Below are 72,089 nucleotides of genomic sequence, written 5' to 3'. Positions count from 1 at the left end.
AAATAAAGTCTTATAAAGCAAAATAGGTATACTCCAAGCCATGGAGACTCACTGTCTCTTGGGTTATGATGTCATAAACCACCTTTGTCCTTTACTAAACAAAACTTCCAACCTGTACTTAAGGTTACATCTTCTTTAGATTAGTCTAGGGCTGGATAGAATATGGCCTGTGGGCTGGATCTGGCCCACCAACTGATTGGATCCAGCTAGCAGATGACCCTCAGCACTCCACATGGGGCTGAACCCCACCCAGGGCAGCTGGCACTGCACTCCTGCCTGGGACCGGAGCCGGTGGGCCCAGTCACTGCGCACAGCTTCCAATGGGGCTGCTCCTGGTGCGGCTGCAGCCATCTGGATGTTGCTCATCCCCCCTCACCTCCAGCAGCAGCTCCTTCTCCTGCTCCTGCCTCTGCTGCACCACTCCAAGTGGGGAGGAAGCTTCAGCTGGGCAGCTCCTGCCACAGCACACAGTGCTCTGGCTCCAGCTCCCAGCTGCCTTCTACCCATTCCACCTGCCTGGAAGTGGCTGTTCATCACACCAGGGAGGAAGAATGTGTGAAAAGCAACTGGGAGCTCAAGCCAGAGCCCTGCACACTGGGACAGGAGCTGCCCAGCTGATGCTTCCTTCCCACCTGGAGCAATACAGCAGGGGCAGGAGTAGGAAGAAGAGTCGCTAATGGAGATGAGGGGAGCTGAGCAGCACCCAGGAGGCTGCAGCCATACTGGGAGCAGCCCTGCCAGTAAGCTGTGCATGCTGACTGGGCCCAGGCTGCCCCTAGTGTAAGCGGGCTTGGCTCAGCCCCAGGTAGAGCATCATGGGGGCAGCTGTGGACAGCACCACACAAGTGAGCAATACTGCATGCACCTCTTGCCCCCTAACTGGCTCCCAGGACCTAGACCCAAGCAGCACCACCATATGTGCATATGCCCTCTAGACTCCCACCCTCTCCTCCCCGACAGGACAGGGGTGTTAGAAATGGAGTATTGTTAGAAATGCACAGCTTGCATCTTGCACCCGATAAGAAAGAAACACTGCCAAGGACTTTGTTCCTTTCCTAGCCTTGCCACAGCTTTTCTTATACTAAATCGCAGACTCTCCCCCAGCTTCTCCCTAGCCTTTCTCACACAGATTACAGAAGCTGGAATTCAACTGACTGTGTCCTTGAAGGGGGGGGGGGGGGGGGGTTTGAACTCTTGGTGACCTATAGCAGTCTCTGAGCATGCTTAATTAGCTGATGCATATTTACCTCTCCGCCCTGCATACTTAAGTAGTTAATTATACTATACATGCGATGTATGTAGTGATGTAACCACATGTATGCTTGTATGAAACGGAAGTGAGCTGTAAGAGTTCCTGTTTCTGCACACGTGCCCAGGAGGAAAAAGATAAATACAGCCTGCAAAATTCCTTGGTGGGTTCAGAGTAATCTGAGTTTTTGACTCTGCTCTGACCCTATTTGCAAATACACCTTTTGTGCCATTTAATGAGTGTGTCTGTGATTTTAGTGGCCTCCAGAGAAACAAACCGCTTTATGCATCAGGGGTGTGCAGGGAGTAGATCATGACTCTGCTCTTGGCCCCAGCCCCACACTTCCTGCCCACAGAACTGGGGCTCTGCCCTGGCCCCAGCCTCACGCTGTCACTGCCTCACAATCCCAGGGTCTCCATGGAGACCAGCTAGGAGCTGCACAAGCAGGGTATGCCACTGGGCAAGGAGCTGTCTCCAGGGCCAGGGCCAGGGGGTGGTGATAATGCAGGTCTGGAGCAGAGCCACAATCCGGTCCTTGGATGCCCTTGTCCAAGGAACCTGTACTCATCACAGATGTGTTTAGGCAGCAGATCATGGCTTGTCCCAGGCCTCGGCTCTGCACCGTCACTGCTCCATGAACCCATCCTGTGATCCCAGCCTTGCCTGCCCATCCCATTCCCAAACACTCCTCCCAGCCTGCCTGAGGCCCCATCCTACATAGGGAGTTTTGGTGAGTTTCTGCTCAAGACAACTCATCAAAACTCCCTATGTGGCCCCAGGGCCCAAATAATTATCCATCCCTGGATTAGTCACTTACTTTGCATTCTGGAGAACAGAAATAGTCATTTTCATCAAAATCATGAGTTTTTTCCTTTGTGCTCATATTTGGAGCACCGCTTGTGACATCACATTATAGTTTCCATTGCCTGTGGAAGAGAAGTAGGGAGCAATGTTAATTTTCAAAGCTGTTTCTTACCTTCAAATACATCCATTCCTATTAAGCATATACACATAAAATTAGACACAGTTATACCATTAAAACATACTCAAGGGCACAACAATCCAAATAGATATTCATTGGTCAAAAAATGCATTCAAAGATCCAAAAGCCAATGAATCTAACCAACCAAACTATATCCTAGCTTTGTTTTCTTCTGATGAAGCTTACTAAAATAATTATTCTGGAATGGCTCATTTGGCTGCTTCCAAAGGGTGGGTAAGCCCAGAGGGCATGGGAGAGGAGAGGTCTCACTGAAAGAGATTTATGAAACTCATTTTCCTTACATTATTGTTGTCGGTTGGATTAAACCTTGTTGAAAGGAGAACATAAGAGCTCTCTTTCAGTCAGGTACCAGCTACCAGGGTTAATTCTGTTTTTAAGCCAAGAACCATCTAACGTAAAATTCATTAGCAGCTCTTGGAGCAAGGGACCTGGGTTCACACACACAATGCCTTCAACACTGAGCTACAAAGTCATACTTCGTCTTGCTTGTTCTTCTTCTAGTCTCATGACAATTGCATTCTTGTCTACTCTGTGGCCCACCTTCAACACAAAGGGAGTACAGTACCCACCACCAAACTATTCTATAGCCTGGGGCTTAGGCATTCTCCTGTGAAGGAGATACAAATCTAAATCCCCTCAGGCTGATGAAGGCCTAGAACGCAGTCTCACTTCCCCAGCAATTGCTCTAATTCTTAGGGTACTGTACAAAATGTGAAGATACCACCACCCCTGTTTGGCCATGGCTATGGGTGCTGTGCTCTGTACTGAACTCAGTGCCACCTCAGCCAAGCATTAGACATGTCTGTAGATTCCTAAAGAATCAAAGAATTATATTAACTTTAGGCAGTTTCCATTTCTTATTTAGATCCTGAAAGAGCTTCAAAGGGAGTTGGGCACGTAGCTGCTTGATCTGGATCATTTCTAAGCATGCTCAGAAGCTGATGTCTAGGCACCACCAGAACCTTTCAGACTAACCTGGAGGGACATAAGTGGTTTTGTGACTGCTGGGGTAGGGTTGATCTAGTATCTTTTTTGATGTTAGTGTCCAGTTTCCAGCTAGGTTCTATTTAGATCAGGCTTGTCCAACATGCAGCCCCGCCAAGCCATTTTCTGTGGCCCGAGGTCCCTCGCTCAGGACAGGCAGGTGGGAGAGGGGAGGGGAGCTGCTCACCCCCATGGGGTTGGGATCGCATGACCTCCCACATCACACAAGCCAGATCCCACCACCACCCCGAGGGCTGCGCGGTGCAGGGCTCCCCTGACTGCGCCTGATGGGACAAGCTGAGGACAGTGCCCAGTTTTACTCGTCTCTGGCTCAGCTCCTTGCCCCCAGCGTCCTGCCTGCCTCCCAGGACCCGCCGGGGTCGGTGGCCATGGGGCAGGAATGGGGCACAGTGCCCGGCACAGGCAGTTAGCAGGGCAGCCCCAGGGAGGCCTCAGCAGGTAGGGTCCTGGCATGACCTCTGCGGGGTGAGGCAGCAGGAACCGATGTGCCGGGCCCTGCACTCCAGACTCACACTGCTGAGGCCACCAGGGCTGCATGCATGGGCAGCCGGACACCATGGTGAGCAGGGCCATGTGGGTGGGCGAGTGAGGTGGCTGCAGTGCAGCAGCCACCTTACTCTGGGGCCCCTTGGGCAGCACTGGCTCATGGGGCTGCACTGCTTGGGGGTGGCCCCCGGGGGGGCGGGGAATTGTTGCTCCCTGCACCTGGGCCGGGCGCAGCTCTCCTGCCGCAGTGACTGCCTGCGCCCTCCCGGGGGCCATTTGCCTTCGCCGCAGGGAAGCACAGAGCAGCAGAGCAGCCCATGTTCCCCCGAGGCCTTCCCCTACCAGGAGCCGCTCTGGTCAAACCAGGCCTGAGACCCTGCCAGGCTGGGAACCAGCTTCGCTCCTGCAGTTCCGCCGTCCCCCATCTCACACGTTGGCTGGGCCCCAGCCGCATCTGCCCTAGCACTGCCAAGACTTTGGGCAGCAGTGTTGCTGATGTGGCCAAGGCCTGGGGAAGCACTGGTATAGGTGGCCCCTTGGCCTGCGTGAGAGCACTGGCTACATCGTTTTGGTCACATATTTTAACACAGCTATCAAATATCTTCTGGGGCTGCCTTCAAATGGTGATCATAGTAGGCAGAAGGGGGGCCCCCAGCTGTTGGGAAGGCTGGTCCAGGACATCATTTGCTGTAGTTTGTCACTAGCTGAGCACAGGTGGGGGTTTATGCCAGCTTTGCCTTATTTCAGGCTTGTCCAACATACGGCCCGAGGGGTGATAAAAATATGAATATGGCTCGCTGGCCCACTGGGTGATAAAAAGTTCATGATCCGGCCCAACATTCAAAAAGTTTGGACACCCCTGATTTAGACGATAAACATTTAGATCAGACCTTAAACTCCTTATGACAGCTGGCAGCCAGCTAATGGCACTGGTAACTGAAAGCTTTACATGAACTGTAAATTCTGAGGCTGACCCTGCACTGCATATTCACAGAAATAATCATTAGGCACAAAAGTAGTCCAAGGCACTTCATTAGTCTATCCTTACCTATAAGAATTACTCACATGAGTAAACATTGCAGAATCAGGCTTCCAGTGTTCAATAGGGTTAAAGGAATAACTAGTCAGCATGTGGCTATTTAAAGAGTTTCTAGATATACAAGCAACCCCTGCTTACTGCTCTTAATTGGGAAAACTGAACATTAAGCGGGACCGTGTTAAGCAAAACCCATTTCCCCATAGGCATTTATGTAAATAGAAATAATTGGTTACTGCCACTTCTTGCCATAGCTTCTCACCATCACCGCTACCTCTCCCCACCCCTCCACCTGCCTGCTGGCCACTCTGGCCCCACATGCCAGCCCATGGCCCATGCTCCTGCCCCTGCCGGCTCCAGCACCACAGGGCCCCACACTCATTGCTTCTCCCTGCCACCACTTTTCTCCACCCCACCCCCCCACCCGCCAACCACTCCAGTATCATTCGCCAGCCCAGGCCCCCTGCTCCTGCTGCCCCACCCTGGGCCCTTCCTGGACCTTGCCTTGTGGCACCAGTGAGGGCCCTGAGCCCATGGCTGCCTGCCCACTTGCTGCTACTCACCACTTCTTGCCACCACTGCCACTTTGCTGAGCGCTATAACGAAACTGGCTCAGCATTAAGTGAAATCAAGTATGAATTTTGAATGAGCGCTACGTAAAACCCTGTTAAGTGTGGGTTGCCTGTAGTTCATTTTCAGAGGGAGATGTTACTAAGATTTCATTGTAGCAGGTGTTACTAATACCTGTTGTAAATAATTAGAGCTGGGCAGGGAGAAATGGAAACCACCTTTTTTACTTTTCCCATGGTTATAATTTTCCAATTCCTGTTTCATCAAATGGTTTTGGCCATTGAGTCAGTCATCTCAACTTAGAAAGGTTCTGAGAATCCTTAACTTCCCTTGACTTCTCTGTATGCCCTTCAGAAGGACAAAACCCAATATTATGACCTTATTTTAATATAAAATCCATGTATATACCATATTAAAAGTCTTTGAACTATAGGCTCTTGGAGTTATCTGAGCTGCTATTGGTCAAAAATGTGTCATAAAAAAGCTCCCTTGAACATACCCCAACTACCTGGTATCTAGAAAGTAGCAGCTTGCCACACACTTACATTTTCACAGACCTGCATTTTGCATAGTGGTTTAAACTTCCATTCCATCCAGGGTGTTTGATTGTAGCCGTGTTGGTCTAAGGGCATAGGCAGGCAAAGTTCTTTGGGTAGATGTGATATCCTTTATCACAGTGTTTCTCAACCTGGGGTACGTGAGACGGACAGGAGGTGCACGGGTGCTGTGTTTTGGTCTTTGCCTGCTCAGGCCAGAAGTTCCGACCATCGCCCCTCCCACCATGTCCGGTGCGCCGGGGCTTTTACTGCCCAGTGTCAGTGTGGTGGTGGACAAGGAGGGAGGCCCCATGCAGGCTGCTTTGCCCTGGGCCATGGTGCAAAAAGTGGGACTTAGCTTGCAGCGGCGAAACCAGAAGTGCCATGGTGGAACTCCTGATTTCACTTTTGCCACGTCCATCAGCAGGAGGTAAGTAAGGTACCAAAGGTTGAGAACCACTGTTTTATTAGATCAACTGAATAATTGGAACAAAGTTCCTTGTGAGCTTTTGGGCACAAGTACCCTTCTTCAGGCATAGGGAGATTCTACTGTTGTTCTGAGATCTCGGAGGAATGAAAGAAGCTAAAACTGTGACTGGAGGTCAGTGAGAATGTAAATAGGTGGAAATTAGGAAAACAATGGGTAGAGAAGGGTGGGGAGCCTGGGCAAGGAGTGGGGAAAATGGGTGAAGGAATGCCAAAAGTTAAACAAGGGAGACTTTGCTGTAGTGACAGCAACTACTCAGTTGGTCTAAGAAAAGATAATCGCATTCCACCGAGGAGAGCATACAAACACCAACAGATTCTCCTTATATCTGAAGAAGGATGTTTGTGCTGAAAAGCTTGTAAAGAATGATTTTTCTAACTATTTCATTGGTCAAATGAAAGTATCACATTTACCCAAAGAACACCGTCTGCCTCTTTTCAAGGGAGGACAGCCAAAATAATAATCTGTAAGTGATTGGCAATTATCCTAGTACAGTACCTGAAATTTTTGCCTCCCTCTGAAATATCTGGCTGGATTCTTGACTCAGTGAGTCTTTCGTTAGATTTTTATCACAAATCCTACTGCAAGCTTCTAAACAGGTTCTTGTTCGGGGCTAGAACTTGCATTTAGAATACACACGCACACACACCTCAACCCAATTTAACTATTAATGCTATTTAGTTCCAAATTCTACTATACTGTGAAATAATAAACCCACAGATAACAACAACAACCACCAGATACCTACTTCAGTGCAGTCTTAGGTTGACAGGTGTCATCCTGAAAGGTCCTTAGCAAAGGTAACTTCAGAAACTTCATATCTTGACATATCTAGGATAGCGACTGAACGCTGCAAAACTTAGCTGCTTCTAAAGGAATGCCAACCTTAAATATTCCTGTTTTTTTCCTTTACACTTAAGACTTCCCCCTGTCAACTTTCTGGTATTTGTCAGAATGGTGTATACTTTACTGGACAGATATCTAGCTGTAAATTCCTTCATCTCTCTATTGGCAGCATTCTGTAGTTAGAGTGCTAAATATCTGTCAGATATAAATGCTACTTACTGCTTATTCCTGCTGCAGTCTGTTGAAGTAAACACATTTTGTTTGAAAACTGTAAACAAATTATTCTTAAATCTTTCAAAAAATGTGAATTATGTTCTTTAACAATGTAACTTCATTGTGATGAATGAAGGCATTCCTTTCGCTGTAATCATGATAACATATCAGCTGTTTTTTTAGCATCAATTCTTTTTTGTGTAAAATGTAATGACAATGCTATTATTTAAATTTCATGCTAACAAACTGGCCTTTAGACTTTGCAGTGGAGCAGCACTGTATTGAGAACACAAACTTGAAAACAACGGAAAAGTTTCTGGACAAAAGTCCCTGCACGCATAACAAACTGCCTTTAAAATTCACTCAGCCCAATCATGCCCAAATAAAAACAAAGACATTTCACTTGCAGGTCAAGTAGCAAAAAGCTAAATCCTTGCTTCTATAGCACAACTCAAAAAAACTTACCAGCCCCCTGACTTTAGCTTGGTGACTTGTTAAATCATTTTGCCTTTGGTTTCCTGAAGCTTTCCTTAGTTATGTGGGATATAAACCCAAATAACAACAGTAGCAGCAACAATGATAATAATAATAGTTTGCTACAGCGTCACTCTCTTCCCTGAAGCATGTTTACCCTTCATGAATTTACACAATTTCTCGTATATTTTTTTTACCTATTTATTTTCCAGAATCAACTGTAGTTCTAGAATCAGTATTCTATACAGTCCTCATCAAGGTTTTCATAATAGGATAGCACCTTCCTTGTTTACTTCCTTTTCATCCTAAGTCTCACTAAGCTTTCCAAAATTCGCTGCAAGAGTAAAGTCCCTTCTTTTGATCAAGATATTAGCTATGTGATCTAGCTACTTTATTAACCAATAACCATCATGGTCATTCTTACAATACATTATTTTCTGGTGACGACAGCCAAGGAAGCATGTTTTCTTGGGACCTCAACTTACTCTACAAGCATAGCTCCCAAAACCTGCGCAACTCTTCACAATCTCATGAGTTTGAAAGAATGGAGGTTCCCCCACCGCCTGCCCTGATTCAATCTCTCTCTAATAATATGGTAACAGTAACAGCTGGCACATGTATAGCTACTTCCATCTATACATGTCTAAAGGGGTTTCCCCACATAGCTGTGTCAAAGGGAAGTGGAATACCCTGGCCTTACAGACGTGCACTGACAATTAAACACAGGATAAATGGGCAGGGTGCTACACATGCACCCAAACTGAGGCACCATAAAAGATATGAGCCATAAAAATATTTTACAGAACACATAGAATATGTTTATAGCTGGCTTGATGTGGTCAGAGCCAACAATCAGCTGATTGTCAGCTCCAGTGCCAGGAATATGCTGGGGACTTGAACTAGCCCCGAACCACACAGAGCCAGTTTGAATTCCAAGTGTGGCCTGTGGACTGTACCAGGGCAGGTTTTGATGTGGAAATTCAGACAGGATCACTGTTTGGCTGTCAGAAATGCTTTATTTTGCATGGCCATGGGAGAAAAGGAAGGGACAGCTAGTTCTCAACAAAAGCAAAGCAGAGACTTCTTTATATACTGATAAGTCGCATACAGATCAACCTGCCCCATAACATATTCTTGGCAGTCTGACAGCAACTCATCCTGGTATCTTGCTGAACCAGACGCATTTTCTCAAGCTGTCTCCTGATAAACTTATCCTGAAGGTTGCCATGTTGTTCCCACTCGGCCTTCACCAACATCTCCCACCCTGTCCTGACACGTATACACTCCTTTCAGTACTTTTCCTTTCCTCATCAGTTTGAAATCTGGTGCCAGAGCCAACAATCTAATCGTCAACCCCAGCCCATCTTGCTTGTGCAGGGGGAGTCTGGGATCATAATCCTAAGATCCCCCTGTGCTGGCAGGTAGCCATCCATCTCTGATCCCAAAATCATGCCTGCTGCCCTGCATGTGTGGCATGGTAGCAGGGGCTATTGTTGGGACTGGGGATCAGGTCCCACTGTGCCATTAAATGAACATGTTCCAGGAGCCTCAAACACTCATCTGAGACCCATTCTGTCTCGTATGCTGTGATCCTGAAGGCTGACCAGCCTCTTACATCCTTTATTCACTAGGTTGCAACAGGAGGAGCTGATGTCACTCTGCCTTGCAATTCACCATCATTTTATAGATATTCAGGCTGGAAGGGATCTTGGAAGATCATCAAGTCCAGCCCCCTACCCTAGGGGCAGGAAGTCAGCAGGGATCATAGGATCCCAGCAAGATAAACATCCATTTGTCTCTTGAAGGTGTTCAAAGTAGGTGCTTGAACCACCTCCAGTGGCAGTCTATTCCAAACCTTGGGGGCTCAGACAGTAAAGAAGTTCTTCCTTATTACCAAACAGTGTGGCATTTATCTTAATCAAGCAGTGTGGCATTTGTCTTAATGGCCCACCTCTCAAACCAAATGGGTCCCTATTCTCATGCCATGAGGCTCTCAGCTTCCATTTAAATAAAAACAGAAAAAACAAAAACAGAACAATAAATTTCAGTTTCCCAGTTATGGAGGAAAGCTTGAAAACACAACCATACAAGTCATATATATATGGAGAGAGACTAAATAAAAAGTTAAGAAACATACACATATATACATACACACACACACACACACACAGTATATTTATATTAGATATAGATATAGATACACACACACAAAATACATATACATACATATGTACGTGTGTATAAAAATATATTTTTATTATAAGTTCTAATTTAATCTCTCTCCATACATATGACCACACACACACTCTCCATGTGGAGAGTTTGAATAAGAGGGAAAATTGACTATATTTTCTTTTCTTCCCTCTTCTATACAAGTATATAAATTATACCCATTTACCACTATTTACTACTTAAAGACATTAAGCCTTAAAGTTTTATTTCTCTCTCCACTTAATCACCTCCATCTGCTCCAAACAGCTTCCATCCTTCCATGCACAAAAGAAATAAATAAAATTCTTCTGCAGTCAATTTTCCTCTATTTAAGATTTGTTTAACTTATCTCTACAAATATGAACATTCTGTTCCTAACTAGGGACGAAAGAACAGGATTTCAAGTATAGTGGTGTCTTCATAGATACCATTTTTCTCTTGCTTCCTGCTCTATTAATATAAAAAGGAAGAAAAGGTCCTCAGAATTTAAGGTATTGTTTCCTTGAAATTCATAATATTACTTGTGTAAGAATTCTGTTCTTAAGACCTTCTAGCAAAGCATTTGTATAACTGTGATAGTGGACTGCCTGATATTTTCTAGAGTAAATTAACAGCTCCCCTCACCTTTACATTGTTTAGACTGAATGACTGATCCTACCCACTCTATGTTTGCTACACTTTTTAATATCTATAGATTTCCTGAGGGATAGTGCAATTTAATCATGGACTTTTTGAAAATGAGAAATAAAACCAGGGAGGGAGAACAGGAATCCAAGAGAAAAATGTTAAAACAGCAACATACTGTAGATTCAAAATCAGGTAGCATATTTCACTTATGTATTGATACCATTCACAACTACCCTTTGAATTACTATAGCAGCTTTAAACATTTTACTATGTTTATAAGCATAAATGCTTAAAGACAATAGAATGTTTGAAGTAACAATTAGGCTTTTTAGAACATCTTATGAGTGACAGCTGGATCAATTTCACTTATTCAAAGCAGTACCTGTTCCATACCTTGCCCATAGGTCCCAGGCAAGACCCTGCATTTTGTTCTGAAGCCCTTATCCATTTTTCCACTGAAGTCTTTCTTTTTGTAGAAGAATCTATATCCTTGATCAAGTACCTTTAACAGCTGCTGTGGGATTCATGAACCATCACATTTTATGTGAAGAGTGACTCAAAAAGATTTTGGACTGCATGAAGCAGATAGCATGTGTTCTCATTGTTATACCACAGTGCTGACATGCTGGTTGGGTGCTATGCAGCATGAATTGCAAAATCAAATAGAACAGTGTGAGAGGTGGTATCTTAAACAGCTAGGATTAAAAGCAGAGCTAAATAAAAAGCCTGTTACCCATGTCACTGAAGCTTAGAGTATTGAATTTTTTTATTTAATTTACTGCATACTATTTACATTTGCTTACATTGGAACTACATTCACTGTCGTCAACTTAACTTCTTTATAAAAAGACATCCACCATGGTATTCAATAAAGTGGTATTCTCCCACTTCCTTACGCTCTAGTCACTTACATATATAAATTACAATATAAAATACAAATACATTAGAATCTTTCACTTACCTGCTCTAAAGGAAGTGCTGTCTACCAATATTGCATTTACTTAGCATAGGTGTTGGCAGCTACACAAACTGCACAAGTGACAAGACAGTGGAGAAAGTCCCTTTGAAAAGTAGCATAAACATAACTCAAGACAGCTAATTCTCTGCCTCCCTTAACTCTTACTTGCTCTCTCTCTCTCTCCTGTCTTGTTTCTATACACTGACACATTGCTGCTTCCTTTGGGCTCCTAGCACTGCCTGAGAATGTTTAAATCATCCCCAAAATGTGAAGTATAAAGAAACAAATAATGAAAAAAACATTTTTCTTGTATTTGGTTTTGGGGCCCTAAACTTTGACACTGTTCCTCTCCTCTTATATAAAACAAACTTATCATAAAAAGCCATTCAGAGTTTCAGTAATCAGGGATTTCTGAAAGATTTACAAGTGATCTTATACCTATTTGTCAACCTTACCATAGTGACATAAGGGAAACACCTCAATAGTAAACTGTTTTATCATTTACTCTGAATTTCAAAATAAGTAAAAATCAGGAGCAAGTGCTATAATAAACCTTTTGAAGCCAACAAACCTAGATTCAACAGAAAGAATGCCAGTGAATGAAACTTTCTTTTAGAGCTATATATACACCAAGGCCTGAAGGCTTAATTATGATCATCCAGTCTACATTAAGCCTGTGACTTAGAACTCATCCAACCTTCTGCTGTTAGCCCATAAACTTAGATCTTTTCCAGTTTTTCCATATTCAAGAAAAAAGAAAAAAAAACCCTGCCAGTTTCAGAACCATTAAGACTTTATTAATTGGAAGGAAGTTGCATTAAAGAAAACCATAAAAGACACCATCACAAAAATATAGACAAAAGAAAGTGCAAATAAGCCACAAAATATACCAATAGAAGTGTGTCATTTTATTTAAAGACTGTTGCCATGCTCACACAATCAATTCCTAATCTGTATTTTTTTTTCCAGTGAACTATATGTTGGGTAACATCCAACATTTTTATTCTTAGAATCCTAGCTAAAAGAATGCCAGGCCACGTATGACATGCATAAAAAGGATCTAGTGCAACTGCTTAAAATATGCACGTGCAACATTCTGTGCATGATTTATGTTTGCATTATCATGCATTATGTAATATTTCATTAGCTGTTTAGAGAGACACAAATGTTGTAGGCGAAGCTGAGAGTGACAGTGTACAGATTCTAAATACTAACCAGCATTCTGGGAAATTAATGGAAGTACCAACTCCGCTCCCTGTAGCCAAGGAAGGATTAACCCATGCCTTCTCACCTTCTTTCACAAAGTAGCAGCCTCCACTGCTTCCATAACATCTCATTGTTCCACTGATGTGTTAAATGTATCTGTACGAGTTGTGCCTGAATTCACTGTTTTCTGATTGTTTACATTAAGATTCGAATAAATGTGGACTAAAACAATGCCCTTGGCTTTTTAAAATATCCTCATACAATGACTCGCATTTACTTTGTGTGCAGCATTTTATGATCACATAATCAGCTTCCATAACACTCACAATGCAAGTTGGCCTAGCTTGTTGCTGAAAAGAATAATCTGTGGGTGAGGTATAAGTTGCTTTGCTCCAAATAAGTCTTTCTGGAAAATAAAGTAAGCTAAAGCAGAATTGAATAGTCTTAACTTAAAGTTAAAGAGTTAAATTGCTGCAAACCCCTTGTATCAATTAAACTGTAATAGCCCCCAGATGTGTAGATTAGTGGTCCTCAACCTTTGTAGACTCAAGGCACCCTTCAGAAAATAGCAGCTAATCTATTAATTTCTTCACTGGAAAAACACCAGTAATAGAGAAATTCTTCTATTACGGAGAACTCAAAGATCATAACAGGACAGTGCTTTTACACTGTGGATTCCCATTTGAAATTCTGGAGTTTATCTGGAGAATCAAGCATAGGTGTTATTCATCTAACAGTGCTTGGCTTGTGGCACTCTTGAAAGGATTTCATGGCACTCCTGGGTGCTGCAGCACCCTAGTTGAGAAGCACTGGTGTAGAACAATCTTTAGACCCTGGTTCCACAAAGTAGCATGCCGTTGCCAAAATACATATCTTTAGTAACATCTTTAAAGAATTGGACAGATTGTCTGATCTTAAAATAGATATAAAATATGGGTCATTTTACAGAAAAAACATTTATAGTCTACATATTTTAATGAAATCAATGTTATCAGAATAAAACAGCAGCTCTATAAAACTCTTAAAACCTACAGAATTTGCACTATCTACCAATAGATCATACTCACCTCTCAGGGAAATGTACAGAATCTCTCCCCCAACAGTGGTGATAGGAACCCAGTACCTTCTTTCTCCAGTGGTAACTATGACCTCCTCTGCATTTTGGGGCCAGTATACATGGCCTAGAACACATTCTACTTCTCACAAAAGTATTCTTTTCACTCTGGGGGATAAACACTAGTTGAAGCCCCTGTTTGCATAGGGGACCTTACAGGACCTTCTACCCAAATTACTAGGTCCCAGCATTGCAAGGTCAATATGGTAATACTCTCCCTAACAGCGGGAAAAGTGTTCCTTCCTTCGTCTCTGGGAGCAGTAAGGCATCAGAATTTGGCCGCTGTGGCCATCTCTCTTTTTCACAGGTATTAAGCCTTGCTTTAGCTTCAATAGCCTGCAAACTACTGGTATTTGGATACAAAACTAATTAAAATCCAAGATTCATCCCATTTTTCACATGTAACCAGGATACTGTTGAGCCAGCAGATGTTGTCTACATAGGGATGCTATGGCAAAATAAACCAAAGGATGAATTTAAGAGGCAATGGCTATTTCACACTTCTTCCCCGCCCCCCACCCCCCCATGTGGACAGTTCTTATTCTGCACTACTGTATTTTTGCAGTTCAGGTCACTCACTTCCAAAGTGGACTAAAAAGATATCTTTAATGTAGAATGAAGATTGCCTATACAGGAAGTCCATGTGAAACTGCTGTTTCAGCCTATTTCCCGAAGTAGTCAACCCTTCATACCCTTCTAAGATCTTCATCACCACAGGATTTAGACTGCTTTATGACTTGGAGTAAAATCATTCAAACTTGTTATTTTATTTAGGAAGTTTCATTTTCTGTGATGAGACCGTATTTCCTGTGACAATCTGTTCAAGTGGTATTACTAAATCTGAAGAAACTTTAATGAAAATAAGTAGTGTAACTGGGATGGAGAGACTGAGACAGCAGCATTAGGTGCCACCTTTTACTAGGAAGGGAGAAGATGCAAAACAGCCACCATAGCTTGAGGTGGGCTAAGGCACTGGCACCAACAGCACAGCACCACCACTGGCCAGAGCACAATGCTGCCCAAGTGTGCCTCCGAGGAAAATAAATGTAAACTCACTTTTGCCTGCTTGCAATATGATTACATAACTAGTCCCTTCTTAATTACTCTCTCCAGTTACCTCAAATACAAAGAAAGCTTTAGCAAGTAAAAAAAACCAGCCCAGAAAACAGTTTTGAAATTTTTATTTTTTCATACATTCTGCAGTTTCATCATATATTCCCAGTGAAAATGTAAATCAGGGGTATACCTTAAAACTGAATTCACTGGTGCTAAATTTAACTCTTCAAACTTACTTCAAACTTTCGATTATTGTTAGCACAAAGTAAATTATTTAATACAGTACATGACAGTCATTACTGACACACCCAAGATCCTATACCACGTGTGTTACAGCCCAGTGGCACAGGAATGTATGTGAAAGGAGTAGTAAAAGAACATGGAAGTAGCTGGGTGTAGAACAGATATTCTCCTTTTGCGTCATACTATTGTTCCACATCTCTCATTTTGGAATTACTAAGTCAGGATGCAATTTTTCAGTCACACCCAACATGCTGATTATTTTCTGGGCATCTGGAAGTTGCCACACATTGCTGCCCATTTCTCACAGAAAAATACTGTATAAAATGACTATTTGCTAATGTAAGCAACAGGTGCACTAGTTTTGTCATCTGCCTTACTTATTCATTAAATATATTTTGAGGAATCTGTTTTTGTCCATTACACCCAGCTGCTAACCATGTCCAATGTAAGTGAAGTTTTATAAACAATATAATGAAAAAAGTAATACAACTTTAATATAAAAAGGTCCATTAATTTATTCCATTTTACAGATCCATTATAAAATATACTGGAACACAGAAAAAACATGCTTACTAGAGATGTGCTACACTAAGATCTTGATATCCACTGAGCCAGACCATGTAATGACTAAAACAAATAATAATACTGAAAAGCAATGGGAAATTCACAACATGGTAACATTTGTGGGAACAGTGGTTTAAACATTTTGAACACGAGTTTGGAAAAATATTACATTTACATGGTTTGTGGTATTGTATTATGTGATATTGCAGTGCTAACTATTTTTGCTGTATCCCAACATAGTGCAAACTATCAACAGAAATGCACAAACAAATTATAGTGACATTAATGACTGTTCAACGTTTGGCTGCTATCAAAATAACAGATGCTTCCTATTGGTCTCTGGCCAAGTTATTTTGTGTGATCATTCAGCCAATCTCTAATATGCATGTACAGGTCTAATTAAACATGACTTTCTTTTAATTTTCTCCAACACTATGCAATCTTTTTGCGACAGCAGTAATGAGGGCAGCTCCCTTCCCACTGCCATCTTCAGACAGCATAAAAGTCACGTCACACTGAGGTGCCAGCTCTTTCACTGTTTCCCGTAAGATCCTAGAAAAACTTGAAGTAAAAAAAAAACAAAACAACACTTTACCAACCATTTTGTAATGTATGCAGTAATTATTTGTATTCATTATATTATGTATACTTGCTTACAAACAAGAGGCCAAACCAAACCTAACAGCCCAGTCAATCATAGTCATCTTCCATGGGTTCTTCCTTTCCTTCTCCCTTCAATATATTTAGTCACCAACAGGAAACAGAAACAAATTCCTGCATCCAATGAGAAGGTGAAAAGATTGACCCATTTTTCCTGAGAGACCATACTTCACTTTTATCCTTCCGAAAGTCTTCTGGCTTTTACAGAAGTTTGAAGAAAGGGGAAGCATTCATTCTAATGACTCTCCAACAAGCAGGAGACAACACTGAGTTCCTTTGTATTAAGAAAATCTACAGCCTTTGGTGGAACTAACAGACTCATGCCATCTGTGCCATCACACTTATTGTATCTTTCTGGAGTCTGTCTGTTCAACATGGTGCAACAGTGAGTGCAGAAGTTCAGATGCTTGTTAGGCCAGCTTACTGAAGTGTTTTTTTGAAATAAATAAATAAATAAGGAGTAATGGTTTCTTCAATCCCAGTGATTCTGATTATAGTGCTAATAAGAAATAGAGTGCAAGAATTTATACTGAAGTCTATTCAGAATTAAACAGCAAAAGGAAAAGAGAAAGGAAGAAGGGATAATGAAAGAAAAGTTAGAACTATGAAAAGATTCTTTATCCTATATTTAAGCTTGGACGTTGAGAAGTAACAACTAAAAGTGCCTCCATATAAAAATGTGTAAAGAACTGATGTTAATTAGGAAACATTTTAGCAGCATAATAAAAGCAAGAAACCTTCCCCGTACTTTCTATCATGTTTTTTTCCTGTTTTCCTACCTTCAGTTCTTCCATTGTGATGTCAGAGAAGCCCCCTGCTTTAGAAGCTGTTATGGATGACAGGCAATCTCTCTTCCACATGGAAGGTCTTCTCATGTACCTACACTGGTAGCTAATTCTACGTCTTCCTCTACCATGGCTAGATCTTATTTATGCAACATAGATGCAACTTCAAATACCTAGGTGACATTCCATTTCAACAAAGCCGCACACCCCTTTGGGAAAGATTTGGCTAAAGCCATCATTAATATGTTAAAGATCTAAAAGTCATCCAATAAGCAAAAAGTTAATTTTGAACCAGTAAAAGGCTTCTTCCAGGACAGAGGTTTTCAGCATGAAGTCTCCCCTTTGCTAGTTTAAAGTACAGCATAGTTGGCCAATCTGTCATGTTTCCAACTGAAGTGATCCCCTGAGAGAAGCATAAAACTGTGATTGCAATGAGGACAGGGTGGTAAGGACCAAAAAAAGGAAGAATACCTCACTCCTTGCAGTGATACCTATTTCACAGACTCCCCAGCTTCACTAAGGAAAGCCTGGCAGAGCTGCATGGGCAGCTAGAACAGAATTGGGACAAGCTACATAATGTTTATGAAGTTTGTTCAGATGGAGCTTCTACCACATCTCTGGGGAACCTGTTCCAGTGTTTTACTACCCTCCTAGTGTGAAAATTTGTCCTAATATCCAGCCTAAACTTCCTTTGCTGCAAGCAACTTGACACCGTTGCTCCTTGTTCTGTCATCTGCCACCACTGAGAACAATTCTTACATTCAACTTTGTTGAAACCCACTTCAGATTAACCCACCAATAGCACCTCTCAATTTGAAGCAACAACACAGCTGGAATTTTAATACATGTTAAGCATTCAAAAGACCAAAAAAAAGGAAATGTAAGGGGGCCTAGAATTGTTAAATGAACCAAAAAGTGACAAACTGTTTGCTTAGCCAGGGTATACCAGTTTGCTTGCTAAATACAGCAATAATGCTTGCTTTCTGTAATTGCATGAGCTGAGAAATACACTTTCCATAGTAGTTAGGGTCAGGAGGGGCCTGAGCAGATCATCTAGCCTGACCCCCTGCCACAGGCAGGTATGAATGCTGGGTTCACAAGACCCCAGACAGGTGATCATCCAACCTCCTCTTGAATTTGCCCAAGGTAGGGGCAAGGACCACTTCCCTGGGAAGTTGGTTCCAGATTTTGGCCACCCAAACTGTAAAATATTGCCTCCTGATCTCTAACCTAAACCTACTCTCCATCAGCTTATTACCATTGTTCCCTGTCACCCCAGGTGGTGCTGGGGAGAAAAGGGCTCTACCTATTTGTTGTTGATCTCCCCTGATGAGTTTGTAGGCAGCCACCAGGTCCCCCCTCAGCCTCCTCCTGCCAAGGCTGAACAGGTTCAGGTCCCTCAGTCTCTTCTCATAGGGCCTGTCCTGCTGCCTTCTCACCAAGTGGGTGGTTCTCCTCTGAACCCTCTCCAAGTTGGCCACATCCCTTTTGAAGTGCAGCCCCCAGTACTGGACGCAGTACTCCAACTGCAGCCTGACCAAAGTCGTACAGAGGGGGAGTATCACCTCTCTGGACCAGCTTGAGATGCGTCTTTGGATGCATGACAAGGTATGGCTGGCCTTGCTGGCTGCAGTCTGGCATTGGCGGCTCATGTTCATCTTGGAGTCAATAATGACTCCAAGATCCCTTCCTGCCTCTGTGTTTTCAAGAGGGGAACTCCCCAGCTTGTATGTATGCTGTGGATTCCTTCTCCCAAGGTGCAGCACCCTGCATTTATCTGTGTTGAATCCCAATCTACTCTCATCTGCCCACTTTTGTAGTCTGTCTAAATCTATTTGCAGCTTCTCTCTCCCTTCAAGTGTGTCCACCTCACCCTACTCTACATCTTAGTGTCATCAGCAAACTTGGACAGTGTGCTTTCCACCCCCTCGTCCAAGTCGCTGATGAAGATGTTAAACAGTGCGGGCCTGAAGACTGAGCCGTGGGGTACCCCACTGCTCACATCTCACCAGGTTGAGTACGACCCATCCACCACTACTCTCTGGGTGCACCCCATCAGCCAGTTTTTTACCCATTCAACTGTGTAGGCATCAATGCCACAGTCACTTAATTTATTGATGAGGATGGTGTGAGGGACAGTGTCAAAGGCCTTCTTAAAGTCTAGAAAGACTACGTCCACGGCAACACCATCATCCAAGGATTTAGTCACCTGGTCATAAAAGGCAACCAGGTTGATCAGGCAGGACCTGCCTTTGATGAACCCATGCTGATTGCCCCTGAGCATGATCTCCCCTGCTGGCCCCCACAGATGTGCTCCTTGATGATTCTCTCCAAGATCTTCCCGAGCACTGAGGTGAGGCTTATAGGCCTATAGTTACCTGGGTCCTCCCTCCTCCCTTCCTTGAAAATTGGGACCACAGTAGCCAGTTTCCAATCCGCTGGCACCTGGCCAGATGACCACGAATGCTCATACAGCTGGGCCAAGGGTTCCACAATGACCCCTGCCAGCTCCCTCAGCACCCTTGGGTGGAGGGCATTTGGACCTGCAGATTTAGAAATGTCCAGCCCTTCCAGAAGATCCCCAACTACATCTGCGCTGACTGAAGGCCTGACAGAGCTATCCCCAAGATTGTCCCTACCTCTGGTATGTGGGATGTCCTGGTCCCTGTTCAAGAAAACAGAGGCAAAGAAACTGTTAAAAATATCAATTTTCTTGTCTGACGTAGCCACAAGATTGCCGTTTGCATCTTGCAGGTGCCCTACACTGCCTGGTGCCCTCTTTTTGCTCCCAATGTACTTGAAAAAGGACTTTGTTGTCCTTAAACCTGGACGCTAGCCTGAGTTCCATCTCTGCCCTGGCCTTCCTAATAGCCCTCCTACACTCACGGGCCAAGGAGTACTCCTCCTTGGCGATAGCTCCTCCCTTCCACTGGTTGTACACCCATTTTTCAGTCCTCAAGCATTGCTGAATGCCCGTGCTGAGCCAAGGGAGTTCTGAGCACTCTTACCCCCCCACTCCCCTTGCTTCTCTCAGGGACTGTTATCCCTTGGGCCTGGAGGATCGCCCCCTTAAGGTATAACCATCCCTCGTGGACTCCCATCTCCTCTACCTTCTGGGCCCTCAGTGCCTTCTCCACTAGTCTCCTAAGCTTGTTGAAGTTGGCCCTTCTGAAGTCAAAGGCATTAGCCTTGGTATAAGCCCTTGACACCCTGCGTTGGATAGTGAAATCCAGCAGGTGATGATCACTATTGCCCAGGTGGGCAAGAACCTGCAGTCCCCTCACCAGGTCATCCCCCATGGCCAGGACCAGGTCCAGCAAGGCGTTGCCCCTCGTGGGGCTGTGCACTTCCTGGATAAGGTGAAGGTCCTGTAATACAGCCAGAAACCTATGCGAGCGGTCAGACCTGGCTGTCTGCTCCTCTCAGCGAATGTCTGGGTAGTTTAGGTCACCCATGGCAATAACATCCCTTGACCTAACGGCCTCCATAAGCTGACCGGAGAAGTCCCGGTCCAGCTCTTCCCCCTGCTAGGGTGGTCTGTATTAGACACCCACCGTAAGGTCCCTTTTGCCATGTCCCCCTTGTAGTTTGACCCATAGTGTCTCTGCCCAACCTTCCTCTAACCCAAAGCTAATGCTTGATGATGTGAGGTGCTCTTTGACATAGACCGCAACACCCCCCACCTTTCCTCTCTGTCCTGTTTCTTCTATATAGGGTGTATTCCCAAATGCCCGCTGCTTAGTCATAGGTAGGGTCCCACCAGGTTTCTTTGAGCTCTACTAAGTCTAGGTTCTTACTCGCAATCAAGAGGCACAGTTCCTCCTGTTTACTCCCCATACTACGAGCATTAGTGTAGAGGCACTTGAGGCCTCCTTTTATTTCATTATTATTTAGCATTGACATTAAATTAGCTCTTGGCACCAAGCCCTTACACCCGGCATGTAAAAGATTTAGTATAGTCTCCAAATACATACAACTAAAGAAAGAAATTGTGTAGTTTCCTACAAGACTAAAATAACCTCTTATGTTTAACTCAGAAGCAACCATCACAAAACAGTAAGTTTCCCTTTCCTCAACCTGGCAGTTTTGAATAAAAGCACAATACAGAAAGGTTCTGCATTGGATTCTAAATCCAAGCAAAAGCAGCGTCAGCTTCAGGAATACATGATCATTTCTGGGTGATATTCTTTCACTATCTATCATCAAAAGAGAATACTGAATACTGGTCAGAATTAAGCCAGAACTAATGAAAGTAGACACAGGGTACTCACTGTGGATGTAACTTGTATAAAGTCCCATCCACTCCAACAGTGATTTTCAAGTGCTCTACGCCTCTGTTTTCTCTCTTCTTCTCTACTACCGCAGCCAGTCCTGCCCCACAGAGTTGGGCTGCTCTCCTTGAAACAGCACCACACACCTCCTTCACAATAATGCTGTCGTCACAAGTGCTGTCCAGTCCAAGTTGCTGCAGAATTCTTCTGACCTGAAGAAGGGCTAGCCGGTCACTGTGTTCATGCAAACACATACAACAGCTTACAGTTAGGGGATACTATATACATTTCAGGATTTTCAGTTTTACAAATGAAACCAAATTCTCAGAGATACATTTTAACCAAGTCTCCAGATCTAAACACTTCTATATTTTGAGGTATGATCTCATGCAACCCCACACCTAAATTTTGTTTCTGTTGTGATGAGGTAGATTTTCAAAGGCACAAAGTAGTTGAGCACCTAATTCTCCTTGAAAGTCAAACAGATGTATGCCCCTCACTACCATCTGTGCCTTTGAAAAAATCTCCTTCTAATGGCTCACAAGACAGTCACCTTATTGTTTCACTGTCTATAAAAGTTACTGAAAAAACAAATACACATCCTCCTGTATACTCACACTCCAGAGTTTTTAATACTCCAGTATTTAATACTAGTAAGTAGTATTTTAACGGCTTCACTGAAGTTTTTGAGTAAGGTGCTAGAAAGGTTCATGGTGCTAGAATACCCAGGGTGTCATTGTTGGATGGAACGGCGGTAACCACTCAATTGTTACAGAAACATTACAGAATTCCCTGTTTTCTTTATTTAGCAACGTAATAGGCCTCTCTAACAGAAAATGCTCTACCTTTTTTGAAAGGGAGGCTTGTCTAATAGCACAAAGAATTCAGGGCCAGGCATGAAAGTCTTCATGAAAGCCAGGACAGTCACTTAGATGATCACTGTGGGCCGGAGTTTCTATTTAAAATGTGTAATATTTGACATGGAATTTATGCTGAAAAGTAACTTACTTTGGATGCAGACAGACTTAAATTGCTCCAAGGATGTCATTGATTGGGAACTGATTCATAGTTGTCCCTGAACTAGCTGTGACACCCTGGTTGAGAATCACTGGACCAGCATCTCAACTATTCTCCCAATATAAAAGTTGAGTGACTGGATGTCACTGTATCAGCATTCTTATGTTCTTGTAAGGTTCAAATTAGAAGCCATTTAAACATAAAGAAGTTTGAAGATTGAAATGGATACCTCAACAGTGGTTACTTTTATCCAGACAAAGTTCCATTGAGTTGAACAAGAGTACTGTCCTGAGTGAGGACTTCAACATTTAAGCTAGTAATTGTCACTGCCTCACTGCAATCTACCTATATTCACAAAAACAGATGGCAGTTAAAAAACTGGAACCACAAAGATATAATGAATTACTTTACCTTTCAATCTGAGACAGGAATTTTGTTTCAAATATTCCTCTTGTCCTGAGCGTCTCTGAAATCTGACCTCTAAACAGAAGTCCATGCTTTGTTAAGTCGATCAGAATTTGCCTCACTATTTCACCCAAATACATTCCACTGGTCATTTTTTCATACCTATTTTACAAAAACATTTTTAAAAATAGATGGCAAGTCAGTGTTTTAGTATGATTTATGCCGTGTGCTTAACTTCCTAAAAGCATTCAGAAATAAAGTACTCCATTATCTGAACTCAGTGCTGTTTAGCCATAATACCTGTATCTGGTATAATGACATCAAATGCAAATGCTAGTTGCAATATTTCACATATTTAAAAATTATGAAAGTATACAAATACACAATATTAAATGCAAAATAGCAATTAAAACCAGGGATCATACAAAACAAGAACATTTTTACCAAACCTTCCCTACCTGCAAACTTTGGTGATTCATATAAATTGGTACCTGCAATCAAACCAAAACCCAGCCTCCTTAATTCATTTCTTACAGGATTTGTACGTTTGGGGGAGGTGGCAGGAGAGGAAGGGAGTAGAGGGCATTATCACAAAACTGTCATAATTAATCTTGTACAGAAAATATTCAGCAATTAGTATTTTAACCTACCAACAAGCTAAATGAAACAGCATAGGGAGAGCAACATACAATGATGATGTGTATGTCTAAGCTTTGCTGTTTTGTAAGTTATTGTTGCTGTGGTGACAGAAATAAAAAGCCCTAACATATAGAATGAGGGAGAACCATACAATTTACCAATTGGACAAATTAAGTTTTTATAGATTTTGTAATGACTTTTCTTAAAATAGGGTAAACAAAGATAGCCAGCCTAGTTCAAAGAAGATGAATTAGGTTATTCATAGCTTAAAGACAATACTATCAGCTTTACCTCTGTTTCCCAGGATTTAATGAACCTTCGTCCACTTCTTTGTCATATTTTGTTCTGATATTATTAATGCACCCATTGTCACCGAAACCTCCCCACTCTGTGTTAATACACATTTTTCCTTCATTCCCTTCCACAACTTCTATATTCTTCATATCTTCCATATAACACACATTGCTGCCTGTTCCTAAAAGAAAACAGCAAGGTTTCAGTCACAGAAGTGTAAAGGAGTTGAAAAGCATAGGAGAAATGCATGGTACCTATGCTGTACAATACCTAAATATTAGTTCTCCAGATTCCAAACTACAAAGGTATCCCCAGATCTTAATAGAAGTCAGTTTCAACAAACGATTTCTCCAGTAGAATCTTCTATTTATTTGGAACACAGAATCATAGAAAGTTAGGGTTGGAAGGGATCTCAGGAGGTCATCTAGTCCAACCCCCTGCTCAGAGGAGAACTATCCCCTGCTAGATCATACCAGCCAAAGCTTTGTCTAGCCTGGCTTTGAAAACATCCAAGGATGGAGCTTCTCCCACATCTCTGGGGAACCTGTTCCAGTGTTTTACTACCCTCCTAGTGAGAAAATTCTTCCTAATATCCAACCTAAACTTCCCTTGCTGCAACTTGACACTGTTACTCCTTGTTCTGTCATCTGCAACCACTGAGAACAGTCTAGCTCTATCTTCTTTTGAACCCCGCTTCAGGAGTTGAAGGCTGCTATCAAATCCCTTCTCAGTCTTCTCTTCTCTAGACTAAATAAGCCCAGTTCCCTCAGTCTTTCCTCATAAGTCATGTCCCCCAGCCCCCTTACCATTTTTGTTGCTTTCTGCTGGACTCTCTCCAATTTGTCCACATCTTCTCTATAGTGGGGGGCCCAAAACTGAACACAGTGCTCCAGAGGTGCCCTCACCAGTGCTGAATAGAGGGGAATAATCACCTCTCTTGACCAAGCAGCAACACACCTACAAATGCAGCCCAGTATGCCATTAGCCTTCTTGGCATCAATGGCACACTGCTGGCTCATATTCAGCTTATTGTCCACTGTAACCCCCAGGTCCTTTTCTGTAGAGCTACTGCCCAGCCAATCAGCCCTCAGCCTGTACTGGTGCATGGAATTGTTCTGTCTTAAGTGCAGGACTTTGCACTTCTCCTTGTTGAACCTCATGAGATTTCTTTTGGCCCAATCCTCCAATTTGTTTAGGTCACTACTCGCTCTGAAACTAGCTCTCCCTCTAGTTTATCTACTACTCCCCCCAGCTTGGTGTCATCTGCAAACTTGCTGAGGTTGCACTCCATCCCATCTTTCAGGTCACTGATGAAACCACTGAACAAAACCCACCCCAGGACCAACCCCTGGGGACTCCACTTGATACTGACTGCCAACTACAAATCAAGCCATTGATGACTGCCCTCTGAGCCTGACGCTCCAGCCAGTTTTCCATCCACCTGACAGTCCATTCATCCAGCCCATGATTCTTTAGCTTGCCTGCAAGAATGCTGTGGGAGATCGTATCAAAAGCCTTGCTAAAAATCAAGGTACACCACATCCACCGATCTCCTTGCATGCATAGAGCCAGTCACATCATAGAAGGCAATCAGGTTTGTCAGGCATGACTTGCCCCTGGTGAATCCATGCCGACTTCCTTATCACCTTTTTCTCCTCCAAGTGCTTAGAAATGGATTCCTTGAGGATCTGCTCCATGATTTTTCTAGGGACTGAGGTGAGGCTGACTAGTCTGTAGCTCCCTGAATACTACTTTTTCTCTTTCTCTTAAATATGGGCACTATGTTTGCCCTTTTCCAATCATCTGGGACATCTCATGATCACCATGAGTTTTCAAAGATATTGGCCCGAGGCTCTGCAATCACATCAGCCAACTCCCTCAGCACTCTCAGGTGCATCCCATCTGGCCCCATGACTTGTACACATCCAGGTTTTCTAAGTAGTCCCTAATCTGTTCTTTCACCACTGGTGGCTGCTCACCTCCTCCCTGAGCTGTGGTGCTCACTGCAGTAGTCTGGGAGCAGACCTTGCCTGTGAAGACGGAGGCAAAAAAAGGCATTGAGCACTTTAGCCTGTTCTGCATCCTGTCACAAGGTCCCCTCCACCATTCAGTAAGGAACCTGCACTTTCCCTGATCCTCCTCCTTTTGCTACCAACACACTTGTAGAAACCGTTCTTGTTACCCTTCACATTCCCTGCTAGCTGCAACTCCAGTTGCACTTCGGCCTTCCTGACTTCATCCCTGCATGCCGGAGCAACGCTCTTATATTTTTCCCTAGTTATTTGTCCAAGTTTCCACTTCTTATAAGCTTTCTTTGGCGATTTAGTTTACTGAAGAGATCCCTGCTAAACCAAGCTGGTCTTCTGCCATACTTGCTAGCCTTCCTGCACATTGGGATGGTTTGTTCCTGTACTCTTAGTAAGGTTTCTTTGAAGTACAGTTAACTCTCCTGGACTCCTTTCCCCCTCAGTCTGGCTTCCCTGGGGATCCTGCCCATGAGTTCCCTGAGTGAGTCAAAGTCTGTTTTTCTGAAGTCCAGGGTCTTTATTCTACTGCTCTCCACCATTCCTTTCTTCAGGATCCTGAACCCAATCATCTTGTGGTCACTGCTGCCCAAGTTGCCATCCACTACTACATCCCCCACCAAGTCTTCCATTTGTGAGCAGCAAGTCAAGAAGAACATGGCCCCTAGTTGGCTGCTCCAACACTTGCACCAGGAAGTTGTCCCCAGTACTCTCCAAAAAGCTTCTTGGATTGCCGGAGCACTACTGTGTTGCCCTCCCAGGAGATGTCAGGGTGACTGAAGTCCCCCATGAGAACCAGAGCTTGTGATTGAGAAACTTTCTGCTAGCTGTTTGAAGAAAGCCACAAACATTCAAAACTGAAGCAGCTTTCCCACACAATATGCCATGTTAAGAGGAGCAAAGCTCTATTATAACAATACCTTATTTGCAAATCTTATTAAAAGAATGTTGGAAGGTGAGTTATGGAATAAGTGGCCAAATATTATGCAGTTGATGTTTGCATCATATTTTGCAAATTAGTCAGCCCATGCTGGTAAAATAGTTCTCTATTTGGTCAGCCATATTTTGTTCATCTTATGCCAATGTATCCATATTTATCTATCAAAACTGTAGCTTTAGATTGTCTACAAGGACAGAGGAGACTCTAAAACATGTCACATTTCCTATAGCTGCATTCAGTGCTACACTGATTGAGAATTAACTAACCCCAGTTTCTTGCATCCCAGCACAGGCAATTACCACTGAGTTAACAAGCTGGCTCAAACAAACCAAATATGAGTGATTCTTATTAAATGTAGGATTTCATCTGCTTCTTTGAATAGTAGGATTTTTTCTAGTACAAATCAAGATCCACACAAGTAATTTGCTTTCATTTAAACAGTAATTGTACTAACAAATAATTTACCTGCAATAAGGCCAATTTCACAGTTTGGATCCTCATAGCCACATGTCATCATTGTCCCAACGGTGTCATTTACCACTGCTACAATATCCAGGTCAAACTCCTGCAACAGAAATCACCTCGTTTAAAGGGGTGGGGAAGGGAAGGGGGGGGTTGCTTTAACAAACCAAATCAACAGAAACACAATTACTTACATTTCTTCGTTTAATAGCTTCTCTTAACATGTCAACAACATCTTCCCCTTCACAGTCTGTTGCCTTAAAACCTTTTGTCCACCCCACTAGTGTTCCCTGTAAGAAAACAGCACCAAAAATGACCAATGTAAATGGATGGGCATTCTGTGTACTGAATGAAGCAGGGGTCCAGTAGAGAAATAAACACATAGTAACTAGAGTGTTTCAAAGATGTGTGTGAACAAGGGACCTGAAATCAGGTGTCCCAGGAAATTTAATTCTGAAATATTTCAATTTGAGTACTTGACTTTGCACTTTAGCCTCCTTTTAACATAGCCGTGTTTTTTTGTGTATTTTTTTAAATGTAAAATGCATCTTTCTAGCCAAACAACTGCAGTTTCAAATATACCTTCTAGATGATCAGACAAATGCTGCTGTGCTCAAGGCTCAGTTGCTACAAGGAAACTATGCCGCTCAGCTGTTGGCAGCTTTAATCCATGGTTTATTTATGAAGTAGCTATCAATCCAATGGCAGCACAAGCTGAAGTATTCTCTCTACTTCATGCAGAGGCACTCCCTTCCCACATCCATCACTGAGGGGCAGCACTGGCTCTATCATTTGAAGATGAACCATGGCAAAAATTGTATTTACTCTAAATAATCATGAGTCAGTGTCAATAAATTTATATTGCAAAGCTTCAAATCATTTGATAAAAGATACTTGAAGATTCTTATGCTACCAAGTGATTTATTTGATAGATAAAACCAAACACCAAGCTTAAAACATAAACCAAAGACAGCATTAGGACAATGCTGGGCTCATACCTGATCTTTATTCTTTTTTTAAGACAGAAAATTCTTGTGACAGGAAAATACAAAACAAACTGGTTCTTACAGATTCTATAAATCTGTACTATCATTATGGTTTTTGCTTTTATTTTCCAGTTACTCAGTAATTTTAATTTGCCTTTTAATTGAAAGTGCTCTTGGTTATAGTCAAGGCCTATGAGAAACTTCCAATTAGCAGTATATTCAAAATAACTATTAAATATGGAGGGTTTTTTAAGTTTTACACAGCCTTAGGGGCTTGCCTATCCTACCTCCATTCAGAGTCCTAGAGCGTGGCTATGATGAGCACCTCACCCACATTCCTCACACACCAAATCCCAGAAATAAAGCAATGTGGTTCTCTTAAAAGGAACTTTTAGTAGCTCAAGAGTGGCTTTCAACATGTGCTCAGCAGCGCTCTAAGGCACCTACATCGCTTCATTTTTGTCGCTGTCACATGCTAAGGAGGACCAAGTGAGCAGGGCAACGTAGAGAAGCTTTAAGTGTAGATCAGAGCATGTAGGGAGAGGACACATCCAGGAACATTAGATATACCTGATTAACAGAACAAAATTCAGAGATGAGCCCTTAGCTGTGAATAGCACAGCTCAGCTCTAACCTGTGGTGCACCACAACTAGTGAAATATGGAGTGAAATTATATACTCATTGAAAATGTATTTGGTCTATACCATACTTCAGCAAAGTATTAGGGAATCAGTGTCTCTTAGACTAATAAAAAAGTGCAAATAAGAATGAGATACCTGACCAGTTAAAAATGTGCAGGGGCACTGAGTCATCATCATGGTTCACTTTTCTAAGAATGGAAGAATGAATCCTTCACAAGCTCTGTCTTTCTGCCTCCAGTTGTTATAAGCCAAATTTTGCCACCCTTTGTCATGGAGGGAAGTATTCAAGTATAATCAAAATGCAGAGTAAGGCTATGAAACAAAATAATGTCTCTGTATTTTACACGGGAGCATTCGTAAGTCAGAAAATTTGACTAAAATTTTATTTAAAGCTTGGAAATCCTTACTTGTAAGAAAAATGCATTTTAAAAGGTATTAAAAAGAAAGGTGTGTGTTAAACATCTGAACAGGGAATAATGTTAAAACACAACAAACTGATGTAGCCGTTTTCTAATAGGAATCAGACCTAGTACAACCATGCAACTTTTATTTCTGTTGCAGTCCTTACCTTATCAATACTAGCTTGCCTGCAGGGGAAAGAGAACGTAAAGCCCAGAGGAAGTCGAGCACCCTTAATTCCCATGTACTCCAAAAAATCTGCTATGCACTGGACTATGTGATCAAAAAGCTGAAAGAACAGAGACAACAGGTAAAACCTATGCACATTTAATGAAGGGTGATCCATTTGGATAGCTCAATATTGGTGTGGATGTTACCTCTTCTCCTGTTCCTTGCATGATTTCCAGAGGAATGGCAAAGATTTTATTGTACATCCTCACAGATTTTCTTCTCCCACTTCTAATTTTCACAAGCAGAACTCTGAAATTTGTTCCACCAAGATCAAGAGAAAGAAATTTTCCTTTTTCTGTAATAGAAAAATGAAAACATAAATACATAATCCTAGAATACTCTAATAGTTAAAGCACATTTGTTACTTTGAGCATTTTAAACACCACATGACATTAAACAACCACAAAGAAATATTGTCTCCGGAATGACATGCTATACTATTATTTTTAGGTTTATCTTCTGAAATCACGCACATTGAGAAAAATCTTTAAGTGTTCTCTACACAAAACTCAAGTAGAAGTCGCCAGGTACTCAGTATTTGGGGAAGGGGAGGAAAAAAAAAAAGAAAATGGAAATCAAGGCACATTTTTTAGAAGACCTAAATATGAATTCAGGGTACTAGCTTTAAGTACTCCTTCCTTTAAAATATTGGTCTTGGTGCTAATATCAAGTCTTTACCCCCCACCCTTCTTATCTTTCTGATCCTTTGCTAGTTGCACACATATGTATGCAAAAGGAGTAGAAGTGCATGTGTAAATACCACAGCATATATAATAAATGTTCTTTGACTATTTTTAAAGAAAATGGTAAACACCCATCAATTAGATACTCAAGTAGATATTTGTCAAAATATGCTATTACATGCATATTCAGAATATGTAACCTTCCCAAGAAGTGTCAGTGCATAACAAATACCCTTTGGCAGGGTCTTTGATTAAGGAACTATAATTCCTGTCCTGTGAGAAATTCTGAAATAAAAAAAAAAAAATATTCATTCCTAAACGGCATGAAACACAAAAATAAAACATTTGCTATGGAACAAGAATTTCAAAATTTCATTTTGACCTGTTTGAAATGTTTACAAACCTCCTACAGCTGCCTAAAGCCTAGCATCCAGCCAGGTGATCCATGGCTTCAACAGCTTCCAGCCAGCCAAGTATCAAAATCAGAATAAGAGCCTGGCCCCTAAAGTCCTAACACTGAAGCAGCCTGCCTTGACACTTACACCAGATCTGTCAATTCTGGAAGTTCAGGCTGCCAAGAAAATGAAGTTAGCAGGGCATCCATTTCATATCTCCCCATAAGGCTACCTGGCAGGGTGCCCCAAAGCCAGAGTCCTTGAAAACTCAGGTAGCAAGTTTCTCCACAGCCAGATGCCTGGAAGACTGAAGTTATACTCGCTAGATGCTGCTAGACCCCCCAAACGCCTGCAGACAGACTTCCGAGACCAGGGTACGCAAGTTGACAAGAAACCTAGTAGACAGGGTTTCCTCAAGAACTGCCAGATATTGACCAGAATTCCATCAAAAACAGATTGCCCTGCAACATTTAAATCTATTAAACATTTTATGACAGCAACATATTCCTCTGAAAAATTGCTGACCAGCCTTCCTGCATAGCCTCGTATTCTTTCATGATTTGCATAGGCACCTACCTGTCCCATCTGGTGTTCCACAGACATAAGTTGGTAACATTTTCACTGTGGCATTGGGTTGTGTTTCTTTCTTCAGGCCATATTCTAGTTCTGCCCTCATGTTAGTTTTCACTTCTCTAAGATTTTCCTTGGAGAGTTTAAAAGATGCTAGAATCTCATCAATGTGCTTACGCTGAGATGCTAGTCTGTACGCAACTGCTGTTACCATTGCTGCCCCCTTCCCACTGCCACTCTCAGAGAGAAGAAACCGAACGTCACAATTTGGGACCAGTCTCCTCACAACCTTATGCAGACGTTTGGCATATCTAGAAGAAAAATCACTTTTCTTAAATGCTTGCAAAATATTGTGTGGAATACATGTGTGCACATACACATAAGCATGCAACACTTGACAATTAAGAAAAGCTGAATCTGCTAAATGCAACATCAGAAGCTCATCTGGGGAATGGGCTGGACACTTCCGCAGTATTAGTTCTGTTACTATAAATATGGGGAAAACATGGCTCCACTGTTGCATGGAAATGGGAAGGGCAGTGAAGAAAAGGAAAGCCCTGTGTCTCAGTGGAAAAGGGTTAGAGCAAGGCAAACCTCCACCAGAACATGAGACAATCAGACTCTACAATTTGTAATATGGTAGATGTAGATTTTGATCCAAACCTTGCAAAACAGACCCTCCTCTGCAAAACACCAAACTCCTCAACTTAAACACATCTCTAGTCTGGAGGGGATGGTGCTCTATTGTGTGACTTAATTCCATAATGACACAATTCTATCCCAATTTTACTTTCTAAAGTTAGCTTGAAAATTCCAACATGTGACTCCTGTCTGTAGTCACAGGAAGGTAAACACTCAACAAGACTTCTGGTGAGCTTCCGCCTTTTCCCCTAGATGCAGTGCTGTTAACATTTTCTGAATATCCCAGACAAAATAATATCACAGCTAGCAACATCAACACAGTTTCCCCAGAACACAAACATGTCTCCTTTTACTGCTTGCCATCATGACCCATTAGACCACTGAAAACTCTTCTGCACCAATCAGCATTACAATGAAAGTGGTACTAGATATATGGGCCAGGCAGATATGTCTCTTTAAAAGCCAGAATGGTGACTGTTACGGTAGATACATGACTTCCTCTAAGCTTACTTACTGAGGGTGTGTTTTATACAAAGTTCCATCCATTCCAACAGTAGTTCTTAGTCTCATTAACTTTTTATTTTCTCGAAGACGTGTCAATATTGCTGCTAAGGCAGCAGCACAGAGGTTTGCTGAGCGAAATGACACAATGGTGCTGACATGCTGAACAGCAACACAGTCTTCTTCAGAAGGAAACAGACCCAGCTCCATTAGGATCTCTTTAGTGTTGCTGAGACCATCTTTGTATCTATCCCAAAAATCAAAGAAAAATAAAATACCTAACTATAAAAGTATACAGAACTCCCCCCCATCTAATTATAAAAGTATATAGTCATATCTAAAATTTTATGGCACATCCTTCTGGCAGAAGGATGAAGGGCTTAGACTACAAGCAATTAGGCAATACCCCAAACCACTGGTACCCACAGATCTCTTGGTGCCCCACATCTTATTTACATGGCACCTGCAGAAGTTAGCTACCGACAGGGTGCTGCTTCACCTACTTGTTTGTCACTTTTTAGGGTTCTTCCCAAGAATGCTTCCATCAAACCATATAAAAGTAAAACAGCTCAGAGGACCTGATAAAACTTCAGTACTGATAAATATCAGGGGAAAGGTTCCCATGGATTTCAATAAGTGACTTGGAGTGCTAAACATCTGCTTTAACGAACAATAACATACTACTCTCCATCTGCTTTAAAAGAGGTTTAAAGTTTAGCATTAAAAAGGTACCCCTTGGATTACTCGCTAAATGGATTTCAAGAAAAAATAGTGTGTTAAAGATTAGTATTAATCTGTTGATTTCACTCTTTTCCCTTAGAAATAACAACATTGTAAATCAATCAGTTTTGTGGTTGTCATGCTTAAACCAGAAGCACCAAAAATTGGACCACTGCTGAGCCAGTGTTTTCCAACACAACAGAGTCCTCAGTGATGTTGTCTGTGTGCAGATACACAATGGCCTTTACCATGCTTAATATAATCCACACACTGCCACTTTTCTGAAACACTTGAAGACAACCCTACAAATCCACATGCACGGTCAGGTCTGTTTGTGATGCACAATAAATACAGTGAATTTAAATAGTGGAATGCATTTGTGATTGCATTACTTTGTTAAAATGTTAGCTTAACACCTGCCATTTACCATTACCAATGAAATAAACCAATCTGGTCTGTTGTATTCCCCTATTATTCTATTGTTAATTTTATTTTGAGGAGGAAAAGATTAATAGTCTAAGATCAACAACAATCAATTTCAAACTCTTATTGATTATACTGTAATAAAGGAAATCTAGTTGTCCTTAAGTAAAGCCTCAAGGTTTTTAATAAAGAATATATAAAAGCTCATACTTTTCCATAGCAGCTACATGTTTCGTCTCAATCTTGCCTTTGGTGCGGAGAGCAGTAGATATCTCGCCATTGAAGAGTAATCCTTCCTTTGCCATTTTTAGAAGGATGAGTCTTACAATTTCTCCTAAATACAAACCACTAATCATCTTCTCAAACCTATTATTGAATACAAGCAATGGTTACAAAAATAGCCTAGTACAGGAGTGAATGATTGTTTCTACAGATCACTATATATTTTAAATAGGCTATACATGTAAAATAGGTAAAAATTATTTAAGCTCATGTAAAAACAGGAATAATAAGTTAAAATTTGGACATGAACTTTCTGGCTGTGACATTATGATGAACTAGGTGTTTCTGAAACAATATTACACTGCTTAGAAAGGAGACTATCAAGATTCAGTTTGAATACAGATTTCATTTGTGTGCACTGGATACTTTCTTAGGTCTATATAGGATGATATGCAGTGAATACTTTATGGGGTATTGTACAACAGAGAAGCAGTTCTTAACAACTGACATGCCAGGGCTCCCATGTGAATTACAGTGAATAAGCACATTAAACCAAATCAACAGTCTCAGCTAATATTCCTCATTACTTCACACCAAAGAAGCTATCCCCATGCCATTCTGAGGCATCCTATTAGCACTCAAGTGATTTGAGGACACCAGCTAAATCTATGCATAAAGAAAAAAATAAGCCAATCAATCACACTTCCTCACTCACCCCATCACAACACAAAAACAGAATTACCATCTAGTAATAACAAAGAATCACCAATTGCTTTGTAGGAACAGAAGGTGAAATCCTGACTCCACTGAAGTCATGGCAAAACTCCAAATAACTTCAGTAGGGCCAAACTTTGCCAAAATTTCTAAGAGTATCCTCCCAACTGAAAGACAAGAGGAAGTTATGAAAAGTGATGCAGAAAGCATTAGGGCTGCGGCTTTCTAGTCACCCTATGCATTCTGGATTCCACAGCAAGTGCAGGCTACTTCAGCAGTGTAAAACAGTTGTTTAAGAGATGCCCACATATAATGGTAGGTGGATCTTAACTAGAACAGGTTTGGATATAAATGAAAGGAGCTTCAAGCCAGCTTCTATTGCAGTTAGCTTCCTTAGTTCAGGGGTGGGCAAATACAGCCTCTGGCCTGGATATGGCTCACAGAGGGTCTTTGTCTAGCCCACAACAGGTCCTTGGTCCCACCTGGCCTAAGCACTGTGGCCATGATGCATCCTGCCACACCCTGGGCATGCAGCGGGGCTGGGGCAGCTCTACAGCTGAACTGTCTTTGTAAACAGCCCAAGCAGCAGTGGCTCCTTCTGACTATTGCCACTGCTTGCCCACACCCCGTGGTACCAATGGGGACCTGCACGCATAGGCCTGACCCGGCCTGCCCTGCACCTGTGCTGGGCTGCCTTGCGTCTTCACCACTGTCACCACCACCTCCAGGCTGCCCAGCGGGGCAGCAGTGGCAGCACACAGCAGATGCAGAGCAGCCCAACACAGGCTCTGGACAGCTGCAGCAAGACAGGCCTGGCAGCGGTGAGGAGCAGCTGCTTTTCCCCTGTACTGAGCAATAGTTTCTTTCTGGCCACCACCACTGCTCAGCGTAGGCCAGTCTGGAGCAGATGTGGGGCAGGCCTGTGGTGCTGGGACCAGTGGTGGCAGCAGCAGGAAGGAGCCCTTGCTGCCTAGGAAGGCAGTCCAGCCATGGAACCACTCCAGCCCCACTGTGTGCCCAGGGTGTGGAGCAGGCATGGGGCAGGCTGGAGTCAGAGCTTCACGCATGGGTTTCAGCTGCTTTGCTCCCACTGGGGTGAATCTGGAATGGGCCTGGGATGGGGCTGGGGTGCCACGCTGTTGGCAGTGGCAGGGAGGCACCACAGGATGCAGAAGTGGCAGGCTGTTGCAGGGCAGGAGTGGGTGCTGACCAACTCAGGGGGGCAGGCTCAGGGGGCACCCATGCATACCCCACTATACCCATAAACCCTCCCCTGCAAACCCCATAAGCATAATCAAAAAGCCCACAAACATCCCCCCACAAACTTCACACCCCTCCCCACACATGCATACAAATGCCTCTGCGGGGAGCCTCACTCATTGTTACATGCAAATTCAAACTTACACCCCGCCATGCACACCCCACCCCCAGCCACCCTCCCCCTCCACACCCCACATCCCCCCACAAATCCCCATACCCACCCACATCTACACACACACCCCCACACCCCACATACACAGACATACACCCAGAGCCCCCACAAACCCCGTACCCACCTGCCCATACCCCTCCACACACCCTCACAATATACAAGAGTAAGACTTCATTTTGAGGTATGATGCAATCACCTCTACATACACAATGCAAATACATACAGCTCAGGACAAAAAGAATTTTTTAAATAAAATTAAAATATGTTATTGTCAATGTTTGATTTTTGGTATAAAATTTGTTTTTTTTTTCCAGTTCCAAGATGGCAAACCCCCTTCCCAAAAGGAGTACTTCTGGGGGCAAAGGGGATGGACTTTCAGTGGCAAAGGTCAGGGGTTAGGAGGCAGGACTTCTGATCCCAAGATGGCAACCAGGGGGCAGGGCACCTGTAAAGGAGCAGGGCTACCCTTGTGGCCCTTGACAGTTTGCCAAAATAATTGCCAGCCCCTGCCTTAGCCTTATGTCTATTGCAAAAAGCTTGTATGGCTCTCTGCATTCTCTTTAAAGATATACAGAATAACAATGCTGTATAAAGCTTCACTTAAATACTTACAGCTGTTTTCCAGGATTGATAGATCCCAAGTCAATCTCCCTATCAAACTCAGTTCTGATGTCTTCTAATGACCCGTCATCTCCAAAGGCTCCCCACTCGGTGTTAATGCACATCCTCCCCTCATCACCTTCCACCAGATCAATGTGACTCATTTCTTCCATGTAGCAGGCATTGGTGCCAGTTCCTTAGTGTACGAGATGCAGTATGGAAAGAAACAAGCACACTTGCACATGAGAAATTCACTAAAAATTACAATTGCACCAATAGAGATTTTTGGAGCTGATACCAATACCCAATTTTTGAAGAGACAAATTGGCCAATACTGATCCAATTTCTGATACGCAGCCCAGAAGCTTGAAGAGCAATGTCCAACTGGTAAATTTGTTTTGGGGAGGGGGGGAGGGGCAGATCAAGGCCCCTGCAGTGAGGGAGGGAGTGAGACTGGGGCTGGTGCTGCCCAGCCTGGGTGGGGCGGGGCATGGGACACAGCAGCGGCTCATTTGGGGGCCTCAGGGAGGGAGAGGTACTTCCCACCACTGCACACACCCCAAGAGGACACAGGGCAGGAGGGGCGTGTGCCCCCACTTCTGCATGGGGCAGGGCAGGGTGGGCTGCCACTGAGGGCTAGGGCTGGGGATGCACCAGGCTCTTCCCAGTGTGTGGGGGGGTGGAGCTAAGCCAGGGCTGCACTCAGGGTAGGCAGCAGCAACTGGAAGGGGGGGCTGTAGTGAATTTTGGGGTGGCTGCAACCCCCCCATAATCCTCCCAGCGCCACTGCCACCCATCCCAAGCAAAGCCCTGGCACAACCCTCCCCATATACTTCAGGAAGAACCCAGCACAGCCTGCAGCAACAGGTCACCCTGCCCTACGCAGATCCGGAAGCACGCACCCCACCTCCCCGGTGCCCTCCGGGGATGTGTACAGTGGTGGGAGCTCTCTCTCCTCCCTGCGCCCCCTGACAAACTGCAGCTCCATTCTGTGGCCTGCCCCAGCTATGCAGTGCCTGCCTCAGCCCCACTCCCTTCCTCACCGTGGGGGCCTTGATCTGTCCTCCTACTCCCCTTCCCTCCTGCCTCCCCTTCCACCACAACAGACTTACCAGCTGCACACAGCTCTCCAAGCTGCTGAGCTGTGCTCCTCGCTGCTTACACACTGCACTGTGGCTGCACACATGCACAGGGCATTTATCGGTCATGTCAGGTCAGTTTCCAATACAGTCAGTTTTATTTATCAGTGCCGATCTGATATTGGACCAAGGTATCGGTGCACCTCTACTAAAAATAAATTTTAAGGATTGGATTCAATATTTTCTTTACCAGAAGAAGTAAGCCCATGTGCTCTCTGTGAGCCCATGTGCACCTGGAACCTGTTAAATAACCTTTCAGTACCAAAGAAAAACCATCAGAAATTAACATAAGGTCCGAGTCATTTAAAGATATTTGTGATATTTCGTACACACTCGCGTGCGTGCATGCCAAAAAAAAAAAGACAGGGAAAAAAAGTGAAGCGGATTTGTCATAGGGAGGGTATAGCATTCTTGCCGCCAGAGATAAAAGAATGTTTGCTTTTTCTAGATAAATAACATGGATCTTCTATATCATTGATACAAGAGTTTATTTTGTTGGCCAGAATATTCAAAAGAATTAGATTTCAACATACTGGGTGCATCTAAATGAGCATGCATGTGCAGGGGTGTGCATTTACTGCAGCAAAAGTAGCAGTGGCACCAATTTGTGCCTCTGCTTTTTGCTGCTGTCCATGCCCCTGCACATGGGCTTTCCTGTAGGGCAAAATGCCCCACTTTAGGGAAACTGCTGTTTTGCCACCCTTCCCAGCTCCCCACATGCTGGAAGAACCAGAGAGCTAGAAGAGAGGAGACACTGGCCAGCAACCAGAGCATCTCCCAGGAGGACCAAGCCTCTGTGCCTACTGGCACATGCTCCTGAACCATGTGCTGTACCACTTTTTGGCATGATTTTTTTGCTACCAGAATTTCCCAGAAGCAAGTGCTGGCCCCAAGCAGCAAATCTGCAGTATCACAAACCGCTGTGCCTGTACAACTGGATCCAGCCGTCATCTTCTTCTGGTAACTCTGAGTATAAATCAAGGTGGAAGATGTTTTGCAGTTATGCACCCATTGCTCCCTCACTGTAGAAATTATATACAATGCCACTTTTCCAAATAGCTAATAAGGAAGGCTATTCAATATATTCCTCATCCAGAGAACTGCAGGTACTCAGTAACTACTAAGGACCAGGCCCTGAGTGCCTTCATGGAAGTTAGGCAAAAATAAATAGACAATTATCTGGTATTTCTGATCTGGAACATTAAAGCTATTTTAACAATCTATGTACAATTCAGCTTCCTAATATTACCTTCTAAATACAGTTTTAAAAATGTACTGCCTCTCTCATTTGGTTATTTCCTGAAGTATGAAATGTTGGAAATAAATAAGAATTTACTTCAGTTACAATAATTAAAACATATAAATATCAAGTTTGTAGAAATGAAGGCTGCATTTTACTTAAGTTTGCTCTTGAAGAAATTACTGCAATGATAAACTTTTCATTGATATTCACAGCAATGAGGTTAACCCACTGTGACTGCTTTTGAAATACTCACCTTTGGTATCCGAACGTAAATCTATAATAATAGATGGTTTTGTTCTTTATTTATTTATTTATTTTTAAAAGAGCTAAATTTATGCATATCTAAATGGCAGACAAGGTTCTTTGGGTAAATGTGGTATCTTTTATTAGACCAACTAAATAGCTGGAAAAAACTGTTGTTTGCAAGTTTCAGGTAAACACCCTTTTTCAGGTATGGGAAGAATCTGCTAATGTTTGTGTGCTCTTCTGGATGGAATAGAAACCAATATGAAAAATGCAAGTCTGTGAAAATGCAAATGGTTGACAGGGAGGATCAGAGGGGATGGGAGACAATAGGTGAGAGACATGTGGGTGATGTGGGAAGAGGAAATGTTGACTTAGTAATAGAATGTAGCTGCTAAAATGTAGAGAGTTTACCTGGGGTTAATCCAATGGCTGTATTTAGTTCGCGATTTTTTTTGTATCAAAGTAGATTTATGAAGTGAAGTTCATAGGCTCATCTATGTCCTTAGACCAATGCAGTTATAACCAACACCCTCAATATGTATCCAAATGAAATTTTAGTATGTAGTGAATTAATTAAAAAAAAAAAATCAATAGAGAAAGAAGGTAAAACAGAACAAACAAGGAAAGGACAGGCAGGCACTAACCACAAATAGGATCTTTACATACTCTGCTGCCTGAATATGCCTCTTAAGTGAAATAACACTTGACAAGTAGCTTTGTTTTTTACAAGTGTAAATCAGATAAACAAAGTCAACAGTCATTTAACTGATTTGGGACTAAATTTATCAATCTAGCCTTAAACAAACCACTATTTTTGCATTTGCAATTTTTGCAGATGCAATTAGTGTCACTTAGACATTCAAGTTTCACTTTGCTCCCCAAAAGAGAGGCATCAGTGCTTGAAAATATGGTACGTCTTTCATTTTCTCATTTATCTTTTTGATTTATGAAGTCTGAAATGAACTTCTTTCCACCCAAGATGAGCCCAAACTAAATACACTGTTGCAATTTAAAGCAAAACCTTGTAACTTTAAAAAATATTACCAATTATGACACCAACTTCACAGCGCTGATCATCATATCCACAGGTCATCATAGTTCCCACAGTGTCATTTACCAGTGCCAAAACATCTGCATGAACATCCTAATGGAGTAAAGATAGATGCTTGATAGAAACCATGTTTGAAAACAGCTTCATAATTAAACAACTGTTCAAACAACACTAACTTTGGGCCCAGGTTCAGTGAAGCACTTTCACATATGCTTAATTTTAAACTTAGCTGTGCAAGTTCCTTTCAGATAACCTGTTTCATAAATGTATTACTACTATTCAGCATAGTACTTTAGATTAATTTACTTTAATAGGATTTAAGTATTTACTTAATGAGGTTGATCTTTAAGATATCAGTGCTTTATTGAATCAGGGCTAGAAGTTGAATGTTTTGAGCCCTCCCCCTTTCCTCCCCTCCCCCCCAAATTCATCATTCCTTTACCAAGAAATTTAAAAAAACCCACAAAAGCGTAACTTTTTATGACAGCACAAAATATCTGTAGGCAAGATATTAAGAAGCATATTCTGAAAGCCATAGCCACAATATGGAGCACCTTATCCCACAAGTATCCCCATTGAAAATCGGGAGAATTTGCAGGTGTAAAAAGCCATTCAGCATAAATATACCAGAATGAGGCCTAGAAAACATTTCTGTCAAAGCTGTGCAGATCCATTTCATAAACTTATTACCATATTCAGAAAGGGGTTACATGACAGAGGTGCCTTTTATAGCAAGAGGCCAGACTTGATAACCCAGGAGGTCCCTTCTAGGCCTATGTACTGCTTTTGCTAATCTTAGCATAGCAGGGATTCATTGAGAAATTAACAAAAAGCAGAGTTTTGCCATGTTAGAAACAGGAAAATATAGGTTTTCTATAAGGATGTCAATATATGGACAGATCCTTTCACATTTTTAAACTGATGTTACTAGGGATGAAGAACATTAAAATGCTTGAGATTTTTTAAATGGAACTACTGAATATCAATAAAAGCATATTAATTTAAGAATGCAAAGAAGAATTTTTCCATTTGAGTTGGTCTAATAAAAGATATCAGATTTACCCAGAGAATCTTGTCTGCTTAATTTAAGAATAGCTTTCATTATATTTCATCCCAAATTTTAGAATATAATAAATCATTCTGTGATTAATAACTTCTGCTGGAAGCACTCCAAAGTCCAGCACTAGAAACAAAATATCATTTAAAGATATGTAAAAATATATTAAAATACATAAAAATATTATATGCAGTATTGTATTCCTCCAAAAACAGGGGATCTCTCTCTGAGAGAAGGATTCTGTCAAGATATCCTTAAGCTCTCTTCACTCTAAAGCTTGCCTTATGTTTCCTGAGGGCGTTGCGCAGAGAGCTGACCACATCTGTCCCCTGAACTCCTCGTGCCTTGAAGTGTTTCGTCCAAGAAAGCAGCACACCCTTTAAAAATGTAAGCTAAGTTAAAAAAATGAGGCATTTGGATTTTTTAGCATAAAATTCTACAGTGGCACTGAAAACAGACTATGTGGTATTGTTGGTTTTTGAAGAACTTCCCTACCGCTATGCAGTGGGTGAGTTTGGGCAGAAGTAATGAACATGGGGGCAGAACATTTCAGCCATCATCAAAATATACTCAATAAGGTCCAAAAATAAGGTCCTTACCCTGTAAATACTTATGCATGTGCTAAGTTCTTATTAACTAGCTTTAATCATGAGTAGCTGTATTGACCCAAGTGGAACTACTCACATACTCAGTTAAACATACACATACAGTGTTTGCAGGACCAAAGGCCCATACAAGCTGCTACAGGCAGTCCTCAACTTATACAATGAACAGCATCTACAACATTTGTAAACTGACACCCTGTTTCGAAGTTCCCATGCCGGTTTGACCTTTACAACAATCAACACAGCTGTGTCCAGCTGGTAAGTCTGTTGTGGTGGGAGGGAAGGGGGAGAGAAGGGTGTGAAGGGGTAGATCAAGGCCCCCACAGCGAGGGAGGGGTTGGGATTGGGACTGGGACCCAGGCTGGGGCAAGCGATGCTGCGCGCCACCAGTCCGGGAGTTGCTCATGTGGCAGCTGTCTGGCACTCTCGCCACTTCTCCTGCCACCGATCCAGGGGGCATGGGGCAGGGGGTGTGCCCCAGGACCTGTGCAGTGTGGGCTGGGCTGGGGCTCCATCAGGCTGCACTCCGGGCAGAAGGCGCTACACCACCCCCACCACTCGCCAAGCTGCCACAGGGCCAGCGTAAGACTGAGCTGCTGTGCTGCCTCCAGACAAGCAGTATGCAGCAGTGGGAGCCAGCTCAGCCTTCCCATGCCACCCAGACAAACAGTGGCAGTGTATGGGGGGACGTGCCTCCCAAAAAACAACTCGCTGCAGCCCCCGCTCTGCCCTGATCCAGAGGCACATGCCACCCCACCCCCATGTCCTGTCACCACTCACCAGTGGCAGACCAACGGGGGGCTGGGAGGGAGGCTGAAAGGGGGTCATAGGGTACATCTGTTGTGTAACCTGCCCACCCACCCTGTGGGTTAGATGTTTAGTTACCTGTTCTGGCCAGAAATTCCAGCCACCACCCCTTCCCCCGCGTCCAGCGTGCCGGGACTTTCATTTCCTTCCCAGCCAAAACAGATAAACAAAACAGGGCTGGGGCAGGAGATTAAGTATTGCTATAAAAAGAACGGGGGGGGGCATATGCCCCCCACCCCACACCTTCCTGGACCGGTGGCAGGAGCAGCAGTGAGAGATGCTGGACAAGTTGCCACATGAGCAGCTCCCCAGACCAGCAGTGCACAGCAGTACAAGCCGCCCCACCCACCCCCTGGGCAGCTTGCCCCAGCCTGGGTCCCAGCCCCAATCCCTCCCTCATTGCAGGGGCATTGATCTCCTGGCCCTTCCCTCCCCCCCACCACAACAGACTTACCAGCTGGACACAGCTGTGTCAACCATCATAAAGAAACCAATCCCCCATTTATAACATTGTTCCTATGAGAAAACTGGTTCCAGGTTATGACGTTTTGACTTAAGACACAGTTTTCAAAAACCAATAGTGTTGCAAGTCTGAGGAATGCCTGTACTATCAAGAGTAGAGACAAAAATAGCCAGGAAGTCATTTGCAGCCCACCCCTCTGCATCCATTTGAACAGTTAAGTCATGTGGCTGCTATATTTGAAAAATAAAATTATAAGTACAACTAGCCAAGAGTGATTCAAAATAAATGCTTTAGGGCACAAAAATAATGTGTAAAGTCTTTTGAACTGTATACAGTTTTTCTACCAGTTGAGGTAATCATCACTGAAATCCAGTACTGACTAGTAAAAGAATAGCTTTAGATAGCACAAAATATGAAACTAATATTTGTAGTTTTAACTAACACAGTGATTATCCCCATCTCTCCCTTTCTCATAGGTGCCTAACACTTTGTAGAGGTTTTAGAGTGATTTAGAACTTAACTGAACTGCCATGTTGAATTACTTATCCTCAGAAAGCAGTACAAATGTTACCTTTACCCACTCTGCTTAACAACCCTGCTAAACATTATCCCTGAATTCTACTAGTACCAGGAAGTGATACTCCAACAATTTTTTTTAATCTTACCTCATCTAACTTAGCTTGTTTGCAGGGAAAAGAAAATGTAAACCCAATTGGTAATTTCTTATGTTTTATGTTTTTGTTTTCCATGAAGTCTTCCAGACAGTCAGCTACATAATCAAACAGCTGCATAACAAAGAAAAGAAAAGTAATTTAAAGTAATTATATTCTACACAGTAAGCATTTCCAGAGAGCAAAGTGGGTTGCATACTTCTGTCGCATTCCCATGTATGATCTCCTTTGGGGTTGGGTAGAACTGGCTCTCCATTTGAACATTTTGCTTCCCATCTTCAGACACTTTCACCTTTAAGACTCGAAACTTGGATCCACCAAGATCTAGGGCAAGAAAATCCCCCTTTTCTGCAACATAAACAACAGATATAAAAGATTATGTTCTACTGCACCAGTATACAGCAATGTGAAGTATGACCTAAAGACATGTTTAAGGTAAGTGTTCAGGATACTAATCATTTGCAACAGAATTCTTACCACTAAATACAAAAATAGGAATAGTTAATTTCTTAGTAGGTGCAGTAATGAAAATAATGGACAGTAGGTCTGTGCAAAGTGGCAAGTATTCAATTCAGATTCAGTCTATTCGGAGGGACAGTGATTCGATTTTGTGATTCGAGTCTCTGCCCTTATTTGATTCGACCAACTTGGATTTGAAGATTTGGCGCCGATTCAGAGATTTGGCCATAGAGTAAACAGGCAGCAGTCCTCAACCATGCTGGACACAGCTGCCTCCAGCTGGTAAGTCTGCTGTAGTCAGCGGAAGGGGGAGGGAAGTACAGATCAACGCTCCCACAGCAAGGGAGGGATTGGGGCTTGAGACCGGTCCATGAGGGCATGAGAGTGGGCTTGTGCCCCCAGATCTGCACGGGACAGGCTGGGCTCCAAGAAGCTAGCCCCAGCCACCCACTGTTGGGCTGTGCTCCACCGGGTGGGCAGAGCCAGAGTTACACTCCTGGGGGCTAGTCCCAGGTGCAGCCCAGATCAAAACCCTGACTCTGCCCACCCCCCAGAGCACAGTGGAGCAGCAGCTATGGGGGGGGGGGGGCTGCAGCCACCCTAAAATTCCCCATAGCCCCTGCCATCAGCCTCTCCCTGATATGGGTGCACGCATCCACCCCCATGCCCTGCCACTGCTCGCCCAGCCAGGCGTGGTTGAGCAAAGCCTCATCTTGTCCAAGAGGTGCAGGGAGGCTGGAGAGGCTTCTGCCACTGTGCACCACTTGTCTCAGGAAATGCAGTGGCACTGGGTGAGCAGTAGGAGGGTATAGCCCTCACTCCCAGCATCGTCTGCCCAGACCCAACCATACCTGCATTATGCCCCCCTACTCCCGCCCTGGCTGGGCAAGTGGCAGCAGAGCATAGCCCCCACTCCCAGAGCTGCTGTGCCCACACACCCCGGCTGGACAAACAGCAGCAGGCCAAAGCCCCCACTCCCAGCACCTTCCACCACCCATCTTGAGCACAGCCCTGCCCAGCCTGCCCTGCGCAGATCCAGGGGCACACACCCACTCCCATGCCCTCCTGGACAAGCAGTGCACGGTGGCACACAGTAGCAGGAGCCCCCATCCCCGAGTCCTGTGCTCCCCCGCCCTGACTGGGCAACTTGTCCCAACCCCAACCTCGCTGTGGGAGCATTGATCTGCCCTCCCCATGCCCCTTCTCTCCCTGTTCCACCCACCATAACAGACTTACCAGCTGTAGGCAGCTGTGTCCAGCGTGGTTGAGGACTGCTGCCTGTTTAGTCTATGGCCAAATCTCCGAATTGGTGCTGAATCTCTCCAAATCGATTTGGAGGCTTCTGATTTGATTCAGACCTTTTAATGCGTCTCCCAATTTGATTTGGATTCAGAGATTTGGCCACCAAATCGGGCAATCCCCTCCAAATCAAATCGGCTACCGAAGCTTAGCGCAGCCCAAATGCATAGTCTAGAATGCACTGAGAAATAACTGTAGTCCTATGAAGGTCAATGGAGTGACTCACACGATTTAACTTCAGCATGCACTTCACTGCCTTCCTAAATCAGTGTCTTAGGTGTGGAGTATACTGGTGAGATGATCACTGCTGACTATAAAAGCTACGAAAGCTTAGAACAGTACCTCTTGCACAAAAATGCAAGATAGCGGCTGGGGCAAGACTGAACTGTGGTGACAAGCCTGCCACAAAGAAAATCAAACTCTGCTAATGGCCTGCAACCCATTAGGGATAAGAGAAAGTGTAGTGCTTACAGTACCAAATACCAGACCCATGCCATAAAATAACAACAGTCATAATAACAGTTATTATTATCAACCTCCTACCACACCTGAGCTAAAAAAAAGAGTGATGGTTAAAAGTACTGGCAGAGACCTGATGCACTAATTACATGTGTGTAATGACTCAGGGAGTAAGCCAGAAAGTCAAGTGGCCTGGGGAGAAACCTACATCTACATATCAATTGAGCTAAGTATCACCAAAGGAAACAAAAGAACCGAAATACCCACTTCAAAGCAAAACCCCTAAAAGACTAGAAAAGCCAAGGTACACTTAAAACATGACTGTAAATATATCCTAGTTAACATCTGCCTGACATCTGATTCACATGGTACCTGCCTGACCTGACCTCTTACATTCCTTTTTCCCACCCCCTACCCTTTCTCTTTTCCCCTCCTATACTTCTCTGCCCTTTTTCTTCCTGGTTCCCTAACATCTGGGATTGGGTGAAATTATTGTACTGAATGTTTCTCTCTCTCTGAATATAGAAACTGCTAAAATAATACTTGTTGTACTAATAAAGTTAGACTTTGATTTTAGGACACTGAGTTGTCTGTGTTCGTATTTCACATTCCATTTAAGGGTTAATTATGATTTAATGATCCCTTAGCACTATGTGGGAGACAATGGTCCTAACAGTAGGGGTGTGGTTGCATTTCTTTCCTGCTGCCCAATCTCTGGACCCTTAGAAAGCACCGAGCCCTGCAGACTGGATCCCAGGTGGAGGCAGCACCAGGCCCCAGGGCCCAATCCCAGCACAAGGGGAGAAGAGAGGAAGGAAGTCCCAGAGCCACCTGCCACGTGAGTCAGGGAAGGGGTGGGGGGGAAGAGACACTCACCCGTCCCCTCCTTCGGTGGGGGGGAGGGACCCCCTAGCCCACTGAGAGCGGCATAACACTGGCAGGCCCTTCTGCACATGCGCGCAGTTTAAAAAGGGCCTGGCAATGGCAGAAGCCGCACTTGCTCCCCAGCTCTGGCAAGAGATGCATGGGTGGAAGCCCGTTGCGCCTGTGAGCCCCAGGACCCCCCTCCCCCCCCCCCCCCGAGGATCCCAAGGACCCCCCCGACAAGCCCCAGCTTACCTGGAGGTAAGCAGGGGCCCGTGGTGGGAGGGACTTAGCCCAGCTGCGGGGAGGCAGCTGAGAGGAGCCCTCCCCTGGCTCCTACTTCGCCCAGCCCACCAGAGAGCCATGTGACCAAAGCCATGCAAACAGGCGTGCTTCTGGGCCTGGCACACGAGTTAGCACAGGAGGGTGAGCAGGAGGGCCCGAGGCCCTGCCAATGAGCCCCAAGAGAAAGTAGTCAGCCAGACTACCACCAGTACAATGCGGATGGCCCCCAAGGATCCCTTCCGAGACCAAGACCTCCACCCAGACAGAGCCCGTGGTTCAGGGCTCCACGCAGATGGAGCCTCTGGCTCTTGGCTGTGGGGGCTGTCTGGCACGATTCCAGGCACATGGGACCGGGAGCATGGCCACCCCCCCTTGCGGGTTCTGCTCCACTTTGGAGTCTCTGAGGTGCCAGATAGAGGCGCTCCAGACTGCAGTCCAGAGACTGCATGCCATCCAGGATGGCAAGCAGGAGATCAACTCCTACTGCCAGGCTCTTCACCCCATGAAGGCCGAAGGTCGACCAAGGTCACTTTCCAGGACAAGGTGGGACTTGAGGATCTCCCACAGTCTAGCCAGGGGGGTGGACCAAGGTGGTCAATGGACCCAGGGCCTGCTGCACCAAGGTCCCCTCCCCTCTGGAGCTCTGCAACAGGTATGAAACCCTTTCAGGCCCAGTAGAGCCTGCAGAGCTGCCAGCTCCTGCAGGCAAGGGAGGTTCACCAGCAGCTACCACCCCCACTCTCCCTAAGACTAAATGAAGAGTGGTCATTGTGGGAGACTCCCTCCTGAGGAGGACCGAGGGAGTAATCTGCTGTGCCAGCCCCTTAGCATAGGAGGTCTGTTGCCTCCGGGGAGCCCATAGCCGGGACATAGCAGGGAGGATCCCAAGGCTTATCTGGCCCTCTGACCACTACCCTATGCTCCTTATCCCTGTGGGCATAAATGACATGGCTCAGAGCAATCCCAGCCAGGTCATGAATGGCTACAAGGCTCTGGGAACAGGGCATAGGGGGTTGGGGGCACAGGTGGTATTTTCCTTGATCCTTCCGGTTTTGGGTCATGAGCTGAGGAGAGATGAATCGAGGTAGTCAACCAAAGACTGCGGCGCTGATGTCATCACCAAGGCTTTGGCTTCCACAATCACAATCTGCTCTTTGGTGAGAGATGCAGCGGTCTGCTGGGGAGACCTCACTTCACTGTGGAGGAGGCTCTTCTTGGCCAGAATGGCTGACCTGCTTAACCAGGCTTTAAACTAAGCCCACCAGGGGATGGGTGGACAACCACCAATGCGAGCCCGCTAGGCAACCTTAAAAAAAAAAAAAGGGAAGCTGGGAGACAGCGACCACGAGCTGATCACTTACTATCCATCACAAAGCTGGAAAGTCAGTCAGCAATGCAGAGGTCCTCGACTTTAGGAAAGCTGACTTGGTTAAGCTCGGGAGGCTTGTTGTTGAGGCCCTAACAGGGTACTTTGCGTCGGTTTTTCATCAACCCAAAGGGAGCGCAATGCCTAGCATGAGGGATGGCCAGGGTGAGTGTAAATTTATACCTAGCATCAGCTTGGACCTTGTAAAGGAACACCCTGAGAGGCTGGACACCTTCAAGTCAGTGGGTCCTGACAGATTGCACCCCAGAGTACTTAAGGAGCTGGCAGGAGTCATAGCCCAGCCACTGGCAAAGATATTCGAAAACTCCTGGCACTCAGGTGAAGTACCTGAAGACTGGAAGAAGGCCAATATAGTACCCATCTTCACGAGAGGGAGGAAAGTAGATCCAGGGAACTACAGGCCAGTCAGCTTGACCTCCATCCCTGGAAAGGTTCTGAAAAAAATTATCAAAGAGACCATTCTTGGTAAGCTGGCTGATGGCAACATCCTGAGGGACAGCCAGCACGGGTTTGTTGCAGGTAGATCTTGCCTGACCAATCTCATCTCCTTCTATGACCAGGTGACATATCACCTGGACAAGGGAGAAGAGATTAACATCATATATCTGGACTCTTAAAAAGCCTTTGATCTGGTGTCCCACGATCTCCTCTTGGAAAAACTGGCCAACTGCAGCCTTGGCTACATCACAGTCAATGGCTGGGGACTTGGCTCTGAAGCCAGACTCAGAGAATGGTGGTCAACCGAAGTGAATCATTAAGGCTCTCTGTGACCAGTGATGTCCCCCAAGGCTCCATCCTTGGACCTGTTCTCTTTAACATCTTTATCAACAATGTGGATACTCATGTCAGAAGCAGAATGACCAAGTTTGCCAATGACACCAAAATTTGAGGTGGAGCATCCACACCTGAGGACAGGCTCAAAAAGAGGGCAGATACAAACCTGATGACATTCAACACTGACAAATGTAGGGTACTCCACCTCGGGGAAAAAACCTGCAGCACACTAATAGGCTTGGCAGTGCTATGCTCACTAGCACCATGGCCGAAAGAGACTTGGGGGTCATGATTGACCACAAAATGAACATGAGCCACCAATGTGATGTCACAGCTGGTAAAGCAAACAAAACTCTGGCTTGCATCCATAGATGCTTCTCAAGTAAATATCAGGATGTCACCTCCCACTGTACTCAGCCGCTTGGTGAGGCCACAGCTGGAGTAGTGCATCCAGTTCTGAGCTCCACAATTCAAAAAGGATGTGGAGAAGCTTGAGAGTCCAGAGGAATGCCACATGCATGATCAAAGGGTAAGAGAATAGGCCTTATGAAGAAAGGCTGAGAGCCATGGGACTCTTCAGCCTGGAAAATCGCAGGCTTAGGGGTGACCTGGTGGCTGCCTATAAGTATATCAGGGGTTTGCATCAGGATCTGGGGGAACACCTGATCACCAGAGCACCCCAAGGGATGACAAGGTCTAATGTTCACAAGCTCCTCCAAGACTGTTTTAAGCTGGACATGAGGAAGAACTTTTTTTTTTACTGTCCGAGCCCCCAAGGCCTGGAATAGACTCCCTCCAGAGGTGGCGCAGGCACCTACTCTGGACTCTGGATCCTTTGACCCTAAGCTGACTTCCTGCCCTTGGGACAGGGGGCTGGACTCAATGATCTCCTGAGGTCCCTTCCAGTCCTAATGTCTATGAAATTTATGAAGTGCTGGCCCCCCAGGATCCAATCCCAGTGCACAGAGCATTGGGGCGACACGTAGGTGGTACACGTGCACCCCAAGTGTGGCGGTGCACCCCCTACCAAAAGGTACCGCCGATACTGTCGATGGTACCTGTGGGTAGTTGCCGCTCACTACCACCCCTCCACCCCCCAACGCCGACACCAGCAGCAGCATCTGTGAGCAGACAGCAATCCCCACTGGCCACCAACGACACTGCCAGTGGCATCCGCAGGTGGTCGCCAGTCCCTGGTAGGCGCTCACCAACAGTGCCAGTGACATCTGTGGGAGCTCCCGCTTACCACCGCCGCACTCCTGCCACCACTGTGCCCCCCCAGCTGCTGGGGGTATGCATCGTTCATGCGGAGGGTGAAAGGGGGAGCACCAGGTCCCCAGGTTCCAATCGTGGCACACCGAGCAGGGAGGAGCCAGTGCCTGCTCCCAGGATCCAATCCAGTCCACAGACTAGTCCTACACCACTGATCTGGCCTGCGGAGCCAAAAATATTCGAGTATCACTGATTTAGACCATAATATTGAAGAAAGTTGCCTAACCAATCATTGCCAAGTGCAGCCCAAAAGGCCCCTCCAACAAAAAATGTATGTGAATTGTCAAGGAAAAAAGAGAATTATTGTAATTACTAATGCTATTATAGTTATTTTGGAGGAAACTACGCATCAGATTAGTCTTATCTTGGAAACCACCTCAGAGTTTGAGCTAATTAAAATCATCAAATTTTACAAATTAAACCAACTATTTTAATTGGATGTCTTGAGATTTTCCTGAACATTTTACAAGAATTACATTTTTGTTAATTAACCAGCTCCACTTTAAGCTTTTACTCCCATACTTCTGATATAGCTTCATAACAGAAATGCAGTTTTACCTCCATGCTGCAAAATCTGCTTATTCCCTCTTCCTCACACACACGACAGCCCTCTCCAAAAAATCAGAAGTGTGGAGTGTTTATGCAGCCTTGCATGATCTAAGCTCCATGATACAAATGCCAGACTGACTTATATCGAATCTGGCCCCAATAAGCAAACAGGAAATACCGCCGTAATTCTCTAAGCTAGTATCATGAAGGAGAGAGAGAGGAGATAAACTGGTTTATTCAGTAAACTATGGCATTAGTCAGAAAATTAATAATTAAATGATGGAACATGAATGATGCTTTGTTAAATAAAACCTACTTCAAATATTCCAAGAGCTAATTATACTTAACAGCTTGATAATTTAATCACATTCCTATACTGCACTAAAATCTGTTGAAAGTTTTGTCTGCAAAAAAATAAATCAATGGATAGTTAAGTGAGACCACAAAAAAATTAGCCATTCAGAACAGAGTTTACACAGTCCTGCATTAGATCCCATCATGCCTTATTGCTGGTACAGGGGGAACCTAATCCCAGGCTCCCCCTGCATCAGCAAGACGCAGGCTCCTGTGACTGGGAAACCTATATACTGCAGTTAAGGCTCACAGCCACAGGCAGGGCTGTCCTTAGGTAGGCATGAATCGGGGTGACCACCCTGGGCCTTGCACTTTGGGGGGCCTCATGGAGCTGAGCAGAGTGCCCACGGCAACTCTGCGCTGCCCCTGGCTTCACGTCCAACTGCTCAGCACCCCCCTACCACTGAATCCTCCGCCTCTGGCCACTCTGCACCCCTTGCCCGCCACCGAATCCACCACCGGCTTCCTCACGTCCGGGGGTAAGGCATCGCACAAGCTGATCTGTCCCGGGCACTGCACCCTGCTCAGGTCGCTTCTGGCTACAGGGGCACCCCACTCACCTGTAGGACTGGAGAATCCCCTCAGCACCAGTCTCCCTGTGCAGGGTAGGGGGTGAAACCTGCAATCCTCTGGCCCGAGGGGGTTCTCCACACCCCTGGGACAGGGAGGTCAACCTGTGGTGATCCTCTGGCCCTAGGGGTTTCCTGCATCCTGGAGCCCTAAGGATCACAGCTGCTGCAATCTCTAGGGCTTGTGGGGTTTTCCACTGGGCATAATGCACTCCTGTAGTTGGAAGCCCCATTAGGTGATGGGACTCCCAGCAGCAGGGGAGACCCTGCTACAGGTGCAAATTAAAGTTTAGTAGCAACCAGCTATAAAATTAGTATATGTTTTCACAGTCTAACTTCATAGGTGGTTGGACCTTTTTATGGGTGATAGCTACTTTGTATGTGTAGCTGGTCTCCAGGTAATTACACAATTCCTGTAATGTGCAGAGGGGGCCTATAAGACGTCAACAAGTTCTTGAAGAAAAAAAATATCCATGCCAAGAAAAGTTGCCAACAGCATTTTAAGTTTCCTGCACAAACAGTTTCTGCATCTCCAATCTGCACCTGTGCCAGACAGAGCCCCACATCTGGGTCTTGGCTGCCTGAAAAGTATACATGTACAAAGGAAAGATTTTTAATATCTTTGCTAGATCAAGCACATATCAACTAACCATAACTTAAACAGGAGTCTAACTGAGATGAGTAAGAGGGAGATGTTGAAACTAATGCTATGCAAGATTTTAGTCACCCAAATGTTACAAGAACTTGTAGAAAAAGTAGAGATGAAACAAAAAGCTAAAAGTTTTCCAAACTAACCTCTGGCTTGCCGATAAAGCCCTTAAATCAGAGGTGGGCAAAGTCCGGCCCACGGGCCAGATCAGGCCTCTGACTTGACTATATATAGATTCATGGATTATAGAGTCAGAAGGAACCACAATGGATCCTCGTGTGCGACCCCCTGCCCCTGGCAGGAAAGAGGACCGAGGTCAGATGACCTCAGCCAGGTTGGCAGGGCAAACAGCAGGCAAGGAGCTGCACCGGGGCTAGGATCTTGCAGTGGTGACAGCAGAGTCCAAAGCTGGGGCAGAACTGTGATCCGCTGCCCACGTGCATGCCGAGGCTGTAGGCAACAGATTGTGGCTCTGCCCTAGCTCCAAACTACACAGTCACCACAGCGAGGTCCCAGCACTGGCCCCAGAGTAGCTCCTCACCCAGCTGCGTGCCCTGCCAGTACTGCTGAGGCCAGTCTCCACGGAAACCCTGGCCCCATGCTGTCATTGCCCCATCATTGCTGGGGTCTCCATGAAAACCAGCCACAGCAATGTGGGCAAGAGCTGCTGGGAAACGGGAGTCCAGCCACTGTCTGGATCCACCATTTTGCCCAACCCTGCCTTAAATAGGAGTTGGAGTACTTAAAAGCTCAGACTTAGGAAAGCCCAAGAAAGTTTAGTGAATCCAAACCCATGCTGCATTCCAGTGATGGGAGCTCTAAGAAAGAAAGTTCTTCTGTTCTACCTGGAAGGGGCTGATCTTCATCTGCCATATGAATATCACAAGTCCAAAGCTTACTACCCCAAAACCTGCTGCAACTGGGTCCTACAGACTGGATGAGTTGCTTTGGGCAGGTTCAGTTTCAGCTACCTTTTGTTCAACCATTTCAACTGCTCCCTGCATTTCCCAGGAGGGATCTGAAGGATAGAATATCTCTAGTTGGTTGATTTGGTAGTACATACATATTTCTAGTTGGTTTAGTTGTTACTGCTGCTCAAAATGAGTGACTTCATTATACACAATGAACAGCTGCCTGACAGATTACACATTCTGGGAGAGAGAGGGGGAGAGGAAGTTCACTAATGGAAACCAAAACTGAGGAAGCATTATATAGTTAACTCAAGAAATTATGGATTGGGAGAGTCAGAATGAAGTAATTAGAATTTGAGGACAACACAATACTTAGGGTCTCAAACAAAGCCCACAATCCTTCAGTTTGATTATCTCCAGCCTCCACACCCCACCTGGCACTCCTTTTAGCAGAACTTCTTATAGTCAATGATTCTGGTGTCTGTGGGATACATATTTTTCCATGTATTTATCCAGCTCAATAAGAAATGTGTTTGGCTGTGTGAAGCTATATCTACCTTCAAAATCAAAACATGATATACTCTTCAAATGGCATTTTTTCTACTGGACTGTAGTGGGGCCCCTCATCAGAGATTCAAAGTTGCTTTGAGCATTGCCTAGCACCAATGGCTAAGACTAAACTGGTATTTTCATGTTCAATAATAAAGGTTTTTGTAGCCAGCCAGCCACATGTCTAATAAAAGCAACATCCATACATAGGCACAAAAGACATTGTACATAGTCATCTCCTCTGAAAGAACATTTTATCTGAAATATATAAGGCATACTTAGAAATAACTTTTTGTTCATAATCCACAACTGACTTTTATTTGCAACACAGTTATTAGGTAAGCACTATGTAGAGCTGAGTCATCCCCAAGCTGCTGGTCTCCCCCTATTATGGTCAGCTGCAGCATTAACATTCTCTTGAAACTAATGGAATGCTAAAATGGACCTGGCACAGCATCAGAGCTATGTAGTACTGATCTGTAGTTGCCAAGATATTCTAAGCTTGAAACAGTTTTGAGCTGCCAAATGTTTAAGACCTCCTGGAGCCCTTTTATTCCAAATCACAGTTGCCTTGATGCATGCACAAGGTTCACTCACCTGAGCCATCAGGTATTGATCGTACAAATGTTGGCAGCATTTTTACTGCAGCTGTCGGGTTTGTGTCTCTTCCAAGGCCCTTCACCATCTCGGTCTGGAAGCGAGTCATCAAGTCAAGTAGTACATCATCAGAAAGACGCATGTGATAAAGGTACCTGTCGACCTGAAACAGGACATTCGGGACATCACTATTTACTATCTCCGAGATAACAGGTGCCTTTAGTCAAGGATTAGGGCACCTTTGTATAAGGCACTGTACAACAACAAAATCCATCCTAAGCATTTTACACTGAAAGTATATACAGGATGCTTCCTTCATCCTTACAAGGATTCACTAAGGCAGGATTTTTCTGCCCCTCCCTATCATTAATTTTGAGTTGCACAGAAAATTGTTTTGCTGTGCAAATACATATGTTAAGGAGTTTAGTGAAATGGTATCAGTACAGAGCTAAGTACAAAGATCTCTTTCAGCTCTGCCACTGACTGAATGACTGTTCAGACTCATGTTATATCTATAAAAAGGAAGTAATGATATATGTGCCCAACCCACAGATGTGGGAGAATTACTTAAAATGTATAAAGATAATCACAGTGGCTACATGTTAGATAAGTACTAACGCTGCTTGTTTGATCCTGCCCGCACCAAGAGGTGGGGAAGAAAAAAAGTCTATAATGGCATTCCCAAGAAGTTAAGTGGAAACAGGGTCTAGGAAAAAGGCTTATTCTTTCTATATCCTTGTCATCATGAACGCTGTGTGCCCCTGGAGGCTCGGGGGCACAGCAAACTCCTGCAGGAGGTGGCACTTTCAGCAGTGGAAACGCCAGACTGTTGACTAGAGCAGACAGCTACACCCAACTCCCTCTGGCAAGTCCTCTCTGGTGGATCAGGCAGCTGAGCTGATATGCTCATCTCCCTGGCTGTGAAGGCAGATGGCAAGAGCTATGTGGACAGTGTAGGGCATCAGTTCAGGTGCAACAGGACCTGATGGTCATCCACAGTGTCAGGATCTCAACACTCTTGTGCCACTGGATTCAGAAAGGGATGGACAAGAGAGTGAGAGCAACTCTGACCAACTTTTCCCCACTTAAATCCAGCTCACATGCAAGTTATGACATATCGTCCCCACAGACACTCAAGTCCTGTGGCAATGGGCAAGCAGCAGGTGTGAATACACTGGGAGCTGGAGCTGCAGATCTGAACACAGGCAGCTCAGGACATAGGGTCACTTTTCACTGTACTGAAGCAGTGGAATATGGCAGCCCCCACATTGCTTACCTCCCTAGCTTGAGGAAGGGGCTAGCAAAGGTGCCCTCATCGTGTGCTTCACCTTGACGCTAGTTAGCATACCATAACTGATGGGCATCCTACTATATTGGTAATTTAAAAAAAAAAAAAAAAAAAATCACACAAAAAGACAAAGGTGACACCACTCACCATTGGTGCTTGGAAGGTGTGCTAATGGACTCTACAACAGCAGATAAGAGCAAGAGAACAGCTGTAGTTGGCAGAGAACTGGACAGATTCAACATTCAGATAGGAACCCCAAGTGAAACTTGCCTAGATGAAGAAGGACAACTCACTGAACAAGGAGCCACCTATACCTCCTTTTGGAGTGGCTGTAGTAAAGAAGAGCAACATGAAGCTGGTGTTGAGTTTGCCATCAAAACACAGCTAGTCAGCATGCTTACAAATCTCCCAAAGGGACTGAATAACAGACTCACACTGATTAGACTGGACATTAGGAAGAACTTCTTCACAGTTAGAGTGAATAAAATCTGGAATGGGCTCCCAAGGGAGGTGGTGCTCTCCCTTACCCTGTGCGTCTTCAAGAGGAGGTTAGATAGGCATCTGGCTGGGGTCAACTAGACCCAGTACTCTTTCCTGCCTACGCAGGGGGTCGGACTCAATGATCTATTGAGGTCCCTTCCAACCCTAACATATACAAATCTATGATGACATTCCCACTGTCTGGGCAAAGATGTACAACTATAACCAGTGCCTATGCACCCACCATGACCGACCCAGATGCAATTAAGAACAAATTTTAAGACCTGGAGTCTCTTATCAGTTATCACAGAAGTGCTGAAGGCAGACAACTCATCATCCCAGATGATTCAAATGCTAGAGTTGGCACAGATCACCAGGTATGGCCAAGCGTCATTGGAAAAAAAAGTGGCCTTGGGAAATGCAACAATAGGCTCCTCCTGCTGAGAAAATGTGCTGAACTTGACCTCCTTGTCACCTGCCAAACCACAGCAAGAAGTCTTGGATGCATCAGCACTCCAAGCACTGGCATCTTGTTGCTTATGTCATCATCAGGAGAAGAGACAGACAGGATGTCAGAGTGACAAAGGCCATGAGAAGTGCAGAATGCTGGACTGACCACAGGCTCATAGTCTCCAAGATGAATATCTGGAGATATCTTAGTAGACAACCACAAGGCAAAAAAGCACCCAAAAAGCTCAGCACTTCCAGAGTGAAACAGAATGTGAAACAGGCATTTGTTGAGGAACCACAGAGCCAACTAGCAGCAATTGATGTAAACTCCAATAACATTGAGGAAAATTGGGCATCCCTTCAGAGACCGTCTACTTGGTTGCATCCAATACCCTCCATCCCACCATACATAAACATCAAGATTGGTTTGATGAAAGTGATACTAACATAGGCAGACTGAATGAGAAACATCAGCTCCATAAAGCCCACTTAGAAGACAGCACTTCAACATGTAAGAAGGCCTTTGGCAACGATTGTCCAACGTAAACTCAGAGAGATGCAAAACTCATGGCTGAGAAACAAGGCAGATGAGATTCAGTCCTGAACAGACAGAAATGATATGAAGAACTTCTGCAATGCTCTGAGGACAACCTATGGGCCATGGTCATTGGGAACATTTGTGATACTGAGTGCTGAAAGCACCACACTGCTCATTGACAAAGGAAAGATACTGCAAAGATAGGCAGGATACTTCAACATCCTCAATCAATCGTCTATTAGTGGGGATTTTTGTGAAACCGTGTACTTGGCAGTCTTCCATGAAATAACTGGTTCCCTGTGAAAAAGCATGGGGAACCAGCCATGTTAAAAAAAAAAACAAAAAAAACAGCAAAGAGCCAGCAAAAAGCTGTCTCCTGGAAAGGCAGGGGGAGGGGGAAGGGAGCAAAGAGAAAAAAGGCAGATTGCCCATCTCCTGAAAGGGGGAGGACGGGGGGCAGGAAGAGGCAAGAAAAGTTCCCATCTCTGTCTCCAGAAGTGGAAGGGAGGGAACGGGGGGGGGGGGGCGGCGGGAACAGGGAAAAGCCCATCAAAAGTCCACTTCTGGTAAAGGAAAGAGGGAGGGAGAGAGAGAGAAAGTGCCCCTGCCCTCTGGGGTACAGGGAGGCAGGGGGCGTATGTGTCTGTGTCTGCTGTGGATGAGGGGAAGATGACAGGGGGCACGTGCAGCAAAGCTCCCTGGGTTGTGCAGTGCACGTTGCCCCCACAGCACTCTGCATGGGACCAAGCCCCTCTCACTTGTGCTGGAGCAGTCTGCTCCATTCTCCTGCCAATGCTCTGTGACTCCTGCTTCCAGTTCCAGGATCTGAAACCAGACCCCTGTATGCCTGCTGGGAGTGGCACAGCGCAGTGTTGATGTTTATGTATGGAGAGGAGGAGCTGCTGCTGGAGGTGGGGGGTACAGAGCAGCACCCAGCTGGCTGCAGCTGCACCAGGAGCAGCCAGCTGAAACCTGCTTCTGCTCCTGCCCCAGGACACAGGGCTCTGGCTCCAGCTCCTGAGAAAGCAGCCAGGAGCTGAAATCAGAGCCCTGGCACTGTGGTAGGAGCCACCTAGCTAAAGCTGCTCGCTCATCCACCTGGCATGGCGTGGTGCAGGCATGGCACATTGCAGCAGGGGCAGGAGCAGCTTCCAGAGGGTTGTTCCTGGTGTGGCTGCAGCCAGCTGGGTGCCGCTCTGCACCCCCCACCCCCTCTGCCTCCAGCAGCAGCAACTCCTCTCATTCCTGCTGCACCACACCACACCACTTCCAGCAGGCACAAGGGGTGGGGCCCAGCTCCAGATGCTTGAACTGGAAGCAGAGGGCGCAGAGCAGCATCCAGCTACAATCACATCAGGAACAGCCCCATTAGAAGCTGCATGCCATAGGAGTGCCACAGGGGCAGCTGCAGGCCAGATCCAGTTACTTGGCAGGTTGGATCCAGCCACAGGCTGTATTTTGCCCACCCCTGAACTAAGGCTTTCAATCAATGCCCTGGAGAGGTGGGACTTGCAGCGCACCTCAGCCGGAGGCATGGGGGAGGCTGCTTTGCTCTAACTTCAAAATGGCAGCCCTGGCCATGATACAGCCATGAAATCAAGGACCCTGGCCATGTTACAGCTGTGTAATTGGCTGCTGAGGCCCATAAATTTGGTAGGTCCCTATCTATTAGTGAGTAGGTAATTGATTGACCATCTCAGGTAGACATTAACATTACTTGCTGATCCTCCAGTGCTGCCTAAGACGGTGAAAGCAATTAACCTGTTGTCAAATGGTAAAGCACCTTAAACAGGTGCTACACCAGCAGAGATCTACAAGGCTGGAGGTTCTCACACAGCTCTGAAGCTGACTGAACTCTTCCAGCCAATGTGGACTCAAGGAACTATACCCCAGGAGTATGAGGATGCATCCTTTCCACTTGCACAAGCAGGCGATAGCAATAAGCAATCCTGCGACAACTTGGGGCATCTCCTTTCTGTCAACAGGAGAAATGCCAGGAACAGAACTCCAACCTGTACATGACTTTCACTGACCTAACGAAAGCATTTGATACAGTCAGTTGGGTGGGCTTTCAGAAGATCTTAGCAAAATTCAGTTGCCCAGAGAAGTTAAATCACATTGGTTTGGCAATTCCATGATTCGCTCACATTGTGGACAATGGCAAGTTACCTGAACCACTTGCCATCACCCATGGAGTCAAAGAGGGCTGTGTGTTGGCCCCCACCCTCTTCAGTATGATATTCTCTGCCTTGCTTACAAATGCCTTTCATGACTGTGACACTGGGATTTGATAACAGATACTGAACTAAGGGCAAGCTCTTCAATTTGATGATAAGACTACAGGTGAAGATGAAGTTACAGGAAGTGACTGTTTGTGATATTCTGGTTTCCTGAATGCCAAACCCAAGTCTGACATGCACCAGAGTATGGGCCACTTCTCTTCAGCTTGTGACAACTTTGGTCTCACAATTAACACTAAGACAGAAGTGATGTACCAGCCTGTACCAGGAAAGCCTTGCATAGAGCCTACCATCACAGTGAGTGGCCAAACACTCCAGACAGTGGACAAGTTCACCAGGGCAGTACACCATCATGTGCAGTTCATATTGATGATGAAACCAATGACAGAATTGCCAAAGCACAGTCTTTGGCAGACCACATGCAAATCTATGGGAGCATAGAAGCACCAGTGAACAAACAAAACTGAAGGTCTGCAAAGCCATCATGTTGCCAATCCTGATGTATGCATGTGAAACCTGGACAGTGTACAGAAACCATGCTATGAAGCTTAACCACTTTCACATGGGCTGTCTGAGGAAGCTGATGAGGATAAGATGGCAAGACAGTCCCAGACACTGAGGTTCTCACATGGGCAGGCATTCCAGGCATCCATACTCTGTTGATGAAAGCACAGATGATATGGGCAGGCCATGTCACCAGGATGTCAGATGAGCAACTGTCAAAGACAATCTTCTGCGGTGAGTGAAAGGATGGAAAGCACTCTCAGGGAGCCCAAAGAAATGTTTCAAGGACTCCCTCAAGTCATCCTTGAAACATTTCAACATTGGCCCCAAGTCTTGGGAAGATCTTGCTCATGATGGTTCCATCCAGTGAAGCCACATCCATACTGAAGCTACAGCCAATGAGCAGAGGAGAACTGCTAAGACAAAGCAGAAGCACAAACAGTGTAAGTCTTGCAACAGCAGTACGTCTGCCATTACTCAAGCAACCCAAAGTGGCATCTCTTGCTCTTTGTGCCACAGACAGTTTAAAGCACAAATTGGTCTGATCAGCCACTCATATGCTCACAGAAACCAGACCAGCCAGTGATGTCACAGTCATCTTCAAATGCGAAGGACAAACAACATGCCACATGGCCTATTTTAAAGGTGTTTATCCCAATATTAGCAAAACATTATCTCAAAAAATATTAGCTATTTATCCATCCAAATGGTTCTAGCTTTTGGTTCCACAAAACATTTTTGTGGAAGTCTTGGTCAAAATTCTCTCTCCCTCTATGCATGCACACACACACTTGTATCTTTCCATGTGTTCAGGTCACAAAGAACTAAACAGGAATACAGTCTCAATGAGGACTCTCAGAATGAAACTACACTGCCAGTTTGATTTGACTTTATGGCTGCCCTCAAGTCCAAACCCATTGACCATCTACTCTGAAAACCTTGATGTTTCAACCTAGCTCCTTCCAGCCCAAGTCCAGCAGCTGTGCTGAATCTGCAGGGTTCAAGACTGAGCAGCCTCCTTACCCAGCCCTCTCTGGAGTTCACAGGGGTGCTGCCAACCTCCAACACAGGAAGTCCTCTAGCAACATTCCCACAACTCCCTGGTTCTGACTTCCAGTCCTTCTATACCTTGTTCCATGTCTCTCTCAACCAGAGCTAAAGCTGAACCCAGGAAAAGAGACGAAACAAATTCCTAACAGATAAGCTCAAAGAACAAATCAGCAGCATGCATCTAGATGCAGTGCAGGCACCAAGGTAAATACAGACAGAAGGGACATCTCACATGGCAGGACTTGGGTGTCCACATTCAAAACTGTAATCCTAAACACTGCCACTCACTTGTCCTAGAATGCTAAACTTCCTGGGAAACATCCTGATTAAATTTAAAGTTCCTGAGGCACCAAGTGTGCGCCAGCAATTACTACCATCTGAGGAGCTTAGTGCCCGTCTCCTACCTAAGGATACAACTGCAGGCACCATGCAGCGCAGCATACAGATGGAAACCCAAGCTAACTCCAGAAGTAGTATGGTCATGCTAGCTCAGAACTCTGCACAGGTCAATTCATCCAGCTTCTGAAAGCTTTGGTACCTTTGTATATAAACATAGTGATCCAGGACTTGATTCCTGTCACAAAATAAATATTTACCATATGACAGCCACTATGCTTTAATCAACTGAAAATATTTCTACGTTATTTATGGCAATATTTACAATGAAACAATGTCAAATGTAGATAGCCCTTTTTATGTTTAATTACCCATATATTCTATAGTTACAATTATAAATGTTATAAGGAAAAAGGAAACGTGACAATAAGATCATTTGTGTGTGTGCGCACACATGTATCTTTTTATATATTATTTCATTCCATTTTCATTAAGGAAGGAGTATGCTTTGATGTATACACACACACTTCAAACCAACAGCTCCCTCCCCCCATATATATCAAAGAAAACTCTTTCCTTAATAAAAATGGAATCTCCTCTCTCCTACCTCATGCAGATGCACAGACACAGTATATACATAAATTGAGAGTTAGAAATATAAAAATGAAATCTCAGGCTGATCTATTTACTTTCCTTGAACACTTTTAATTGTTACAAAGCAAAAGTAACATAAAAAGAACATTATTTAAGTTGCAATGGCCTTTGCGACCTTCCTTTTGTTTGTGCAACTGACTGTCTCGGTCTTGGGGCAGTTGATGGTCTGTATTGATTCTTTCCTCTCCTTAATCTGTGGTTTTGTAGGTGTTAATTGTTGCTAATTAACCAGTTACATTAGCTAGCAACTATTTATTGAGCTAGTCCCGGAGTGAATCATGATTGATTGGTAACTGGTAACACAATAGCTTAGCAGCCAGGCCTGCAGTAGTTCCCCCTCCCACCCCAAGCCAGACACAGTTGCACAAGCACCCATGTTATGAGTTTTGCCTGTCAGCAGCCAGAGGTACAGGGCCTCAGAACCCAGAAACCCTGCACCCATCTCCTTGACAGCTGGCAGGCTTCATGGCCACAGCAGGGGCCACCATCCCTGCAGCTTTCACCCTGCTGCGCCTTAACACACACAGTGTCACGTATGTCACAAGTTTTGCTTGTCCACAGCTTGAGGTGCAGTTTCCCCCAAATCCCTGCACTTATCTCCTTGAAACTTGGCAGGTTTCACAGCCTCAGCAGGGGCTACCATTCCTGCAGTTTTCAGCCCGCTGTGTTAAAACACAGACACGACAAGTTTTCTTTCAAGAATTTGGGGTGCAGTTTCCCCTGAACCCCTGCACCGATCTTCTTGAAACTTGGCAAGCTTCATGCTCTCAGCAGAGGCTACCATCCCTGCAAATTTCATCCAAATCAGACAAAAAACAACAAAGTTATAGATATTTTATTGATTCCCCATTATCCCCTATGGCCAGATCACCGAAGTGGTTTGGAAGCTCTGAACTGCTTCGGAAAGCCTACCGAAGCCAGTGCTTTGACCCGGACGTGCCAAAGCATCCAAAGCTTCTCCAGATCTGAAGTACGGTCAGAAGCCTCACACAGCCCTACAACTCATTCAACTACTTAAAGCAAGGTAAACAGGGGCCTTGTTATACTTTACCTATCAGGTTTTTGCAACTTCCAGGGTGTTAATGAATTTGAAGCAGCTACACTTCAGGCCAGCAGGGGCCTGGAAGAGTGAAAGGTAAGAATCCCTCCCACTCCCATTCTGGGCTTCCCCCAGTGTCCCCTCCCCTCTCCTACAGTCTCTGGGGAAGGGTTAATCTGCCTACCCAGCCACCCCCTTTGCCTGGCAGCTGCTGTTCTGACCCAAGGAACAGCAGCTGCTGTGGTGCCACTGCCAGGCAGGAAGATTAACCCTTTCCTGCCTACTCCCCTAAGACAGATAGCATGGGTGGGCGGAGAGGTAGTGGCGGGGAAAACAGTGAGCAGAGAATCCATATGAAAATCTTGAACCAGTTTACCTAGCATTATGACCTAAAATGATTTAATTAAAGGGGATGTAGAAAGTGATATGGACTTACCACAGGCTTGAATTTACTAAAGTGGTTAGGAATCAATTTTAGCAAAACCTAAAATAAGTTGCTCTTAAGCCAAATTGGTTTAACAGCATTGGTTTAAAAGACAATTTTAAGTAACCAGTGCAATAAATGCATAGACAAAAGCCTGAAATTAATTACATAAAAGAACAAGATTCTTCCACTGACATGCATACAGCTAGGGATGTGGCTTTAACGTGGCAAAGGAAGAACCTACCATCTATTTATACAGATTCTCTTTTTTTCCATTGTTTCTTCTAATTCTATCAGCCCTTCACAGGTTATGTTCAAAGGTAACAAGCCCCACATTTTTATATCAGGGCAGATGGCAGACTGAGCACCTGACAGTCGAGACAAGAGTCTTGACATTAAACCTTGAAACAGTTTAGCCAAGCTGCAGACAATCCAGCTTCCCCCCTTTCCCACATTTTATACTCAGATCACTGCAGGAGCTGCTTTTAGGGTTGCAGTGATACTCAAACTGCAGTTGGCTGGCCTTGGAGGCACTCCTATAGAATTAGCTAAGAAGTGAGTTGAGCCTTCCCTCTTCCCTTTTTTGACCTTTAAAAGTCCTTTCTTTGTTATCCTACTGAATTAAAAACATCAATTCCACTGTCCTAAGCAACTAGTGACAGCACAGGAGTTTTGTACCATAAGGAATTTCTCTGTGGCATCTTAACCATATCGCTTGAACAAGAACCCATCCTAGGAGGGACTGAGCAACTCTTGAAATAGAGAGCACTTGGGCAATGGGAGTGCAATGCTGAGGTTTAAAGGGGTCCTGCCCACCTCCCCCCCACATATAGAGTTTTCTACTATAATATGCACTCTCTTACTTTACTTGTTGAGAATACTGCATGGCCACAAACACTATTAAGTTTCAAAGGAGGTAAGCAGCTAAGGGAACAGGAGTCCTGGTGGTGACAATATGGGGGTTCGCTCATTCATTTAAATGGAACAGGAGATGAATATGTTGGCCAGTTCTATTATCAACCAGCCATCTATATTCATGTAGTGCATTTCTGGCTCTTAATTATCCATTCACAGTTCCATTTAAAACCAATGGGCAGAAATGATCCAAAGCACATACAAAAAACACGGACAATAACACAACCAGGACCATGGGAAAAATGTCATGGTTTATCATTATTGAATTAGAGATTGTTGAAAAAGTTATATTGGAGCGCATTGAGATAGAAAACATCATTGCACATGAAAGGAAGATGACCTGAAGCTTAAGTTACAAGTATGGAACAAAAGTTAAGTATTTGTTCTCATTCCAGCATGTACAGATACTTGGTGTTCTCTGACATTTTTGAAAGTGGTCTCTCATGGCAGTGGTGTGTGTACATGTGCCCGTGTCCCTTTAGTACCTGAATCCTTGGTCATGCCAAGGAAAGTTTACTGAAGGAAGACTCTTTTTCCTTCTAGACACATCCCCGCTACCCCCAACACACACTTCTCCAAATAGACTGATGGCAGAAGTATCTGGAAAAAGTGATAAAAAATTTCTATGCCTCCCCCTTTGTAGAATTCACACCTTAACCATTTGTTCACTTTAGGAGGGTGGGGAGAGATCAGATTATGATGATTTTGAAGTTTAAACACATGTATTGCAGTCAATGTTTCCTGTAAGGTATAGCACTCCGTGAGCGCGCCACTTCAGTCCTGCCTCTTAGAGGGAACCTTGATCACTACACCTTGGAGGGAGCATTGCTGGTAAGCATCTCAAACCCACCAGACTTCTCTCCCTCTGGTTTCCAAACCAAAACCGAGAAACTTCCCCTTGCCCTGAACCAAGTCTTTTCTGTTCAGTGGCTTCAGTTCTTCCCCTGAAGATGAGATTCCTCTTCATCTTAAAGTTCAATCCCTCCTTTAAATCCTGAACCTCAGTCCTGCCCTGCAAGCCCATGCCCTCTGAGACCTTCTTGGCCTGCATAGTACTTCTCAGCTGTTCGTTAATGGAAAGAACAGCCAAAACCCATTTGCCTGAGGATGAAGCCTACAGGGCTCAGGGCGAAGCTCACCTGAAGGGGCTGGAGCAGTTCCCCAGGGCCAGAGGATCCCATGCTGTGCCCGGCTCTGCCCCAGCCCCAGCCTCGCCTCGCCTTGGGGGCTGCACTGTCCCTCCCCATGGGGATGCCGGCACAGTGAGGAGCAAAGCAGGCCCCACTCAGCCAAGCATTAAGTATGCTGAGTGCAAGGGGTGGCACCCAAAGTTTCTGGGAAGCCGCAGCCCTGTTCTTCTCCAGGAAGATCCTCAGCACCAGGGGCGGCTGTCCCCAGGCACAGCCGGCAGTGGAGCTCCACTGCAGCCCTGGGGGAGGCCCCATTCCTCCAGCTGCGGAAATAATCCCCACAGTACAGTTACTGCGCGGCAATGTTTTTTATTGTGCACAGCTTAGAGGGAACCATGATTGCAGTTCTGTTTTCTCAGGCTGTTTGGACAATTGCCTTGTTTAGCTGACAATTACCAACCTTCTAAATTACTGCCCCTAAGGTAAGTAGCCTCTTTAAAACACAGACTCCAGAAAAATCCAGCAGACCATACTACAATCTAATCTGATCAAAGATTGAAATAGGGTTAAACTATCAAATCATTCATTTTAAAAGACAAGAACCTTTGTAAACAGCTGGAAAAAGTCTCTACAAGAAGTCAAATTCTACTTGATCAGCTTCCCTCGCATCAGGCCAAAACAACAGTGTTTAAGGTCTTTGTTTCATCTATAAATTACAATGGTAACTAGAGGAGGAAATTCAGGGATTCATTGTTAAAATCTTGCCACCAAAATTTAAGAGTGCAAGGAGGAGGAAGAATCCCATCTTGCATAAGTGTGGGACTAGCCCCATGGTGGAGCTTGCATCACCCATGGAGATCTTTAATCATTTCCCCTTGGGCCTTCACCCAGCTGTTTACTTGTGCTCCTGGATTGCTTCAGGTATGTTAAAAGCTGTTCTTGGGCTTCAAAACAGAGTCCTGTGGATTTCCCCTTGGTCACAGAAATAGAATTAGGTGTGGGACAAGGAGAGAGGAAGGAATTTCAAGGGACTTGTCAAAGATGTAGAGAAATAATTTGAGGGGGGAAATACTTAATTGGGGTTTTAGATGGAAGTAATCTTCAAGCTTATCCTAGTGCCTTCCCCCTAAAAAAAAAAAAAAAAGGGCTTTGCTATCTGCTGTGTCCCCTAGAGAGGGCACTAGTAGTTAGCCTGTTCCCACATAAAATGCTTTAAATTGTTCTGTCTTGGACTCAGCTGATTATTCCTAATTAAATCTCACATACTTGTATAATATTAACCACCTGGGTTGAGATTTTCTAAATAGAAGATTCAGGCATACATCTCCCTTTCCCAATAATGGGTGGCATATCCAGATTCTGACAGGTCTGATCTCTAACCCACTAAATATTACAGAATGATTTCCATTGATTTCAATGAGCTTTGAATCCAACCCCCTTCACCTTTGAAAATTTCCACCTTTGCTTCCAAATCAAATTGATAAAAACATAACCAAACAAAAGGCTGCCACATACTTTAGATTCAACCACAGTGGAATCTTGGTAAGCAATTTACTTTTTGACCATTCATTATTTAACCCCACCCCACCAAAAAACAAAAAACAAACAAACCCCCCCCCCCACACACATTACTATTTTCATTCCCCTTATTGAAAATTATTTACATAGTGATTGGTAGAGAGCTGTTTTTGGTTATCTATTATGTTAAGGTTATCAGTTTTGTTTCTATATAGCTTTCAGGTCTGTTTTGGGCCCTAAACACTTCTGAGTCCTTTAATCTCTGCCATTTTGCCCAGGACATATCTTCAAAAACCTGTATTTTGCTTGGACACAGTAAAACATTCTCTCTGTTCTTTTGTAAACCCACGACGTGAGTCTTGCCAAACAAAATTAGATCTTACCTTCTTAATCTGATCTTCTTTTAGTTTTGTAAAATAAAAGGCAACTAAATGTACAGCAAACATCTTCCTGAAGCGTATTGGTGTCTCACTAGTCCCAGTGCTCAGTCTGCAGTGAATAATTAAATTCCAAAAGTAGCAGATTTTATTCAGGAAGTAAGAGCTAAATCAAACTTCAACCAAGCAATTTCCCCCAAAAGTGAGATGTTAAAGAGTTCCCAGGAAATCAAATCCAGAACTAAATCCATTCAGTTAGTCTGGTTCAATGATTAAGCTTCAGTATTTCTATCTACACCCCTCCAATCCCTCCCCTTTCCCTGATACACAGTTTATTGTCTAAGAGGGAGCATCTGGCTAGCTGCCAAGATGGCAGGGCAAAAAAAATAGAAATGATTTATTGGCTCGCTTAGGAATTTTTACCACTTAACAATCCAGTCACTACACAACGTTCTTTGCTCAACTCGTACCAATATAGGCAGCATTTGATAAACTTCACAGAAAAAAGTATATGACAAACACAAGCCACTTCAGTGACTTTACATTATACAGAGCCTTTGGAACTGCAAACGGTTGTTTCCTTTGCTTAGCATCCTGGGTTTTCAGACCAATTCTTCAACAAGCTCAAGTCCAATCGACTATGAATCTGTTACACACAAGACATTTCTCCCTCAATGCTCACCCTTACCTAGCACAGTGAGGCTTTCCCCCAGGATATGATTTCCACAATTCCCAGTGCAGAGCAGCCCTGAACAGACTATTTTCCTTTGGTCTATGCTGGAAACAAATTTTAAGACCAACCTATATTCTTAGAGTTGCAGAGCAGAGGAGAAAAATTAACCCCAATTTAGCAGTTTCACTATTAGACTCAGACATATTCTGGGTTACAAATTCCATTGTAACCAGCAGAAGACAACATGGATACAGAGGACAACACTCACCTTTTAACTTCAGAGGTATTTGAGCTTATACAGCTTTTGATGATTTCTGTAAAATGAATGTTAAAGGATTAAAACAGGAACAACAACAGCAGAGTAGACCATAGAAATAGGCTAGTTCTAACTTAGATCTTGAATATGAGAAAAAGAAACAATGAAAAGTGTTTTGCCATACAGTGATCATGGTTCATTTCTCTGGTGTTTGTCTTTTAATAATTATTGGCTTGCTAGGTCAAATGCATAAAAACAAGTGGATCATCTCCGTACCCAGTTTACCATGTCATTTGAGTCACAACCATGGCTGGCCAGTTAAATAGAAAGCATCACTTTTTAAGCTCTATTAATCTTTGATCAAGAGTTCACTGTGCCTAATACAGTAGGTTTAGTTTTCACTTTTTCTTCGGGAATTTAAATAGATGCCACCAGTAAAAGGTCTCAAAGAGCTAACTGAGCTACCAAGTAGACAATGAGTTTTGTTAATCAAGTGACATGTTACTTACTTCAGTCACTTAGGTAATTAGAGCATTCTTACTTCAGCTTGGTAGGAAGGAGAGAAGGGTGGTGGGGAAACCAAAACAGTGAGATACTCCCATTTCTATGAAAATCTTTTTGTCAAAACAGTGGTGGCTTGATTTTCAGACACACTAGGACCTTTTCATGCCAGTCTGCGCTGGAAAGTGATGCAAGTGCAAATGGCAATCAAGGTCAAAATTACCTTCAATTACCTGTACCTGGTTTTCCCCAATAGAGACATGTAACCCAACACAAGTCAATTACAACCCCTTCTCCTGGCCTTTGCTTTGTCAAGTAAGCCTTCAAAATTACCAAGTGTCATTTTATGGCTCTCCTCTAATACTACCTTTGCAGTCCCATTATAGGGGAGAGGGTGAAAGCATTCCAAACGGGGCTCAGCACAGCTGTAAGCTGGTTTGTACAGTGGTTTTACATTTCCAGTGCTTGGACAATACCCTAGAGAGGATACAAAAGTGCTGCTCGATCTGTCAAAATATTGGTAATGATAACATGTAGTGTAGTTGCATCTTTCACATCTCTAAGAAATTGATTGGGGACAATCTACTCTGAGCTTTTATGGATAGATTGGAATTTTAATCTAACTAATAACAGACAGAGCTGTTACATCACCTCTTTCAAGGAATATACCATTTGCCATCTGCTGCTCCCAAGAAGATTCTTGGGACAAGGCTTGTGCTGGAAGGAGGCTCAGTGCCTGGTACCTGATACACACTTCTTTTACCCCCAAATGTAGCGAAGGGTCCATCCTTTGGTGTCATTGCAGTGCTTCGATGCCTTCACCGAGACATCTTCCCCCATTCTCTTCCAGGGAGATGTCACCCCACAATAGGGAAATTGTTTCAAATCAAGTACAACATGAAAACTTAGGCCTTTCTCAATCACTTGGTACCCTTAAAAATATGGTACTCTTAAAAATATTGCCTATATAGGATTCTTGTAGCCATTATGCCAAGTACTAAGTACTATATCCTAGGCAAGGACTGAGGATATGGTTCTTGTCCTGACCAACTTGCAGTCTAAAGCCCCAGGCCTACCATGACATCACTCCACAAACACAGGAGTCTCCCTCTGTTGATCCAGAGCATGGGCTGAGTTTGTTAGTACAGTGGAGTTGCATCTTACACAGGGGTTAGGTTCTAAAGTCAGCGCGTAAGGTGAAAATCGAGTATAGTCAAAATTACCCTTGGGCTTGCCCAGTGGTACAGTCACTACCTCCCCCATCCAGTGGTACAAACCCTCCTTCCCACCCAGGGCAGCCTGCACCAAACTCCCGCTCGGCAAGCATGTACAGCTTCCCAGCAGGGCTGCTCCCAATGTATCCGCTTGGCCCCGTGCTCAGCACTGCAGGGGGCAGCTGCAGGCTGAATCCACTCAATCGGCACTCCAGGGCATATGTGTACAATGAATTAGCATAAGTTAAATGCATGTATGATGCAACTCCACTGTAATCCACTCCAAACATTTTGATCTGTTAACAAATAGTTCTCCAAAAATTCATTTCCCCGAAACTGCTCCTGCGCACCAAAGTTCTTTTGAATTTTCAAATCAAATCTCACTTGATGTGTTTCAGCTAATTGTTTGGCATCCTTACTTTAATAATCTGTGGTACAAAAAAAAATTGTCCCTTTCTCACCCAGAGCTTCTCATCTCCAAAGCACCTTAGGACAGTGAGCTCAAAATTGAGTGAAATAAATTTAATGTCCTAAATTTGCTAAAGCTAATGCAAAAGAAAGTTGTTTAGACTTAGAAGACAGAAGTAGGGTTTCCCCATATGTTGTCTTACCAGAAATTGCATTCTCTTCCAATTCCTTAATTTCTTTAACTTGTAGAAACTAGTTCAACATAATGCCCTGTTCATATCCACTTCTTAAAGTAGACAAAGTGAGCTTTAGTAGTTTAGCTAATCAACTCAGCTCCCATGGAAACAGTCTACTCTCAGCTTCAAGATTCCAGAGCCTTAGCTGAATGTCAGAGCTGGACAATAACAAAGAACAGTTTACTTCCCTAATATCAATTGCTTTGCTTCACAGATCTAATTCACTAAAGGGGACAACACACATAGGTGAAATACATGTTGTTATACAACAGACGCATTAGTAAGAATTTGTGAACCTTGATATTGCCTAAGATTCTTTTTAGAAATAAGCAGCATCAGGTTATGAGATCTAGTGAAATACAGACTTACATTTTCAAAGAAATTGAGTATACTAAAAAGCTGGAGCCTCTGTCCAAGAAGGAGATCCACTATCTGCCAATGCTTAAAAGGGATGAAGATTGTACAGAACCAACCTCTTAAGAAGGGAAAAAGCACACTGGTTTGGAGAAAAGTGCCTTCACGGACAGAGCTACTGAAGTGGCTCTTCCAGCTTTCAATTTACATTTTGTCAGGGAGCCAGCATTTTCCCATTTAAAGCACCAGCTGAAATGAGTGCTGAGCTTTCACAACACAGGAACACACAGAACAAGCCCCATACACAAAATCATGACAGACCACTGAGAAATACCTTCCTGGGGTTTGTTTGCAAGAAGCATGTAAAAATGCGAGGCTAGCATACCTTTGCACCATATCAGTTTTGATCAAACCATGCTGAAGCCAATTTGTCAGCGACATTAATTAGAACTAATGGCAGCAACACCATTAGCTCAGAAGAAAAGAAAACTTTTATGAAAGAAAGTCAGCCTAGAAATGCCTGAGTAAACGTCAGCGCTCTTACAACAGTTACTATGGCATCACTATGGGAACAAGCAATGAATTAAGCTGAAGTGCTAATCTCAGCAAAATACAAAAAGAATGCTCATAGTTACTTAACTTTCTTACCAAAAGGTCTTTTGCTCAAAATAAGAATCTGGTTTATACCTGCTAAGCACCCCAAT

General features: G+C 44.2%; 1 protein-coding gene across 2 annotated transcripts; it reads right to left on the bottom strand.

Annotated features, from left to right (window-relative positions):
* Positions 1-15,187: 15,187 nt before the first annotated feature.
* Positions 15,188-71,424, bottom strand: LOC149859808 (hexokinase HKDC1). 2 transcript variants are annotated; one of them, XM_090058032.1, is made up of 20 exons: positions 71,401-71,424; positions 68,685-68,730; positions 67,750-67,855; positions 54,801-54,963; positions 44,023-44,171; positions 43,818-43,937; positions 41,559-41,654; positions 40,214-40,313; positions 36,554-36,737; positions 33,784-33,939; positions 32,444-32,677; positions 31,294-31,598; positions 29,786-29,934; positions 29,578-29,697; positions 27,576-27,671; positions 27,385-27,484; positions 23,953-24,136; positions 23,029-23,184; positions 21,601-21,834; positions 15,188-16,445 (listed from the first exon to the last, which is right to left on the bottom strand). In XM_090058032.1, the coding sequence occupies exons 3-20, from the start codon at positions 67,810-67,812 to the stop codon at positions 16,301-16,303; spliced, it is 2,754 nt and encodes a 917-aa protein (XP_089914158.1). In that variant the 5' UTR covers positions 67,813-67,855; positions 68,685-68,730; positions 71,401-71,424; the 3' UTR covers positions 15,188-16,300. The 2 variants fall into 2 exon arrangements, with proteins under 2 accessions (XP_089914158.1, XP_089914159.1); XM_090058033.1 differs by lacking the exons at positions 54,801-54,963; positions 68,685-68,730; positions 71,401-71,424 and having other exon boundaries at positions 67,750-68,014.
* Between the last annotated feature and the right edge of the window lie 665 nt (positions 71,425-72,089).

The sequence above is a fragment of the Crocodylus siamensis genome, chromosome 7, assembly GCF_052110815.1.
Source record: "Crocodylus siamensis isolate JL-2025a chromosome 7, ASM5211081v1, whole genome shotgun sequence".
Taxonomy (NCBI): Eukaryota; Metazoa; Chordata; order Crocodylia; family Crocodylidae; genus Crocodylus; species Crocodylus siamensis.
The sequence above is the reverse complement of the archived record's forward strand: the minus strand, read 5'-3'. Positions and strand labels throughout refer to the sequence as shown.

What these genes read in the sequence shown, in the direction of transcription:
- LOC149859808 (XM_090058032.1), bottom strand. Translation starts at nt 67,812, where the DNA reads ATGTTTGCTGTACATTTAGTTGCCTTTTATTTTACAAAACTAAAAGAA. An exon ending in AAGAAGATCAGATTAAGAAG is followed by an intron (nt 54,964 to 67,749) that starts GTAAGATCTAAT and finishes GTCCTGTTTCAG; the next exon opens with GTCGACAGGTACCTTTATCA. An exon ending in TTGTATAAAACACACCCTCA is followed by an intron (nt 31,599 to 32,443) that starts GTAAGTAAGCTT and finishes TTTTTCTTCTAG; the next exon opens with ATATGCCAAACGTCTGCATA.